The sequence below is a fragment of the Cherax quadricarinatus genome, chromosome 49 (assembly GCF_038502225.1).
Source record: "Cherax quadricarinatus isolate ZL_2023a chromosome 49, ASM3850222v1, whole genome shotgun sequence".
In the NCBI taxonomy this organism is placed as follows: domain Eukaryota; kingdom Metazoa; phylum Arthropoda; class Malacostraca; order Decapoda; family Parastacidae; genus Cherax; species Cherax quadricarinatus.
This window is the reverse complement of record NC_091340.1, coordinates 4,944,484-5,016,572: the sequence shown is the minus strand read 5'-3', so window position 1 is coordinate 5,016,572 and position 72,089 is coordinate 4,944,484. Positions and strand designations below refer to the sequence as shown.

The following is a 72,089-nucleotide window of genomic DNA, read 5'->3' as shown; positions in this document are numbered from 1 at the left end:
TCAAGTTGGACAAGTTTAGATTTTGAACCTATATTGTGAAGCACTCGTTTGGCAATAGAGTTGTAGATGAGTGGACCAAACTCCCAAGTAACGTCATTGAGGCAAGAACAACTTAGGCCAGCTTTAAATGATGGTTGGACGGGTGTCTGAGTAGGTATATCTAGGTATGAGTCGGACCTCCTAGCTTGGGCCAGTAAACCTACTGTAGTGTTCCGACATTCTTATGTTTATATTTCTGCTTTTACCTCGACGGCGTCATATTGGCAACTGAACTAAGTATGTAAAGTAAAAGGACACAAATGCAACTAATGTGACTTTTTTATTGTGGCAACGTTTCTCTCTCCAGGAGCTTTATCAAGCCATTACAAACAATACATTGACACAGAGGGTATATAAAGGCTCAGAGTGAGGGGCAATACTAGTGAGGTACCATTTCGATGTTCACTAGTGGTAGTAGTAGTAGTAGTAGTAGTAGTAGTGACAAAAGTAATACAATATGGTAGAGCAATTGATTCGTACATGAGTAAAAGGATATCAAAGGACGCCTCCTGGCCTGGATAGAGTCCTACCTTAGGGGCAGGCAGGCCTGTGTCAGCTTTCAGGGACACTACTCTTCCTTTAAATCCCTGGAAAACGGTACGCCACAAGGAGGTGTGCTCAGTCCTACCCTGTTTAACATTCTTATGCAGGAACTTGTGAGCCTTCCCTTTCATAGTGGTACACAGCTCCTCAGCTATGCTGATGATCTTGCACTCGTAGTGAATGGGAAAGGCAATTTAGAACGACAGGCTCAGAGAGCTTTGGACCTAATTACGCAGTCTTGCAAGGAACTAGGCCTCAAGATCTCGGCCGAGAAATCTCTTGCAATGATGTTCAAGGGACCAGATCTTGTGAATAGATTACGTATTCAGGATATAGAACTTGAGTGGACAGGCTCCTTCCTGTACTTGGGAATCTACATTGATAAAAAGCTGACCTTTCAGAAACAGGCCGAGTATGTCAGGTCACGTGCTCTACTCAGACTCAACGCCATGAGAGCCATGACGAGGCACCGTGCAGGGGCAAGCAAAGATGTACTTCGCTTGTACTATATACAAGCTATACGCTCGCTCATTGACTACGGTGCACCGGCGTTAGCTCATCTCTTCCCGCAGAGCAGGCAAAGAGTGGAGGTCGTACAAAATCAGGCGATAAGAACTATGCTTGGGGCCCCCATCTGGACCAACACAGTATGTCTCAGATCTGAGGCCCGGCTTCCTTCCTTGGCTGACAGAGTAAGATACATAAACGCCTGCAAAGTGGCCACGATTCTGCACAGGCAGCAAGGTACCCCACTAAGGAGACGGATATTGACAACCATGGCACAAGATCCCACACTCTTCACGGACTACTCCTGGATTCGTTCGTTTTGTGCTGCTGGGCGGAAGCTGCTGCCTATACAACTACTCCTTGAGAAGAGTTGTGACCTTCCTGTTGCTGGGTACCATCCACCACCTCCCTGGCGCCCAGATCCAGCCGATGTTTGCATCATGCAGCTACCCATCTCTAAGCGTCTCTGCAGTCAAGACACTCTCAGCAATCATGCTGAGACAAGCATGGCACTGGCAGAGGGAGGCACATGTGCAGTGTATTTCACAGATAGTTCTGTCGACCCTGACAGGAAGAGAGCAGCAGCTGGACTGTACCACAATGGTCACACACAAGGCTGGCGACTCCCTGACCACTGCACGATCCTTCAAGCTGAGCTGGTGGCGATTCAGCAGGCATTGTCACATGCCCTACGACATCGACTCCGACCTGTCATACATGTTGATTCTACGTCTGCAATCAATGCCCTCTCCCATCCTCAACCACAGGACAATGTTCACCTCATCACATCGATCCTGAGCATAATGACAGCCTTAGAAGTTCAGGGTAACAGATCGACATTGAACTGGATCCCCAGCCATGCTGGTATCCGGGGAAATGAGGCGGCAGATGATGCAGCCAAGGCAGCAACAGGCTATCCACATGTTGGGATTACTGTCCCAATCAGCCTACGACAGACCAAACTGGTGGCTGCCAGAGCCATGAAACTTATGGGGGAGGTCTTAGGTGATACCCCATCTCAACAGTGGTACCGAGCAGCGACTCAGGGAGAACCCCCTCCATATGATAGAAGCTGGTCCAGAGCGCAGTGTACCGCCATCCATCGGCTTCGTTTGGGCTTTCCCACAGCCAAGATGATGGTAGACAAGGCTGAGGAGGAGATGTGCCAGTACTGTCAGCACATTGTCCAGCGGCCCCTAACACACTATCTTCTGGAGTGCGAAGTTACTGAGACACTCCGCAGGCAACTAGGAGCGATATTCCCTCCCGAAGAGGAACCAGAGATGACTGCGGCCACTCTAGTGTACCATGGAGTCAACGAACCAGACAATCTGTTACCTGTGATAACGACATATCCTCCTCCTCGCTAGTGTCCATAGTTAGGAGTACATACGGTGTTGTCGCTTATGAGATGCACCAGTTGAACTGACCAGAAGAGTGCTTGAACAGCATATGTCGCATCATTGTAGAAACCTTTCTCCCTCGGGAGCCAGAGACGGGTCATCGCAAGATTGAGACCCGTGCCAGGACTACGGTCTTGGCGAACATTATACATACATACATGTATTGTTTGTAATGGCTTGATAAAGCTCCTGGAGAGCGAAACGTTGCCACAATAAAAAGTCACATTAGTTGCATTTGTGTCCTTTTACTTTACATATTGTCGGTAATTCTACCAACTGTATTACAAACTGAACTAAGTATCGGCTCTTTTTTTTTTTTTTTAGCTTTGCGAATTTTATACGGCTTTAGAAGAGTCTCGGTAACTAACTCAGATAGGATGCATGTGTCCGGCTCTCCTAGATCTCTGGGAATAAGTAAGTAAATAAGTAAGTTTATTCAGGTATACACAAATACAGTTACAGTACATAGATAATCATACAAAGCAGCATATGTGTAGAAACCCTAGGATAACCCAAAAAAGTCAGACAGAGTAACATATTTCCATTGGGTCCACCCTCACTGCTAAAAAAAACAAAATACTTTAGGTTCTTAAAAACAGACATGGAACGATTAGAAAATTTATTTAAACAACGTTTCGCCTGTACAACAGTCTTTATCAAATCTGATTTCATTTTATTAATGACAAATAATACTGACAAGTCTTGTCTTATCAAACTTGATAAAGTTTGCCATACAGGTGATACAACCTCTAACTAAAGTTTCCAATTACATCTTATGTGTTGTTATCAACTACAAGTTGTCGGATTTCCATCTTTTACTTTTCATCTATTGCTTTTTACCCCAAAATTTGGTCAAGGACTCCAATGAAAATAAGTAAAGGACCCCAATGGAAATATTTACTCTGTCTGACTCTTTTGGGTTATCCCAGGTTCTATACACATATGCTGCTATGTATGATAATCTATGTAACTGTATTTGTGTATACTTGAATGAACTTACTTACTTACTTACTTACTTACTTACTTACTTACAATATTCCTGGACACTGGGAGACAGGGTTCAGTACAGCTCTGGCTGTGGCTGCCCTTAAGGCCTCCAACAACAACAACCATCAGCTGTTTTCCGGAGCTCTTAATACGAAACTTAAAATTAATGTAATTTACTCATATATATAAGTCAAAATATGAAGCTGGCACAGAGAGCCGCCCTCGGGTATATGGGCGGTGCCACCAGGACACTTATGAGGTAACTAATGCAGGTTATTATATGACAGCAGGTGCCGGCCAGAATGGGATAGATATTGCATCAGTGGACAAATTTGATTTTGATTTAGATTCTGTATTTCAGTCACTAAATTTACAAAATATGCAATAATCATAAAACCCATAGGACGCAGAGTACTTCGGGCAATGGTATAAAATGACCCCACCTCGAGGGAGGCTCCTTGATGTCGGTGAGGGGCTCTTGATCCAAGGTATTGGATCTGTGCTCCCCTTCCTTGGATCGAACCTGAATGCTTCCCATCCCTCCAGGCGCAGTACGACACCTACAGGTTTAGCGCTCCCTCTCGTGACTAAAATACCAGCATAAGGAAAAAAAATGCAGTATAATGCTATTCATAATTGACAACGTTTCGCCCATGGTGGGCTTCATTAAATCTGTTTATAACTTCATAGAGTCTATTGTGTGGGTAAAACGTTGTCCTGTAATATTTTTGCCCACTGGATGGGTTTTTGGCCCATAATAAAGCGATTAAAATGTCTTTTTGTTTTACATCCATAGGCCTACTAACTCATACTGTGTAGGCCTTACTGGCTTATATTAGGCAGGTCCTACTGGCTCATACTAGACAGGTCCTACTGGCTCATACTAGGCAGGTCCTACTGGCTCATACTAGAGAGGTCCTACTGGCTCATATTAGGCAGGTCCTACTGGCTCATACTAGGCAGGTCCTACTGGCTCATACTAGACAGGTCCTACTGGCTCATACTAGACAGGTCCTACTGGCTCATACTAGACAGGTCCCACTGGCTCATATTAGACAGGTCCTACTGGCTCATACTAGGCAGGTCCTACTGGCTCATACTAGACAGGTCCTACTGGCTCATACTAGGCAGGTCCTACTGGCTCATACTAGACAGGTCCTACTGGCTCATACTAGACAGGTCCTACTGGCTCATACTAGGCAGGTCCTACTGGCTCATACTAGACAGGTCCTACTGGCTCATACTAGACAGGTCCTACTGGCTCATACTAGACAGGTCCTACTGGCTCATACTAGGCAGATCCTACTGGCTCATACTAGGCAGATCCTACTGGCTCACACTAAGCAGGTCCTACTGGCTCATACTAGACAGGTCCTACTGGCTCATACTAGGCAGGTCCTACTGGCTCATACTAGGCAGGTCCTACTGGCTCATACTAGACAGGTCCTACTGGCTCATACTAGGCAGGTCCTACTGGCTCATACTAGGCAGGTCCTGCTGGCTCATACTAGGCAGGTCCTACTGGCTCATACTAGACAGGTCCTACTGGCTCATACTAGGCAGGTCCTACTGGCTCATACTAGACAGGTCCTACTGGCTCATACTAGGCAGGGCCTACTGGCTCATACTAGGCAGATCCTACTGACTCATACTAGACAGGTCCTACTGGCTCATACTAGACAGGTCCTACTGGCTCATACTAGGCAGATCCTACTGACTCATACTAGACAGGTCCTACTGGCTCATACTAGGCTGGCTCTACTGGCTCATACTAGACAGGTCCTACTGGCTCATACTAGGCAGGTCCTACTGGCTCGTACTAGACAGGTCCTACTGACTCATACTAGACAGGTCCTACTGGCTCATACTAGGCAGATCCTACTGACTCATACTAGACAGGTCCTACTGGCTCATACTAGGCTGGCCCTACTGGCTCATACTAGGCAGGTCCTACTGGCTCATACTAGGCAGGTCCTACTGGCTCATACTAGGCAGGTCCTACTGGCTCATACTAGGCAGGTCCTACTGGCTCATACTAGGCAGGTCCTACTGGCTCATACTAGGCAGGTCCTACTGGCTCGTACTAGACAGGTCCTACTGACTCATACTAGATAGGTCCTACTGGCTCATACTAGGCAGATCCTACTGACTCATACTAGACAGGTCCTACTGGCTCATACTAGGCTGGCCCTACTGGCTCATACTAGGCAGGTCCTACTGGCTCATACTAGGCAGGTCCTACTGGCTCATACTAGGCAGGTCCTACTGGCTCATACTAGGCAGGTTCTACTCACTCATATTAGTCAGGTTTTGCTAGTTCTTGCTAGGCAGGTCCTACTTGTTCTTGCTAGACAGGTCCAACTGGCTCATACTAATCAGTTTTTTTGGGATCATATTATGTAGGTCTTACTCATACCCACTCACATAATTTCTTAAAATTTTTTTAAAGCTACAATTTAAGTGTTCAGCTCTGGTTTGGTAGCTTCATAGAGTGTAGGGGGAAGGGGGCACTTGATGCAAGTGATGGGCTCTTGATTCATGAAATTGGTGCTATCCTCCCCTTGTATAGATCGGACCTGAAGAACTCAAAAGGAGCACTATATACAAAACTCAAGAGGGTCACCAAATAGAACATAAGGAACACGTAGAAGACCTAGGAATAATTATGTCAGCGGACCTTTCTTTTAAAGATCATAACAAGACAAAGATCATGACAGCCAGGAAGATGACTGGGTGGGTATTGAGAACTTTCAAAACAAGGGAAATAATGCCGATGGTGACACTCTTCAAATCACTAGTGCTCCCTCACTTAGAATATTGCTCAGTGCTGACGGCCCCATTCAGGGCAGGAGAAATATCGGAGCTGGAACAAATACAGAGATCGTTTATGGCTCACATTGAGCCAGTAAAGCACCTAAACTACTGGGAACGCCTGCAAGTCTTGAACATGTACTCATTGGAGCGGAGGAGAGAGAGGTACATGATAATATATACCTGGAAGGTACTCGAGGGCTTGGTCCCAAATCTGCACACTGCCATAACAACATACTGGAGTGAGAGATATGGGAGGAAGTGTAAAATAAACCCAGTGAGGAGCAGGGGTGCGGTGGGGACAATAATGGAACACTGTATCAACATCTGTGGTCCCAGACTTTTCAACATCTTACCAGAAGATATCAGAAACACTGCTGGAACAAGTGTTGAAGCCTTCAAGAGGAAACTAGACAAGTATCTTCACCAGGTGCCAGATCAACCAGGCTGTGATGGATATGTGGGGCAGCAGGCCTCCAGCAGCAATAGCCTGGTTGACCAGGCAAGCACCAGATGAGCCTGGCCCATGGCCGGGCTCAGAGAGTAGATATACTCTCGAAAATTTTCAAAGGTATATCAAAGGTATATCAAAGGAGGATATGCTTCAGCATAAAGAGTTTCTTGAGTCCTGTTACCTGTATAAAGGATGGTAATTGATACCAAAATGTAGTGTAAAAAGCTGTGTGAGCAAGAACTAGGACATATTTACTAGAAAAGATTTTGGTCCTGGGACTTTGATCCCTTTTAACCACAAGCAATCAGGATCCCAGGACTGGACCATTTTTAAATAGTCCTTCTTAAGTGTTTACTCCAAAGTCGTTTTAAATTTCTTCAGTCCTACCATGATAACCACAGGCAGAGTATATATAACAGACAAGAGGGTGTGGCATGGCAAAAAAGGGGCTGGACCAATGTGCTGTATGACCCATATGGATTTAGTTCTTCAGGAACACAAAAATAAAGGAACCCTGCAGTAGACCTGTTGGCCCTTACTAAGCAGGTCCAACTCTCACCCATCTACACCCACTCATGTACCTGTCCAATCTAAGCTACTCAAAGTTCTTGCCTCACTGATGCTACCTGAGCATTTGTTCCCCATGAATATAATGATAATCTTGCTGATCACATCACCAGGCTGAGGGACTGATAAGCTCAAAGGTGATGAACTGATCACATCTTTACTTCTCCACCACTTCCGCTGTCTCCATATTAATCTCCTTTCTGTTTGTCTGAAGAAGCCTACTTTGTAGGCAAAACGCTTCATAATAAGGATATCTAACTTAAGCACGTGCCTTACTTAACCAAGTAAAACAATTTGTTTTTTCCTTAAATTCCAGTTTGTGATACCTGTTGGTTTTGGCATGATTGGAGAGTGTTGGTGTGGCTCTACTGGCCTGAGGTGGATGACTGGGATTATTGGGCTAAGGTTGATGGTTGTGGTTCTTGGGCCGTAGTAAATAGTTGTGGTTCTCGTGTTAATGTCGTTGCAGAGTTGTCAGTAGATGATGGTTGCATGGGGAATTCTCGGGCATATGTAACAGATTGCTCTATTTTTACCCTGCAGTACTTATACAGCTGACACTAGGGCATCACCACCTTCTACAGACCCCACTTCACAGCAGTGAAGTGGGGTCTGTAGCTACTGTGCACTTTAAACCAAATGAGCCATATCATATATTGTGCCTTTTTGTGCAGGCTTTGCTTCCTGCTCGCACTCTGTTGAATTATGTTAGGAGCACTGCTGCAAGTCACAGTGGCCCTCGATATAATGTATTTTTTAAATTATTGGCAAAATCCACTGGTTAAATTGTACTTTTACCCACTTTATTTTCAATGTTTATTGTAGTTTATCTGTAAATTGTGTGTACAGTACTATATTAGGTGTATATAGTAAAGTAGTGTTTTTTGTGTTATATTTTAACTTTACAGTATTCTGACTTCACTAACACTCAGACACTCCTCTCTGTTATTCCATTACATATATTGAGGGTCTGCATTTTATTACATTCATGGGGGGAAACAAATCCGTATGAGTCATACAGTGCCTGGGGAAATGGAAGGCATTCGGGCTTGGCTCAAGGAATTGGAGCACAGGTCCAATTCCCTAGATCAAGAACCCCCTCACCAGCATCAAGAGTGGCTGTTAAATCGGGTTAAAATGCTACTATAAGTAACGAGAACTCTTACAGTAGGTATGGTATGTATTTCAAGAATAATCACTGTTTTTGAAACCAAAACCATGTTGACAGTTTGTATTTTTTGAGCAGCTTTTACTGCAATTTATATTTTCTCTGTTTTATGCGCAGCACGCGCCAGGTAAAGGCATGGCATTCAAAGAGTACAAAAATAGAGGAAAGGAGAGTAAGTTTTGTAGAAAATCGTCCGCTACTGCAGCCCTGCCCTTCCTGGCCATGCCTTCTTCCAGAACGCAGACTCATGGGAGGCGTCCTTGGTGGAAAGAAGAAGGAATATTCAGAGAGACGTGTTCTTGGGTATCTTGTTGTTTAGTTCTTGTTATTTAAGCATATTAAACATTTTGTCTTTTTTAACAATAAGTTCTATAAATCGAATTCCGTGTAAGATATAATGTACTAAAAAGTGCTTTTCGTTAAATAATTATGTGGTAGTCAAAGTATTAATATGAAAATTGTTGTTTTCTAATGCAAACTATACTTAAGGATTTAGATATTTTCATAAGTGTGTGTGTATGGAATGATATCCAATTTCTAGTCCCATCTTCAGGAGGAAAGCTGTCTACTGACTTATTTTTTATTCCATTAAAACCTATCATCCTGACCCCTCTCATGACTGTCTCTCCACTTCCACTAGAGGGTGATAATGTGTTTTTCTTGTGTTCAGCAGACAGAAGATGGAGCTTCCACTACTACTTTTGCTAAAGGACCCACATGGGTTTACAGATACACATAGACTATACTTAAGACCCATGTTGATCCTTAAACTTGTACTCTCCTCTTTCTTTGAAGTGAATACACGGGTGTTGGCAAGAGGTATGGAATTAAAAGATAATGAATCTAACACAGAGTGGGAGTTGTCAGAGTAGCTTTTTGCTATTGACACTGTGCTTTTGAGAGATTCTGAAGAGGAATTGCTGAGGTTGCTGGACAATAGGGTATGTAAAAGCAGGAAATTGTAAGTGAACATAGGAAAGAGTGAGGTGATGAGGATATCAAAAAATTTAGGTAATGAAAGACTAGATATCAGATTGGATGAAGGGAGGAGTAAGGAGGAAGTGAATGTATTCAGATATTTGGGAGATGAATCTTAGAATTGATGAGGGAAAAAAGGTGAGTAGTTCACTGAGGAGTCTGGAGACGAAGAATGTTATCCATGGAAGCAAAGAGGGGAATGTTTGAGAGTATAATTATACCAACACTCTTATATGGGTGTGAAGTATGGGTAGTGAATTTTGCAACAATGAGAAGTCTGGAGGCAGTGGAGATGTCATGTCTGAGGGCAATGTGCAGTGTGATTATAATGCAGAAAATTGTAGTTTGGAAATTAGGAGGAAATGCAGAGTTACTAAAAGTAGTATCCAGAGGGCTAAGGAGGGGTTGTTGAGGTGGTTCGGACATATTGAGAGGCTGGAATGAAATAAAATGACTTTGAGAGCTTATAAAACAGTAGTGGAAGGCAGAGTAGGAGTCGGCCTAGGAAAGGTTGGAGGGAGGGGATAAAGGAGGTTTTGTGTGTGAGGAGTTTGGACTTCCAGCAAGTGTGTGAGAGTGTGTTAGATAGGAGTAAGTGGAGACAGATGGTTTTTATGACTTTATGTGCTGTTGGGATGCAAACAAAGTAACATTTGTGAAGGATTTAGGGAAACCAGCAACCCCTGGAGGTGGAAAATACAGTGCTGCATTCTGAAGGAAGGGGTGTTGATATGTTGCAGTTTTTTAACTGTAGTGTAGGCATCCCTCTGGCAAGACAGTGATCGAGTGAATGATGATGAAAATGTTTCTTCTTTTTCAGGTCACCCTGCCTCGGTGGGAAACGGCCAATGTGTTAATAAAAAAAATAAACATAGTATTCCACTCACAGGTACTCCATGAACCAGATGTTTGATGTGGTATCTGAAGTGGAACATTATCATAAGTTTGTTCCTTATTGCAAAAAATCTCAGGTGACATCAAGAAGACCAGGATTCCTTAAGGTTAGTCAGAGAGTGGTTTTCCCTGTAGCTACTTTGCCTTCAAAGGAAATGCCTTGATGTCAGTGATGCTCTTAATTTATGTTTAAATGCTTCCCATTACCTAGAGTGCAAAAGGGAAATAATCTGTGCATTATGTAAGAATGGGATTTTAAAGGCTAAATTTTCATCTTGAAAATGCTAGTTATAAATGCATTTGTAAACATGGAGAGAAAGTATCTGTGCAGTACATCATTAACTTTGAAAAGTAGGATGTTAATTAGTATTGAACAGCATCATGAAAACTGGCAAATAATAGAAGTACCCCATAAAATTATGTGGGTGGTACAGTCCTCTATTTATTGGACTTCAGAAGTACAGGACAAAGTCTGCTGGGTCATTTAATTTGGAACAACGTACTCTATCCGTTGTTTATGACTTTGTCCATTGTTGTTTTGATCATGGCAAAATGATCTTGGCTCCATCCACCACAATTGGCATTATCAATAACCTCTTTATCCCTATTAGTTTGCTAACCTGAGGGTTTAATGTACATTGTGTATACTGTAAAACTTAATCTAAAGGTTCCGACAAGGTTAGCAAGGTGATGCATATCTGTATTGTTAAATTCAAATACAAATAATTTATTTTTTCTGTAGTATACAGGTAATGGAGTTTACATGTAATAAAATATTGTTAGGTATAAAAGAAAGCCACTAGCATGCAGTGCATTTCAGGGAAACTAATCTTAATGCTTAAAAACTACTGTCATCTCAGTAAAAAAAATGAACCATACCCCGGCCGGGATTGAACCCGCGGTTATAGAGTCTCAAAACTCCAGCCCGTCGCGTTAGCCACTAGACCAGCTAGCCACAATAAGATTCGTCCAACTAGGTATATTTCTACACCATAGGAAGGCTAGCACAGGCACCACTGTGACCACAAATGCAAGTTTTTACAGACGAATCTCCAGCTATCGTGGCCGTGACGAACTCTAGCTCAAGTCCCTTCACTGCCGTCAACATGACTCACGAAATCGTCACGGCCACGCTAGCTGGAGATTCGTCTGTAAAAACTTGCATTTGTGGTCACAGTGGTGCCTGTGCTAACCTTCCTATGGTGTAGAAATATACCTAGTTGGATGAATCTTATTGTGGCTAGCTGGTCTAGTGGCTAACGCGACTGGCTGGAGTTTTGAGACTTTATGACCGCAGGTTCAATCCCGGCCGGGGTATGGTTTGTTTGCAATCGTGTCATTACGATTTCGTGAGTCATGTTGACGGCAGTGAAGGGACTTGAGCTAGAGTTCGTCACGGCCACGCTAGCTGGAGATTCATCTGTAAAAACTTGCATTTGTGGTCACAGTGGTGCCTGTGCTAACCTTCCTATGGCGTAGAAATATACCTAGTTGGACAAATCTTATTGTGGCTAGCTGGTCTAGTGGCTAACGCGATGGGCTGGAGTTTTGAGACTCTATGACCGCGGGTTCAATCCCGGCCGGGGTATGGTTTGTTTGCAATCGTGTCATTACGATTTCGTGAGTCAGTAAAAAAATGATATGCATCAAACCACTTTTGCTGGAATTTGTTTTTTTAATGAAAAATAAAATATACAGCACTGTAATGCATCTTCATACTTACTTTTTTCTTCAAATGCTATGTTATGTAATTGTTTTAGGCTGACCTTGTGGTTGGGTTCCCCCCTGTGGTCGAATCGTATACTTCGAGTGTTACACTGGCACGGCCACACCTGGTGAGGGCTGTCTGCACCGAAGGCAAATTATTTAATCATCTCTTAACAATTTGGAAATTCTCACCAGGAATTCATGGGCAGGTGAGTTACTGATAATTTGTCAGTGAAAAGTTTATTTAGAGTCAGTTTTACATAGTTTTTGAATGAATAAAATTACCCAGGATAACCAGGGTTAGGTTCCAGGCTATGACTGTAAAGTGAAAAGGCCATTTTTTCACTTTCAAATGTATATAAAAGCCTGATAACATGTTTACACTATCATATATTAAGTGAGCAGTAGAGCTAGGCCTAAAAACTGCATATACAGTACACACATTACAGGTTGGCCATCGCTAATTGGGCAGTCAGTAATCTGATTTCATCAGTAATCTGGCACTAATTTTGGCTAGCATAATTTCAAATTTCTGGGGTCGCCACACCAACCTGCCGCTACTTGCTGCATACGTCATTCCAATTTCTTTTTCTCCATTTATTGTTATAATCTGCTCACTTTTAGCCCCAGCCATGGTTCCAACAAATGAAAGAAATGCTTCTTATTGTGTAAAGCACATGCACCATATATTGTCCATAAAAGATAAGGTGACTTTGAAGCCACTGTCAGTCGCCATGAGCTCGGCTCACTCAGATAAGCTCTGATCGGTAAATTTGGGCCTACATGTGAAAGAATAGGTCTGTGTGGTAAGTGTGCACTATATAATAAAAATCCTGCAGCATGTAGTGCATAATGAAAAAAACAGCGACTGTGCTTTTAGTGTAAAAGCAACTTTGTGGTGTATTTTCGTCTGGTTTGTATGGTTGTATTCTTTTTTTTGGGGGGGGGTCTCATTTGATAGAATGGAAGATATATTACAGAAATAGATATAATTTTTATTGGTTTCACACTGGAAAGTACCTTAAAATAGAGCTCATAATAGCGGAAATGTTTTAATTTTGCCGATGTTCAAGTGTAAACAAATGACATGACCATCCAATACATGTCTAACTGGCCAGTCTAATACACAGTCACAGATGGGTTGACATTATTTATACAGTTATTACAACAATACAATAGTCTGCATAACAGTAAATCTTCTGTTTTTGTTAGGAATGTCTGCATTGTTTATTCTGAACCCTATTTTGAAATTGGCATCTCTTGAAATTTGTGTGAAATAGGTGTAATTACTGATTTCTTATCACTTTATTGGGTAGTTGAAATAGGTAAATGGGCGGTTTCTTGTACTCAGTCGACAAAATAGAAGAAATACTAGCAAAATAGCTATGAGTTTGGTAGACTGGAACAATGGAATGGGCCAAAAATAGAGCGTAAATTGGCTGAAATTGCTGATATGAGAATATCGCCATTGGGTTAAGTATATTCTAACCTAACCACTCTGTAATCCAGCAAAATCGCTAATCCGGCACTCTACAGGTCCCGATGATGCTGGGTTAGTTATGGTCAACCTGTACCTACCTTAAAATATTTTTGTCCTTAGTTTATGGTGAATGGTGTATATATTTATTGTAGAAAGTCTGAATAAATGAAGATTGGGTATAATTGAAAATCGCTACATTAGCAAAACACCATAAAGCAAAGCGTTGTAAAGTGTATTACAAGTACACATTCCTTTATCCGAAACCCTTGGGGCCAGTAGTATTTTGAATTTCAGAATTTTTCGAATTTCAGAATGAAGAGGGGGGAGTCTAGGGCAGCACACCATAATCAAACATTAACACTGCAGCAAAAGCGTATGAATACTCACATGAAGTGGGATAAATAAAGACTACAAATACTACTATGGTTTATTTATAGAGTAATATATTGATAAATGAAATAGTAATGGGATAATTATAGACCAGGAACATGATTCTCAAGTGATGAAGCAGCACTATGACAAATGGCATTTTTAAAGACTTAACTGATCACACATTTTCACCATATCGTCTATCTGGAATTTTTCACCTGTGTTCACAATGTCATCATCATCATCATCACTACTTTTCTCATGCTTATTTGTATTCAACACCATTTCTTCATTAAGATGCCGCACTGACACACCACACTCAAGCTTCTGTAGTAACTCTAGTTTCTGTGTTATTGATAACATCAGATGCTCCCTTTTCTTTTTCTCACTGTTACCCATAGGGGTATCTGAAGCTCTTTTTGACATTTTCACAGTAAAATTAAACACAGTCACAAAATAAAAAGCAAAAACAAAATATCAGCGAACAGCAGATGCACGTGTGAGCACTACAAGCGCTGAGACACAACTGATGCCTGCCACTCTGCTGTCAGTGGCTGACACTCCACGAAAAATCTTTGGTTTTCGGAACTTTTCTAATTTCAGAATTTTGGATAAAGGAATGTAGACCTGTATAGGTATTACAATTAAAATTAGTTTTGCTGTTTGTTTTTCAGCCTGACACTTGCACTCTTGACTTCTCAGTATCATTTGAGTTCAGATCGATGATACACTCTCAGATGGCTCATGTGTTCTTCAGCGATGCTGTGCGGAAAAACGTCAATTCATTTTTAGTTGAAGCCCAGAGACGCTATGGTAAAGAATCCATCCTTGCCCGGCGTCCACAGATCGTAGAAACTTCATGAATGCTGTGTATAGGAGTTTATTGAAGTGTACATTTTATAAAGGAAAGTTTATTGAAGTGTATGTTTTATAAAGGGAAGTTCACGAACAAATAACACACAAACACACTACAAAATTCCAGTCATTAGATAAAATATGTTATGCGTATATGAATATATTTTTAGAAATCACGTAAGTTAATTTTGAGGTTAATAAAACATACCTAAAGAAGTATTGTGCAGGTTTACACTAATGTACAGGCTTTTAGGGTAAGGTAATTTATTTTTTCTCTTTCAGCAACAGACAATACTCAAGCCTTTTTATCACAATGAATACTTTTTGTACATACAGAAAATATTGACTTGCCTTGGTAGGAAATGGATAAATATGATTAACGAGAAAATGTCTAAGCATTACTTTCTGAAAATAAGTGTGAAATAAATTATTTTTCTTTTAAAGCACTGAATTTGTGTTAATATCACCTCAATGTCTGACACATGTACATACTCTTGTATAAATATTTAAACTTTTAAAATATACTTATTGTAAATATAATATTTTTGTCCCAGTTATTTATTAAATATATTTATATCCTTTTTGCCTCTATTGCCATAAAGTTATTTGTAATGGCAACATTGATTAGACACCATGCAACACTGCACAGAATATACACTCATAAGTAACCAAAAAATATTTAGTAATTGGTAATTTAGTACTGACTTTTTAATGTATATGTGATAACTAGTTTATGTTAGACTGCATAAAGAAGACAGCTTGTATTGACAAATGTTCACAGCTTTAATTATATAGTGATTGTCTTTTGATTATATTAATATGAGGTTAATGTTTTGTATCACATGCTCTCATTGACACTATATATATGGTGTAAAATTTTTGTCTTTTTATATGTTAAATAGAAACATGGGACAGTTTGAAGCCAAATCTACTCCTGTATAATTAGTTTGGTCCCTTTTTATATTGCCTTCATTATCTAAAGGCAAACTTGTACTTATATTTGATCATGTACATTATATTAAAACATTGTAATAGCTGTCAGATACAATATTTTATTTATCTAGCTCAAGTTAAGATGTCTGTTGTTCATTCTTATTGCTTGGTGTCCTTTCAAAAGGAAGGGAAGGGGGATGGTGCCTTAATGCTGATGAAAGAGTTGTGATCTGAGGAATTAGAGCTATCCTTCCCTTCATCAGATTGGCTTTATCTCTTAGACACTGTGTGACTTACGGGTTTAGTGCTTCCCCATAAATGTATAATAGAACTTTGTGTGGGATGCTAACATATTGCAAGATAGCTGATACCCATGACCTGACACTAATTGTTTTTTTTTTTCCAACTAACCAGCTGTATCTCACTGAGGCAGGATAACCTAAAAAGAAAAACGAAAGTCTCTCTTTTTAAATTTAGTAATGTTTACAGATGGGGTTACTAGCCCCTTGCTTCCAGCATTTTAGTTCCCTCTTATGACACACACAGCTTACGGAGGAAGAATTCTGGCTGGCTGGATTATGGTGTGATTATATACATCTTCTTTCAACAAACTGGCCATATCCCACCAAAACAGGGTGGCTGAAAAAGAAAAACAAGTTTCTCTTTTAAACTTTAGTAATGTATACAGGAGAAGGGGTTAATAGCCCCTTGCTCCCAACATTTTAGTTGCCTCTTATGACACACACAGCTTCTGACTAACTGGATTATGGTGTGATTATATGTTTTTTTTTTTTTTTCAACAAGTCGGCCGTCTCCCACCGAGGCAGGGTGACCCAAAAAAGAAAGAAAATCCCCAAAAAGAAAATACTTTCATCATCATTCAACACTTTCACCACACTCACACATTATCACTGCTTTTGCAGAGGTGCTCAGAATACAACAGTTTAGAAGCATATACGTATAAAGATACACAACATACCCCTCCAAACTGCCAATATCCCAAACTATGATATATTACCATTATCCTCCATATCCCATTGAAATGACAGGGAGGCAGTTTCCTTTCACTCCGGCTTACTTTTATCTTCCTCATTGATCATTTCATCAGCATGACCCAACTTGGCAGGGAGGGCTGGTAGTATTAGGCCTTAACAGTGAGGAAATGGACCTTCCTGGCTAGGTAACATACAGGTCTGTAGAGTTCTTCAAGGATTGGTATCCCTGAAGAGGGACCTTAAAGAGGTTGCTCCATTTCAGTTTTATCCTCCTCATAACTCATTATAATTAGGGTAGACTTGTGCCCAACCTTATTACAATTTTGATACAAATAAGATGGGATTTTTTTATTGTCTTGTGTTACATGTAATATCTTGATTAATTCTGTTTGTTTTTTTTTTTTTTTTTTTTTTTTAACAAGTCGGCCGTCTCCCACCGAGGCAGGGTGACATTTTAGATGCTAGCATTTAATCCCAGCTAAGATGAATAGCAAAAGCCCATCGAGTGGTAAAAAATACCATGCTGGCTCTGAGTCAAAGAGACAGATCATTACTTCGGAGAGGAAACTCTAGGCAACTTTTGTGAATGTTAGGTAAAAGGACACAAGTGCAATTAATGTGACATTTTATTGTGACAACATTTCGCTCTCCAGGAGCTTTGTCAAGCCGTTGGTAATGGCTTGGCAAAGCTCCTGGAGAGTGAAATGTTGTCACAATAAAATATCACATTAGTTACACTTGTGTCCTTTTACCTAACATACTGTCGGCAATTCTACCAACATCAATGCAACTTTTGTGTATGTCCTGGACCATTATCAGTTAAGACTTTAAAATGCTCCACAATGGACCAAAATGAAGTTTAAAATTGTCTTACCTAAGCATGGGTTATTTGTGAATTATTCCAGCCACAGTATTGTGACTTCTAGTCTTCAAGAAGATCATTACTTTGGGTATTAAAAATAGATCTTTGAGAAAGATGTTAAGCTAATGAAGAGGATGTTGAAATTACCAAAGCCACTGGCCTATCTTCTTCCTAGATAAGCACGTACCATCTTTCATTCATTTTATTTGCGAATCTAAAGGAAGATGATGAATTGCAGCATCAGATACTTTCAGTGCTAGTAGGGGCTGATTTTATACGATTAAGAAACTTAATATTATCCATACTTATAAAATGAACAGCCATATTATCAATAATTGATGATGTTCAGCATTGATGAAACTGAGTTATTTTGGATGACAAAAGTGTCCTGATTTTAAAATGGTCAAGGAGAGCATTACAGCTGTGGTAAATGGTAATGCTGCAGAAGATTTTTAAGCCTAAGCCCATATTACTTTACAATTATTAAAAAGCTTCCCTATGAACATTATTATTGTGTACAATTGAAGTGTTGATAGACCTTTCTAGGAGTATTATGTTCTAATAAAACAGGCTGGATAACAAAAGTTTTATGTGAAGATTAGAATTTGTTCCTGCCCAGTATTAACAAAATACTGTGATTTTTATGAGTTTAAATTTTCTCTGTGAATTTAATAATTACGACTGGCACTTCCTAGCGAATGTAATAAGCAGCTTTTTCCCCGTGCATTTTGTGATAATGAAAAAGACAGCTCATAGAGCATTATTTTTGCTGGATATTTTTATTTGTTCTTTATTAACAGTTAATTTAGAAATACAGTGGTACCTCGGGATACGAACAGCTCACAACTCGAACAGTTATGTAAGTTTATTTATGTAAGTGCTTTTGTAAGTGTATTTTTGGGGGTCTGAAATGGATTAATCTAATTTACATTATTTCTTACGGGAACATATTCGTTCGGTATCGGCACTCGAACAGCCTTCTGGAACGAAATAAATTCCTATCCCGAGGTACCACTGTACTTGTTGTATGTACATTAATCTAGGAGAGACAGTGGTACATGGTTTAATTTAAATACCAGCTTTATTCAAAATCTTTATTCATTCTGAAACATAAAAAAGTAATATAGTATATAGTGTATTTATAATGGTCCATGACTGCTATATGTATCAGTGTGGTCAGTTTATCTCAATAATTGATATACTGTACTATACATATAATACTTTTATTAATGCTGAAAAATTATGAGGAGAATTATGTAGCAGTTACATGGGTGGATTTAATAATTCAAAATTTAAATCATTGTTATACTGTACCTAAAGTTGTAAGAATGGGTTGTTAGTAAATGCTAATAGTCTAGATTGTATTTTTTATTGTTGCAAAATGTGATTAAAAAATACAAATGCAGTATTTATATGATCATTCATGTTGGACAGAAAAGAGTATCTAAGGTAATGAGAAGATGATCATAGGAAGGAATCTTGAGCAGTGAGCAAGTTCTCAAGACAGTGAGGCAAAGGATGATGGATTTATGCTGCTGCTGTCGTGCTGCTGTCGTGCTGCTGTTCTGTCTGTTGTTGCTGATCTTTTTGCTGCTGCTGTTGCTGTTGCTTCCCTTACTGGCGCTTGTAGATGCGCTTTGAGACAACATCATCACACTCCGACAACTATAGAAGTTCAATCATTAGATTATCAAAATTAACTGAATGAATACAAAAGTATGCAAACTAAATGAAACAGGGGCAAACTATTTGACCCAAATAAGCTGCCTGTTTGCTTCTGAAAGTTCAGGATGGAACACTTCAAATTACAGATTTGATGAAAATAATAATAAGAATTAAAATTTAGTTTAGCACTTAGTTTTGATTTTAATAATTTCTCAATGAGGGTAGTAGGTTGGTAGACAGCAACCACCCAGGGAGGTACTACCGTCCTGTGGTAGTAGGTTGGTAGACAGCAACCACCCAGGGAGGTACTACCGTCCTGTGGTAGTAGGTTGGTAGACAGCAACCACCCAGGGAGGTACTATCGTCCTGCCAAGTGAGTATAAAATGAAACCCTGTAATTGTTTTACATGATGGTAGGATTGCTGGTGTTTTTTTTTTCCATGTCATAAACATGCAAGATTTCAGGTATCTCTTGCTACTTCGTGACACTACACATGCATGTACAAGCATATAAGCATATATATATATATACACACACCCCTCTGGGTTTTCCTCTATTTTCTTACTAGTTCTTGTTTATTTCCTCTTGTCTCCATGGGGAAGTGGAACAGAATTCTTCCTCCATAAGCCATGCGTGTCGTAAGAGGCGATTAACATGCTGGGAGCACGGGGCTAGTAACCCTTTTTTTTTTTTTTTTTTTTTAACAAGTTGACTGTCTCTTACCGAGGAAGGGTGACCCAAAAGGAAAGAAAATCCCCAAAAAGAAAATACTTTCATCATCATTCAGCACTTTCACATCACTCACACATAATCACTGTTTTTGCAGAGGTGCTCAGAATACAACAGTTTAGAAGCATATACGTAGGAAGATGCACTACATATCCCTCCAAACTGCCAATATCCCAAACCCCTCCTTTAAAGTGCAGGCATTGTACTTCCCATTTCCATTACTCAAGTCTGGCTATATAAAAATATACTATGCCAAAAAAACAGGTCACCCATCCTGATATTTGTCTGATACAGCAACAGTGGTATCTTGATGCAGGGGATATCCTCTGCTACTCTATTCCTTATAATCAGTGCTGTATGACCCTGGTGGTTTAGTGCTTAGTTTTCATTATAATAATAATATTAATATTGCTAATAATGCTTGGCATGATTTACTTCCATTAGCGGGCCCTTCCTACCTCTGACACCATCTCCAGTTGCTACACCTACTTGTAGTTCTGTCTTCATGCATCTGCAGAATATTTTAGAACAGACACAGCAGAACGAATCTGCATTTAGAACTTTTACTCAGGTGAGTTTTCTCAAAAAATACACTTTTTTTAAAGTTATTATCCAAACTCCATATGAAAGCAAGACATTGGTCCATTCAGTGCTCATTCAGCACCATGCCTTGCACTGTATACACAAGTTTTTCCAGCTACCAAAAAACTACATGACATGTATTTTGATTATATTTACACAATAACTACCGGTACATGCTTTTGAAGTAGGATTAAATAATATGGACATGGATTTATAATAAGTAAATGAATGAGTTACTGGATGATAATATCTGGAAGTGAGAAGAGGCTTTGGACTTACTATGTCTGTGAATTGCTCATTTGTCTGAGAACTCGGGAAGCTTTAGCATTGCTTTAATCCAGGGATTGGCAACCTTGTTCTGTCTAGGGGATAGAGCCTATGTCTCTGAGCGGATGGCTTGCCACACCTATCGCCATAGTTAATAAATAGAAAAATTGGATATCAAAGAAGTGAATGTTTTCAGATATTTGGGAGTTGATGTGTCAGGCGGATGGATGTATGAAGGATGAGGTTAACCATAGAACTGATGAAGAAAAAAAGGTGAGTGGTGTACACAGGGATATGTGGAGACAAAAAACGTTATCTATGGAGGCAAAGAAGGGAATGTATGAAAGTATAGTGGTACCAACACTCTTATATGGGTGTGAAGCTTGGGTTGTAAATGCTGCAGCGAGGAGGCGGTTGGAGGCGGTGGAGGTGTCCTGTCTAAGGGCAATGTGTGGTGTAAATATTATGTAGAGAATTTGGAGTGTGGAAATTAGGAGAAGGTGTGGAGTTAGTAAAAGTATTAGTCAGAAGGCCGAAGAGGGGTTGTTGAGGTGGTTTGGTCATTTAGAGAGAATGGATCAAAGTAGAATGACATGGAGAGCGTATAAATCTGTAGGGAAAGGAAGGCGGGGTAGGGGTTGTCCTTGAAAAGGCTGGAGGGAGGGGGTAAAGGAGGTTTTGTGGGCGAGGGGCTTGGACTTCCAGCAAGCGTGCATGAGCGTGTTTGATAGGAGTGAATGGAGACGAATGGTATTTGGGACCTGACGAGCTGTTGGAGTGTGAGCAGGGTAATATTTAGTGAAGGGATTCAGGGAAACTGAAATGGGAAGTACAATGCCTGCACTTTAAAGGAGGGGTTTGGAATATTGGCAGTTTGGAGGGATATGTTGTGTATCTTTATACATATATGCTTCTAAACTGTTGTGTTCTGGGCACCTCTGCAAAAGCAGTGATTATGTATGAGTGAGGTGAAAGTGTTGAATGATGATGAAAGTATTTTCTTTTTGGGGATTTTCTTTCTTTTTGGGTCACCCTGCCTTAGTGGTAGACGGCCAACTTGTTAAAAAAAAAATATAATACATGCTAAACTTTGACATATATTTAACATCATTTGAGCCATGGCCATGTTGGCTGGATCCAGTCCACGGGCCATAGGTTACCAACCCCTACTCTAATCATTTGTGTGTCTGTGAACTCGGGAAGCTTTGGACTTACCATGATCATTTGCGTGTCTGTGAATTCCCTGGTATACTTGGCACTCTTGCCCTTGACTGCTGTCTGCACCTGAATCAGCTTGTCTCCCTCCAGGGTGAACACCGTCTGTGGGGAGCCCAGAGTCTTTAGAATTTGCTGCATGAGGCATCAACACAATTTTTGAAGCCCTGAGTACCAGGAATTAGGTGAATACTGTGTGGTAGTGTTTCAGTCTAGTGATTGGTGGTGTGGTGTTGATGAATTTAATATCCTGTGTGTACAAACTTTATTTCAACAAAATACAGTGCATAGACTTACAAGACTGGATGGCATTTGATAGGAATTTGTACTATCAAAAAGTCGCACAGAGTAAACTGTGGACTGATAACAGAACCATCTGTCTATACAAGCATTGGGTTTTAACTGTGACTTAAGATTGTTGGTAAAGTGACTGAGATGGGAAGTTAAACATTTTTTTTCATGAAATGCTGGTTCAGTCTTGTGGGTGGGTGCCTGTGGAACATGTGTAGGTATGAAGACAAAGACAGGTTGCAGAACGTATTTTTATTGGGAAAACGTTTTGCTCTGTAGAACTTTGTCATGTCTAACAAGCTCTACACAGCAAAATGTTGTCCCAGTAAAGTATTGCTCAGGAACTTTGCTTTTGTTTACATACCTATCAGCAATATGCTATTTCATCCAAGACAGGAAGGGATGAGTCTAAGGAAGTGCATAAAATGTTTACATCACCCTAATGGACAGTTGAAAACTGTTAGTGTGGCAGCATAAAACATCGAGCTAGGACGCTAAATGGAGACATTCTGAGAAATGTGTGGTGATAGGAAGACATGTATGTATAACAAACAACCTTCCATTTATACAAAATTGCACTCACTGGGGGTTTTACCACATACTTTATAAAGCCCCCAGTAATTACCTATTTGTAGCTAATGGAGCAGAGCTATGCTCATGGTGTCCTTTCAATACTTTGTTCATCAAATGAGAGTTTTTTTCTTTGCTTAGAGTGGTCATGCCACCATTCACAATGTGAGTGGTGTTAGCTCAAAACAGATTTGATATATATTTGAAGTGCAAATGTAGGTAACCTCATATAATTGTAATATGGAATAGCTCCGGGTAGTGAATGGTGGTGAAAAAAATGAATTCGAATGAATTTGAGGGTTTGAGGCACCAAAGGTGGCTAAGCTAAGATGTATATGAACATCTCCAACACCACCACTACCACCAACTATCATTATCACCATAAACCACTATCACCATTTCCATTACCTCACCCCCACCCTGCCACCATCACAATGACACACATCACACTGATGTCACCACTATCCATCACAACCAAGGCCTCCGACTTATACCGGTAGGCCCCATTTTACAGCACTTCACTTTATGGCATTTCGCTAATGCAGTTGTTTTCAATTACTATACCCATTCTTCATTTATTCAGACTTCGTACAATAAATATTTTCACCACTCTCTATAAACTAAGAACAGAAATATTTTAAGATAAGTAATGTGTGTACTGTATATGCATTTTTTAGGCCTAGCTCACTTAATATATGATAGTGTAAATATGTTATCATGCTTTTATATGCATTTTAAAGTGAAAAATTGGTTATGTTTCACTTTACAGCGGTAGCCCGGAACCTAACCCTTTACAATTATGCACCTCACACTTACACTGTTGCTTGGTTAACAACGCTTTCGCCTCACACTGAGTGTCTATGATTTGATCCCTGATATGGGTGGAAATATTGGGCATGTATCCTTACACCTGCTGTCTCGTTCAATTAGCAAGCAAGTAGGTACATACCTGGGTGTTATGGTGCCCCGTGGCCTGGTGGTTAAACCTCTCACTTCACGAGGTGAGGGCCTGGGTTCAATTCCCAGCGAGGGTAGAAACATTGGGTGTGTCCTTACATCGGTTGTCTATGTTCCCCATCAGTAAAGTGGGTACCACCACCATTCAACCAGTACCACCACCATTCCACCAGTACCACCACCATTCCACCAGTACCACCATCATTCCACCAGTACCACCACCATTCCACCAGTACCACCTCCATTCCACCAGTACCACCTCCATTCCACCAGTACCACCACCATTCCACCAGTACCACCATCATTCCACCAGTACCACCACCATTCCACCAGTACCACCTCCATTCCACCAGTACCACCACCATTCCACCAGTACCACCACCATTCCACCAATACCACCACCATTCCACCAATACCACCACCATTCCACCAGTACCACCACCATTCCACCAATACCACCACCATTCCACCAGTACCACCATTCCACCAGCACCACCACCATTCCACCAGTACCACCACCATTCCACCAGTACCACCACCATTCCACCAGTACCACCACCATTCCACCAGTACCACCACCATTCCACCAATACCACCACCATTCCACCAGTACCACCATTCCACCAGCACCACCACCATTCCACCAGTACCACCATTCCACCAGTACCACAACCATTCCACCAGTACCACCACCATTCCACCAGTACCACCACCATTCCACCAGTACCACCACCATTCCAACAGTACCACCACCATTCCACCAGTACCACCACCATTCCAACAGTACCACCACCATTCCACTAGTACCACCACCATTCCACCAGTACCACCACCATTCCACCAGTACCACCACCATTCCGCCAGTACCACCACCATTCCACCAGTATCACCACTATTCCACCAGTACCACCACCATTCCACCAGTACCACCACCATTCCACCAGTACCACCACCATTCCACCAGTACCACCATTCCAACAGTACCACCACCATTCCACCAGTACCACCACCATTCCACCAGTACCACCACCATTCCACCAGTACCACCACCATTCCACCAGTACCACCACCATTCCACCAGTACCACCACCATTCCACCAGTACCACCACCATTCCACCAGTACCACCACCATTCCACCAGTACCACCACCATTCCAACAGTACCACCACCATTCCACCAGTACCACCACCATTCCACCAGTACCACCACCATTCCACCAGTACCACCACCATTCCACCAGTACCACCACCATTCCACCAGTACCACCACCATTCCAACAGTATCACCACCATTCCACCAGTACCAGTACCACCACCATTCCAACAGTACCACCACCATTCCAACAGTACCACCACCATTCCAACAGTACCACCACCATTCCACCAGTACCACCACCATTCCACCAGTACCACCATTCCAACAGTACCACCACCATTCCACCAGTACCACCACCATTCCACCAGTACCACCATTCCACCAGTACCACCACCATTCCACCAGTACCACCACCATTCCACTAGTATCACCACTATTCCACCAGTACCACCACCATTCCACCAGTACCACCACCATTCCAACAGTACCACCACCATTCCACCAGTACCACCACCATTCCACCAGTACCACCATTCCAACTACCACCACCATTCCAACAGTACCACCACCATTCCACCAGTACCACCACCATTCCACCAGTACCACCACCATTCCACCAGTACCACCATTCCACCAGTACCACCACTATTCCACCAGTACCACCACCATTCCACCAGTACCAGTACCACCACCATTCCACTAGTACCACCACCATTCCACCAGTACCACCACCATTCCAACAGTACCACCACCATTCCAACAGTACCACCACCATTCCACCACCATTCCACTAGTACCACCACCATTCCACCAGTACCACCACCATTCCACCAGTACCACCACCATTCCAACAGTACCACCACCATTCCAACAGTACCACCACCATTCCACCAGTACCACCACTCACGCACCTTACAATCTCTGCCGTCGAAGGTAGATTCATCAACTTCTTGGCCAAGTTTAAACTTCAGTTCCGTGGTCTTCAGTGTGGTGGTGGTCTTTAAGGTCCATTCCCCATTATTCTCTATGAACTCCACCGTGGGCTTGCTGGTCTGACCCAGCTTCCTCAGCATCATTCCTACACCTGCAACGAAAATAAACGTTGTTGATAATGGTTCAGATAACCGACAACTTGGCAAATTAGACACATGTACAACACTTGGGTATCTTTACTGAGGAAACGTTTCGCCACACAGTGGCTTCATCAGTCCTATACAGAGAAGAATGATGAAGATCAGAAAGAATTCGAAGTAATCAGTCCCTCAGCCTGGAGTCGATGTACACAGTAATTTTGCCACAGTCAGACCCCTGGTAAGTATGGGCTCCTAGCCGAAGCTGAGCATTGTTTCCAATACCCCGGAGCACAGGACTGTGGTAAGTTATTTTATCAAATCTTGCAGCATGGAAAGAACCCACGGGGGTGGGGGCGCAAGTCCTCCATGCCTAATTCTTGACAGGATGGGTACTGAAGCATGAATCTCCTAGATATGCCTCTTGAAAGGTAAATGCAGCAGCATGAATGCCCACATCTACCTCTTGAAAGGTAGGGGCAGCAGCATGAATCCCCACATCTGCCTCCTGACAATCTAAGTGCAAGGGCACGAATGTCTCTCACCCGTTCCCCGTCAAGGCTGGTGTGGAGATATGAGTTCCCAACAACTACCTACCCAGGCACCTACTTACCTACTGCTAGGTGAACAGGGACAGCAGGTGTAAGGAAACATACCCAATGTTACCACCCGTGCGGAGGATTGAACCACGGACAACTTCGAATATATTCTGATGTATATTTATCTCGTGTGTATGTGTACTCAACTGTACTTCCTTAATTGTGATTGCAGGGGTCGATTCATAGCTCCTGGCCCCACCTCTTCACTGGTCGCTAGTAGGTCCTCTTCCTGCTCTATGAGCTTTATCATACTTCACGTGTGTTAATTAACATTTTGTCCTAGGCCCATGTCGATTAGACACTAGGCGGCCTGTTACACACACACACACACACACACACACATATATATATATTTTATTTTTTTTATTATCACACCGGCCGATTCCCACCAAGGCAGGGTGGCCCGAAAAAGAAAAACTTTCACCATCATTCACTCCATCACTGTCTTGCCAGAAGGGTGCTTTACACTACAGTTTTTAAACTGCAACATTAACACCCCTCCTTCAGAGTGCAGGCACTGTACTTCCCATCTCCAGGACTCAAGTCCGGCCTGCCGGTTTCCCTGAATCCCTTCATAAATGTTACTTTGCTCACACTCCAACAGCACGTCAAGTATTAAAAACCATTTGTCTCCATTCACTCCTATCAAACACGCTCACGCATGCCTGCTGGAAGTCCAAGCCCCTCGCACACAAAACCTCCTTTACCCCCTCCCTCCAACCCTTCCTAGGCCGACCCCTACCCCGCCTTCCTTCCACTACAGACTGATACACTCTTGAAGTCATTCTGTTTCGCTCCATTCTCTCTACATGTCCGAACCACCTCAACAACCCTTCCTCAGCCCTCTGGACAACAGTTTTGGTAATCCCGCACCTCCTCCTAACTTCCAAACTACGAATTCTCTGCATTATATTCACACCACACATTGCCCTCAGACATGACATCTCCACTGCCTCCAGCCTTCTCCTCGCTGCAACATTCATCACCCACGCTTCACACCCATATAAGAGCGTTGGTAAAACTATACTCTCATACATTCCCCTCTTTGCCTCCAAGGACAAAGTTCTTTGTCTCCACAGACTCCTAAGTGCACCACTCACTCTTTTTCCCTCATCAATTCTATGATTCACCTCATCTTTCATAGACCCATCTGCTGACACGTCCACTCCCAAATATCTGAATACGTTCACCTCCTCCATACTCTCTCCCTCCAATCTGATATTCAATCTTTCATCACCTAATCTTTTTGTTATCCTCATAACCTTACTCTTTCCTGTATTCACCTTTAATTTTCTTCTTTTGCACACCCTACCAAATTCATCCACTAATCTCTGCAACTTCTCTTCAGAATCTCCCAAGAGCACAGTGTCATCAGCAAAGAGCAGCTGTGACAACTCCCACTTTGTGTGTGATTCTTTATCTTTTAACTCCACGCCTCTTGCCAAGACCCTCGCATTTACTTCTCTTACAACCCCATCTATAAATATATTAAACAACCACGGTGACATCACACATCCTTGTCTAAGGCCTACTTTTACTGGGAAAAAATTTCCCTCTTTCCTACATACTCTAACTTGAGCCTCACTATCCTCGTAAAAACTCTTCACTGCTTTCAGTAACCTACCTCCTACACCATACACTTGCAACATCTGCCACATTGCCCCCCTATCCACCCTGTCATACGCCTTTTCCAAATCCATAAATGCCACAAAGACCTCTTTAGCCTTATCTAAATACTGTTCACTTATATGTTTCACTGTAAACACCTGGTCCACACACCCCCTACCTTTCCTAAAGCCTCCTTGTTCATCTGCTATCCTATTCTCCGTCTTACTCTTAATTCTTTCAATTATAACTCTACCATACACTTTACCAGGTACACTCAACAGACTTATCCCCCTATAATTTTTGCACTCTCTTTTATCCCCTTTGCCTTTATACAAAGGAACTATGCATGCTCTCTGCCAATCCCTAGGTACCTTACCTTCTTCCATACATTTATTAAATAATTGCACCAACCACTCCAAAACTATATCCCCACCTGCTTTTAACATTTCTATCTTTATCCCATCAATCCCGGCTGCCTTACCCCCTTTCATTTTACCTACTGCCTCACGAACTTCCCCCACACTCACAACTGGCTCTTCCTCACTCCTACAAGATGTTATTCCTCCTTGCCCTATACACGAAATCACAGCTTCCCTATCTTCATCAACATTTAACAATTCCTCAAAATATTCCTTCCATCTTCCCAATACCTCTAACTCTCCATTTAATAACTCTCCTCTCCTATTTTTAACTGACAAATCCATTTGTTCTCTAGGCTTTCTTAACTTGTTAATCTCACTCCAAAACTTTTTCTTATTTTCAACAAAATTTGTTGATAACATCTCACCCACTCTCTCATTTGCTCTCTTTTTACATATTATATATATATATATATATATATATATATATATATATATATATATATATATATATATATATATATATATATATATATATATATATATATATATGTCGTGCCGAATAAGCAGAATTTGTGATCTTGGCTTAAATAGCAACGCTCATCTTGCCGTATAGGACAAGTGAAAATTTGTGTATGCAATAATTTCGCCAAAATCATTCTGAACCTAACGAAAAAAATATATTTCACTGTGTTTGTTTAGTATTAAATTTCTGTAAACAAATCTAAAATATATTTAGTTGGGTTAGGCTAAAATAAATTGTTCTTGTTATAATAAGGTTAGGTAAGTTTTCTAAGATTCTTTTGGTGCAAAATTAATTTTTTTTACATTAACATTAATGAAAAAACTATATCTTTAAACGTATAAGAGTAAATTTTAGAAAGGACTTAATTTTAAATGAGTTCTTGCTAATTGAACAGTTTTACATATTCTGCACGACATATATATATATATATATATATATATATATATATATATATATATATATATATATATATATATATATATATATATATATATATATTTTTATATATATATATATATATATATATATATATATATATATATATATATACATATTGTGTGTGTGTGTGGAGATGAACAGTTGACGTACATGTGGATGGGTGTATATATCTTGGTTTATTTATTTATTTATTTATTATAAATTTGAGCACACATACAGAGGTACAAAAAAATACAGATAAGAGCAGCATGCCAAAGCCACTTATACTATGCATAGCATTACGGGCTGGCTTAGAATTAACTTAAGATTAACTAAGCAATGATGAAGTCAGTGATAAAACATTAATGTAAACAGATTACTATAAAGCACAAGTGAGTATTACAAAGACAGGTCATATGGTTGCATTCTGTCATATGAAGGATTCTGTTAGGTAGTGTATTTAAAAAATAATAAAGTTAGATTCGGTTTTAGGTTTAACATTTATGTGATATAATTGTGAGAAACATTTAAGATATACAATTTATAAGGTTCAGTTATTCAGTATTTATTTGGTTTTGGGTGAGTAAGTGATCTTTGAGTAGAGACTTGAATTTATAAACAGGTAGTGTTTCTTTTATATTTACAGGTCAGAAGTCGCCAGAAACTTACCACAGGTCAGCTGTTTTTAATAATCTTCCTGGCCTGCTAGTGTACTCGCATATAATCTAGTGATACCAGTGAATAGCAGAATACAGTGTTGTAGTAGCAACTAACCAGTATTATAATGGTACTTAGTGGAGTGGAGTGACTTTCATTAGTTTCATTTTCTTGAAATACGAGACGTTACTGTGAATTTCATATAACCTGTAGTTACCAGCGGTCGCAATATACACAACGAGAAGCAATTATTACTACAGAAAAAGCGTCCTTCCTCCAAAATTTGCACCAGTCAACTATAGTGATAATATAGCATTTATTGTGGTGGAGACGGAAAAACAAAAATAGAAAAGCCAGATACAGCGATTGATAAACAAAGAGGTCGACTGTACGTCATTGTAGGAGCTGCCAGATATCACCGGCTCTTCAACACGCAAGTTATACTTTTGTATTAGTCAAATCACATATTACTCGGGTAGATAATTTCCAGTAGATCCTTCATGTGTTAGCTCAAATCACCGACCAGTATGTTTTAAATAAGTGACCCACTGATCAGAGCAGATCGACTGGTCCGAACCCTTGACTGGTCCGAACCCTTGACTGGTCCGAACCCGGGACTGGTTTCAAACAGTTTCGTTGGACAATAAAGCAGACTGTAAACGGATGGGTTTGTAGGCGCCCTTATAAACACAAACATTAAAAATCAGGAACGTGACGGTAAGCTGTCCAATATACAAAAAGAGTTAGAAACAGAAATACAAATAGCTAGAGCTTCATTTAAGGTTATTAATATAATATTCAAGAGGTTGCTAGTAGACTTGCAGTAAATCAACCATTCAAATCATTATGAAGCTGTGTGTAGTCTGTGGTCAGTCAAACAAACGGGCTACCACATGGATAAATTGTCTTTTTTGTGGAAATTGGTGTCACGCTCCTTGTGCAGATATCCCAGAACTAGCTACAAGCAGTATTAAAACAGAGAAGTGTTTTTGGGTATGCCCAAATGAGGAAAATCTGTGGACTAAAATCACAAGGGTATTAAAAGAGGATAACATCAAAGCTGCTTTCATAGAAAACCTGGAAGCTTTCTACAACAGATGGGAACATAAAAAGTCCGGGCTGAATGGTACTGCCCTTGATACTGGCCATGTAGTCACAAACTGTAAGGCTGGAGGTGATGTCCTGGTAGTCAGTAAATGTAGGGCTGATAGTGCTGTCCTGGGAGACAGTAATGGTGAAGCTGGAGGTGCTGTCCTGGGAGACAGTAATGGTGAAGCTGGAGATACTGTCCTGGGAGACAGTAATGGTGAAGCTGGAGGTGCTGTCCTGGGAGACAGAAATGGTGAAGCTGGAGATACTGTCCTGGTAGACAGTAATGGTGAAGCTGGAGATTTTGTCCAGGTAGTCGGGAATTATACGCAGGAAGGAATACATATAAATGACCTCATAGAGGACAGGAGCCATAGTAGGGAAACAAGTGTAGTCAAAGATAAGATAAAACCAATATTGCAAACCAGAAATACCGCAGGAAATAGCAAACAAGAGGACTCCAATAGCAATAGTGAGGATAAATTACCAAAAACAACTGGTGGGAGCTCCATTGTTGGTGCTAAGGAGGATAGGAATAAGACAGGGAAACATGCACCAACAGGGAATACAGTCACAGAAACCCAAGGCAAACGGAAACCAAGCCTGTGCACATACTATGCACTTGGTATCTGCTGGCATGGGAAATCTGGAAAAACAGATGGGACATGCAACTATGACCACCCTAGAAAATGTCATGCCCATATGACAACAGGAAAATGCAAACTCCCTTCCTGTAAGCTTTTTCACCCTGAAATGTGTACCTCTTCAGTACAGGAAAGACTGTGCTATAACTTAAATTGCCAGGCATACCATCTAAAGGGGACAAAAAGATACAAAACATCCAGGCCATGGGAAAACCTGGGTAGCCACAGCCACTCAAGAGGGAGAGGTTTTTTAGTGCCAGGAAGGAAAAAAAACTGGCAGGAAATGGCAGAAATCGTACACCAAATCCAGTCATTCCTGGAGTGGAACCACAGTCGATGGCCTCCACTCCAAACCAACAGATACAGATACTAATGCCGGAAAAAAAATCCCCCCCCAGTACCAACAATACCACCAGTCCGATAACATTCTTCTTTGCAAATATACAGGGTCTAAAGCCAGCAATAAACAACAAAATACCTTTCATCCGTGGACTGCTTGCAGAGGCAAAGGCAATGTTCGCGGCTTTCACTGAGACCCACATAAAGGATCACTTGGACAACGAAATATGGATCCCAGGTTACAACCTATACAGATGTGACAGAGTGAACAGGCAAAAGGGGGGGGTTGGCCTGTACATTGCAGAGTCACTTGTTTGCACAGAACTGCTTAATGCCTCAAATGACGTAGTGGAAGTTTTAGCAGTAAAGGTCGAGAACCAAAACCTAGTCATTGTGGTAGTCTACAAGCCTCCGGATGCAACATCCCAGCAATTCCAGGAACAGCTGTTAAAAATTGACCACTGTCTGGAAAATCTTCCAGCTCCTGCACCCAACATCTTGCTCCTGGGGGATTTCAACTTAAGGCACCTAAAATGGAGGAATATAGCAAATAATATTGTTGCAGTAATAACACCAGGAGGCAGCTCTGATGAAAACTCACACTCACACGAGCTTTTAAATCTCTGCACAAAATTCAATTTAAACCAGCAAATAATAGAGCCTACTAGACTGGAGAATACACTAGACCTCATCTTCACTAACAATGATGATCTGATAAGAAATGTCACCATATCAAAAACAATATACTCAGATCACAACATAATTGAGGTTCAGACATGTATGCGTGGAGCCTCAGACCGACAAAATGAGACTAGTCACGAGGGAGCATTCACCAAATTCAACTTCAATAACAAAAACATAAAGTGGGACCAAGTAAACCAAGTCCTAACCGATATAAGCTGGGAAGATATACTAAGCAACACAGACCCAAACTTATGCCTAGAACAGATTAACTCGGTGGCACTCGATGTATGCACAAGGCTTATTCCTCTAAGAAAAAGGAGGAGTAGATGTAAAATAGAAAGAGACAGGCGCTCCCTTTACAGGCGACGGAAAAGAATAACAGAGCGGCTAAAAGAGGTCAATATATCAGAAATGCGCAGGGAGACACTGGTCAGAGAAATAGCAAGCATCGAACTTAAGCTAAAAGAATCCTTTAGGAGTCAGGAATCGCGGGAAGAACTAAAAGCCATAAATGAAATCGAAAGAAACCCAAAGTATTTCTTCTCCTATGCCAAATCAAAATCGAGAACAACGTCCAGTATTGGGCCCCTACTTAAACAAGATGGGTCCTACACAGATGACAGCAAGGAAATGAGTGAGCTACTCAAGTCCCAATATGACTCAGTTTTTAGCAAGCCGCTAACCAGACTGAGAGTCGAAGATCAAAATGAATTTTTTATGAGAGAGCCACAAAATTTGATTAACACAAGCCTATCCGATGTTATCCTGACGCCAAATGACTTCGAACAGGCGATAAATGACATGCCCATGCACTCTGCCCCAGGGCCAGACTCATGGAACTCTGTGTTCATCAAGAACTGCAAGAAGCCCATATCACGAGCCTTTTCCATCCTATGGAGAGGGAGCATGGACACGGGGGTCGTCCCTCAGTTACTAAAAACAACAGACATAGCCCCACTCCACAAAGGGGGCAGTAAAGCAACAGCAAAGAACTACAGACCAATAGCACTAACATCCCATATCATAAAAATCTTTGAAAGGGTCCTAAGAAGCAAGATCACCACCCATCTAGAAACCCATCAGTTACACAACCCAGGGCAACATGGGTTTAGAACAGGTCGCTCCTGTCTGTCTCAACTACTGGATCACTACGACAAGGTCCTAAATGCACTAGAAGACAAAAAGAATGCAGATGTAATATATACAGACTTTGCAAAAGCCTTCGACAAGTGTGACCATGGCGTAATAGCGCACAAAATGCGCGCTAAAGGAATAACAGGAAAAGTTGGTCGATGGATCTATAATTTCCTCACTAACAGAACACAGAGAGTAGTCGTCAACAGAGTAAAGTCCGAGGCAGCTACGGTGAAAAGCTCTGTTCCACAAGGCACAGTACTAGCTCCCATCTTGTTCCTCATCCTCATATCCGACATAGACAAGGATGTCAGCCACAGCACCGTGTCTTCCTTTGCAGATGACACCCGAATCTGCATGACAGTGTCTTCCATTGCAGACACTGCAAGGCTCCAGGCGGACATCAACCAAATCTTTCAGTGGGCTGCAGAAAACAATATGAAGTTCAACGATGAGAAATTTCAATTACTCAGATATGGTAAACATGAGGAAATTAAATCTTCATCAGAGTACAAAACAAATTCTGGCCACAAAATAGAGCGAAACACCAACGTCAAAGACCTGGGAGTGATTATGTCGGAGGATCTCACCTTCAAGGACCATAACATTGTATCAATCGCATCTGCTAGAAAAATGACAGGATGGATAATGAGAACCTTCAAAACTAGGGAGGCCAAGCCCATGATGACACTCTTCAGGTCACTTGTTCTATCTAGGCTGGAATATTGCTGCACTCTAACAGCACCTTTCAAGGCAGGTGAAATTGCCGACCTAGAAAATGTACAGAGAACTTTCACGGCGCGCATAACGGAGATAAAACACCTCAATTACTGGGAGCGCTTGAGGTTTCTAAACCTGTATTCCCTGGAACGCAGGAGGGAGAGATACATGATTATATACACCTGGAAAATCCTAGAGGGACTAGTACCGAACTTGCACACGAAAATCACTCACTACGAAAGCAAAAGACTTGGCAGACGATGCACCATCCCCCCAATGAAAAGCAGGGGTGTCACTAGCACGTTAAGAGACCATACAATAAGTGTCAGGGGACCGAGACTGTTCAACTGCCTCCCAGCACACATAAGGGGGATTACCAACAGACCCCTGGCAGTCTTCAAGCTGGCACTGGACAAGCACCTAAAGGCAGTTCCTGATCAGCCGGGCTGTGGCTCGTACGTTGGTTTGCGTGCAGCCAGCAGCAACAGCCTGGTTGATCAGGCGCTGATCCACCAGGAGGCCTGGTCACAGACCGGGCCGCGGGGGCGTTGACCCCCGAAACTCTCTCCAGGTAAACTCCAGGTAAACAGGTAATGAATTCCAGATTTTAGGGCCTTTTATGTGCATTGAGTTTTTGCATAGTGTGAGATGAACACGAGGAACATCAAAGAGTGATCTGTGCCTTGTGTTATGGTCATGTGTTCTGTTGAGGTTGGCAAGGAGATGTTTGAGGGGAGGGTTAATATCAGAGTTAAGTGTTCTATGTATGTAATAGGTGCAGTAATAAGTATGGATGTTTTGTATGGTGAGTAGGTTTAGTGTATTGAATATTGGTGGAGTGTGCTGCCTGTAGTGAGAATTTGTTATCATTCTAACTGCAGCCTTTTGTTGGGTAATTAGTGGTCTGAGATGGTTAATTGTTGTTGAGCCCCATGCACAAATTCCGTAGGTGTTGATATACATTTGGGATTTATTGTAATCCCAAAAGGATTTAAGAATCCTTGACTTGTGGCAGTGATGGTTTAAACACAAGCCACCTTTTGGTGCAGTAATATACACTGAAAGGTGTATGTCTATAGCGTATATATACAGATGACTGTAATCCTTATTTTGGGTATTTGGATTAGCGTATCTCTGACTTGTATGGCTGGGTTGTGGGAATGGGTTGCTTGGTGTAGAAATGGGCTGGGTGGAGAGGGAACAAGTTGGGTGGTGCTGGAATTGGCTGTGGGGGGAGAAATGGGTTGGATGGAGTGATGAATGGACTGGGTGATGGGAGAAATTGGGTTGGCCCATGATTCAGCCAGCCAGAATGTACCTTGAGTTTGTTTACACGCTACCATAACAAGCAAACTGTGTTTACACCCTCTGACGAGGGTGCTGATACAAATGTAGTCTCCATCACTACAGCATCACCGTAGTAACCTCCATCACTACAGCATCACTGTAGTAACCTCCATCACTACAGCATCACTGTAGTAACCTCCATCACTACAGCATCACTGTAGTAACCTCCATCACTACAGCATCACTGTAGTAACCTCCATCACTACAGCATCACTGTAGTAACCTCCATCACTACAGCATCACTGTAGTAACCTCCATCACTACAGCATCACTGTAGTAACCTCCATCACTACAGCATCACTGTAGTAACCTACATCACTACAGCATCACTGTAGTAACCTCCATCACTACAGCATCACTGTAGTAACCTACATCACTACAGCATCACTGTAGTAACCTCCATCACTACAGCATCACTGTAGTAACCTCCATCACTACAGCATCACTGTAGTAACCTACATCACTACAGCATCACTGTAGTAACCTCCATCACTACAGCATTACTGTAGTAACCTCCATCACTACAGCATCACTGTAGTAACCTCCATCACTACAGCATCACTGTAGTAACCTCCATCACTACAGCATCACTGTAGTAACCTCCATCACTACAGCATCACTGTAGTAACCTCCATCACTACAGCATCACTGTAGTAACATACATCACTACAGCATCACTGTAGTAACCTCCATCACTACAGCATCACTGTAGTAACCTCCATCACTACAGCATCACTGTAGTAACCTCCATCACTACAGCATCACTGTAGTAACCTCCATCACTACAGCATCACTGTAGTAACCTCCATCACTATAGCATCACTGTAGTAACCTCCATCACTACAGCATCACTGTAGTAACCTCCATCACTACAGCATCACTGTAGTAACCTCCATCACTACAGCATCACTGTAGTAACCTCCATCACTACAGCATCACTGTAGTAACCTCCATCACTACAGCATCACTGTAGTAACCTCCATCACTACAGCATCACTGTAGTAACCTCCATCACTACAGCATCACTGTAGTAACCTCCATCACTACAGCATCACTGTAGTAACCTCCATCACTACAGCATCACTGTAGTAACCTCCATCACTACAGCACTGTAGTAACCTCCATCACTACAGCATCACTGTAGTAACCTCCATCACTACAGCATCACTGTAGTAACCTCCATCACTACAGCACTGTAGTAACCTCCATCACTACAGCATCACTGTAGTAACCTCCATCACTACAGCACTGTAGTAACCTCCATCACTACAGCATCACTGTAGTAACCTCCATCACTACAGCACTGTAGTAACCTCCATCACTACAGCACTGTAGTAACCTCCATCACTACAGCACTGTAGTAACCTCCATCACTACAGCATCACTGTAGTAACCTCCATCACTACAGCATCACTGTAGTAACCTCCATCACTACAGCATCACTGTAGTAACCTACATCACTACAGCATCACTGTAGTAACCTCCATCACTACAGCATCACTGTAGTAACCTCCATCACTACAGCACTGTAGTAACCTCCATCACTACAGCATCACTGTAGTAACCTCCATCACTACAGCACTGTAGTAACCTCCATCACTACAGCATCACTGTAGTAACCTCCATCACTACAGCATCACTGTAGTAACCTCCATCACTACAGCATCACTGTAGTAACCTCCATCACTACAGCATCACTGTAGTAACCTCCATCACTACAGCATCACTGTAGTAACCTCCATCACTACAGCATCACTGTAGTAACCTCCATCACTACAGCATCACTGTAGTAACCTCCATCACTACAGCATCACTGTAGTAACCTCCATCACTACAGCATCACTGTAGTAACCTCCATCACTACAGCATCACTGTAGTAACCTCCATCACTACAGCATCACTGTAGTAACCTCCATCACTACAGCACTGTAGTAACCTCCATCACTACAGCATCACTGTAGTAACCTCCATCACTACAGCATCACTGTAGTAACCTCCATCACTACAGCACTGTAGTAACCTCCATCACTACAGCATCACTGTAGTAACCTCCATCACTACAGCACTGTAGTAACCTCCATCACTACAGCATCACTGTAGTAACCTCCATCACTACAGCACTGTAGTAACCTCCATCACTACAGCACTGTAGTAACCTCCATCACTACAGCACTGTAGTAACCTCCATCACTACAGCATCACTGTAGTAACCTCCATCACTACAGCACTGTAGTAACCTCCATCACTACAGCACTGTAGTAACCTCCATCACTACAGCATCACTGTAGTAACCTCCATCACTACAGCATCACTGTAGTAACCTCCATCACTACAGCATCACTGTAGTAACCTACATCACTACAGCATCACTGTAGTAACCTCCATCACTACAGCATCACTGTAGTAACCTCCATCACTACAGCACTGTAGTAACCTCCATCACTACAGCATCACTGTAGTAACCTCCATCACTACAGCACTGTAGTAACCTCCATCACTACAGCATCACTGTAGTAACCTCCATCACTACAGCATCACTGTAGTAACCTCCATCACTACAGCATCACTGTAGTAACCTCCATCACTACAGCACTGTAGTAACCTCCATCACTACAGCATCACTGTAGTAACCTCCATCACTACAGCACTGTAGTAACCTCCATCACTACAGCACTGTAGTAACCTCCATCACTACAGCATCACTGTAGTAACCTCCATCACTACAGCACTGTAGTAACCTCCATCACTACAGCATCACTGTAGTAACCTCCATCACTACAGCATCACTGTAGTAACCTCCATCACTACAGCATCACTGTAGTAACCTCCATCACTATATGGATGGAAATATAAACACAAATGCAGTATAATGTGATCCTTTATTGACTACGTTTCGCCCACACAGTGGGCTTTTTCAAGTCACAAACAGAACTACCTGGGGTGGAAGGAACGCGAGTATTTATAGTCCGGTTCAGAATGCTGAGGTCAGGTGAAGAATGCTGCATCTGATGATGTACCGAGTGGGGTTATAGAGTCTAAAAACTTGGGTAGATTGGAAAGGAGATTGGATAAGTTTGTGAGCAGACCTTCTACAGTGTTCTTATGTGGGATAGCGATGAAGAAGTTTCTTGGCAAGTGGTTCAGCTATGTTATAGAAGCCACTATTCTGGTTGAAGTTGTCGGATATAGAAATAAGTGATGATTCCAGGATTCTTCGGTATTGAGTGTTGTCTTCTGTGGCGATAAGTCTTGAGTTTCTGTAGTTTATCAAGTGGTTGTGTGAATTACGGTGTTGTACGCAGGCATTCCTTGTGTCGTCAGACCTGCTTGCGTATTGGTGTTCTGAAATACGTGTTTCTAGGTCCCTTGATGTTTCGCCCACGTATACCTTGTTGCAGTCATTACAAGGGATTACGTATACCCCTGCAGAGGATGGAGGCTTGTCCTGTCTACTACTGGTGATGTCCTTGATGGTCGTGGTTGTGGAGGTAGATACTTGGAATGATGTTTTGGCAAAGATGTTGGAAACATGTTTGGCAATGGAGTTGGTGGGAAGGACTATGTATCTCTTCTCGGCAGTGTCTTCTCTGGGTGTGTTGAAGATGTTTAATGCTCGCCGTCTGCAGTCTCTGATGAAGTGACGAGGATAGTGGAGCTTAGAAAATATTTGTTCAATTATAGTGCATTCTTCCTCAAGGAACTCGTTGCTGCAGATTCTGAGTGCACGCAGGAAGAAGCCTATAATTACACCACGTTTGGTTTTGGTGTCGTGGTGAGAGTAGAAGTGGAGAAGATCGTTTTGGTTGGTGGGTTTTCGATAGACTTTAAAACGAAGTTCGTGGTCAGATTTGCATAGCAGGACATCAAGGAAAGGAAGAGTGTTGTCGACTTCTTCTTCAAGTGTGAACTGGATTGAAGGCTCGACCTGGTTGAGCTTGTCTTGGAGAGCTTGAACGTTGAAGCGTTTAGGAGTTATGAGGAGAATGTCGTCAACATAACGGAGCCAGGTGACAGACGAAGGAATAATGGTGGAGAAACGTTCGGCTTCTAGATGTTCCATGTATAGGTTCGCCAGGACTGCACTGAGTGGCGAACCCATGGGTAGTCCAAAAGTCTGCTGAAAGAGGTGATTTTCGAAAGAGAAACACGTAAAGCCAACACATAGTTCAACAAGGTCGATGAAATCGCTGGCTGGAATGGGAAGATCAAGTGAATCGTCAATTTTCCTGCGCAAGAGATCGATGGCTTGTGTAGTAGGTACTTTGGTGAATAGGGAAGTCACGTCAAGGCTGGAAAGTTTCTTGTTCCTGATGTTGATGTTGCGAATGCGATTGAGAAGATCACCTGAGTGTTCTCAATCGCATTCGCAACATCAACATCAGGAACAAGAAACTTTCCAGCCTTGACGTGACTTCCCTATTCACCAAAGTACCTACTACACAAGCCATCGATCTCTTGCGCAGGAAAATTGACGATTCACTTGATCTTCCCATTCCAGCCAGCGATTTCATCGACCTTGTTGAACTATGTGTTGGCTTTACGTGTTTCTCTTTCGAAAATCACCTCTTTCAGCAGACTTTTGGACTACCCATGGGTTCGCCACTCAGTGCAGTCCTGGCGAACCTATACATGGAACATCTAGAAGCCGAACGTTTCTCCACCATTATTCCTTCGTCTGTCACCTGGCTCCGTTATGTTGACGACATTCTCCTCATAACTCCTAAACGCTTCAACGTTCAAGCTCTCCAAGACAAGCTCAACCAGGTCGAGCCTTCAATCCAGTTCACACTTGAAGAAGAAGTCGACAACACTCTTCCTTTCCTTGATGTCCTGCTATGCAAATCTGACCACGAACTTCGTTTTAAAGTCTATCGAAAACCCACCAACCAAAACGATCTTCTCCACTTCTACTCTCACCACGACACCAAAACCAAACGTGGTGTAATTATAGGCTTCTTCCTGCGTGCACTCAGAATCTGCAGCAACGAGTTCCTTGAGGAAGAATGCACTATAATTGAACAAATATTTTCTAAGCTCCACTATCCTCGTCACTTCATCAGAGACTGCAGATGGCGAGCATTAAACATCTTCAACACACCCAGAGAAGACACTGCCGAGAAGAGATACATAGTCCTTCCCACCAACTCCATTGCCAAACATGTTTCCAACATCTTTGCCAAAACATCATTCCAAGTATCTACCTCCACAACCACGACCATCAAGGACATCACCAGTAGTAGACAGGACAAGCCTCCATCCTCTGCAGGGGTATACGTAATCCCTTGTAATGACTGCAACAAGGTATACGTGGGCGAAACATCAAGGGACCTAGAAACACGTATTTCAGAACACCAATACGCAAGCAGGTCTGACGACACAAGGAATGCCTGCGTACAACACCGTAATTCACACAACCACTTGATAAACTACAGAAACTCAAGACTTATCGCCACAGAAGACAACACTCAATACCGAAGAATCCTGGAATCATCACTTATTTCTATATCCGACAACTTCAACCAGAATAGTGGCTTCTATAACATAGCTGAACCACTTGCCAAGAAACTTCTTCATCGCTATCCCACATAAGAACACTGTAGAAGGTCTGCTCACAAACTTATCCAATCTCCTTTCCAAGCTACCCAAGTTTTTAGACTCTATAACCCCACTCGGTACATCATCAGATGCAGCATTCTTCACCTGACCTCAGCATTCTGAACCGGACTATAAATACTCGCGTTCCTTCCACCCCAGGTAGTTCTGTTTGTGACTTGAAAAAGCCCACTGTGTGGGCGAAACGTAGTCAATAAAGGATCACATTATACTGCATTTGTGTTTATATTTCCCTCGTGTCGGTATTTTATACCATTTATTTCCACTCCATCACTACAGCATCACTGTAGTAACCTCCATCACTACAGCATCACTGTAGTAACCTCCATCACTACAGCATCACTGTAGTAACCTACATCACTACAGCATCACTGTAGTAACCTACATCACTACAGCATCACTGTAGTAACCTCCATCACTACAGCATCACTGTAGTAACCTCCATCACTACAGCATCACTGTAGTAACCTCCATCACTACAGCATCACTGTAGTAACCTCCATCACTACAGCATCACTGTAGTAACCTCCATCACTACAGCATCACTGTAGTAACCTCCATCACTACAGCATCACTGTAGTAACCTCCATCACTACAGCATCACTGTAGTAACCTCCATCACTACAGCATCACCGTAGTAACCTCCATCACTACAGCATTACTGTAGTAACCTACATCACTACAGCATCACTGTAGTAACCTACATCACTACAGCATCACCGTAGTAACCTCCATCACTACAGCATCACCGTAGTAACCTCCATTACTACAGCGTAACGGACATATAGATGTGTTCTCCATCACTACATCGTGACTGACACAGAAAGAACATCTGTATGTCTTAATGTATGCCTAGTAATGGATTTGACTGCATGACGGTGGATGACACAGCAACCCGTCCTAACACCTAACCTTGTCAAACCTTGTGTAAAAAAAAAAAAAAGCACTATGTCTCTATGTCCCCCTTTTTTTGTTCTTTTTTATTGTAATAATAATAATAATCCCCCTTTGTTGACGATACCAGAACTTGCATCACAGTGTCATCCATCGAGGACACAGGACATCTCCAAGCAAACATTAACCTAGTCTTGAAATGGGACTCAGAAAACAATATGAAGTTCAATGAAGACAAATTTCAATTACTCTTCCATGGAAAACTCGAGGAAATAAAAACTGTATCGGAGTATAAAAAATTCCAACCACACAATAAAGCAAAAAAACTAATGCGAAGGACCTGGGAGTGATAATGTCAGAGAATCTCACTTTCAAAGATCACAACAATGTCTCTACCACATCTGAACCCCTCAAGGAAGGTTCCTTGACGCTGGTGAGGGGCTGTTGATCTAGGGAATTGTATCTGTGCTTCAGTTCTCTAAATTGAGTCTGAATACCTTCCATCTCCCCCACAGGCGCTGTATAATTCTACGGGTTTAGCGCTCTCCCAGGATTAAAATAATCTACCACATTTGCCAGAAAAATGACAGGATGGATAACTAGAACCTTCAAAACTAGGGATGCCAACCCCATGATGATTCTCTTCAAATCGCTTGTTTTCTTTAGGCTGGAATATTGCTGTACAGTAACTGCCCCCTTCAAGACAGGCACAATTGCTGACCTGAAGAATATACAGAGAAATTTCACTGTACGTACAATAAAGCATCTAAATTACTGGGAACAGTTGAAGTCCCTTGACCTGTACTCCTTGGAATGCAGGCGAGAAAGATACATGATAATATACACTTGGGAAATCCTAGAGGGACTAGTACCAAATCTGCACACGGAAATCACTCCCTTCAAGAGCAAAAGACTCGGCAGGTGGTGCGACATCCCCCCAATGAAAAGCAGGGGCTCCATGAGTACTCTAAGAGATAACACAGTGAGTGTCAGGGGCCCAAGACTGTTCAACTGCCTCCCAGCATACATGAGGGGGACTACCAATAGACCCCTGGCTGTCTTCAAGAAGGCGCTGGACAGCAACCTGAAGTCGGTACCTGATCAGCTGGGCTGTGGTTCGTTCGGCTAGCAGTAACAGTCTGGCTGGTCAGGCTCTGATCCACCACGAGGCCTGGTCACGGACCGGGCCGCGGCTGCGTTGATCCTCGAAACCCTCTCCAGGTATACTCCAGGTATACTTTTTCATAACCGAAAACAAGCTTTTTCAGTGACTGAAATTTGTTCTACAGGCGGAACGTCTCCAGAACATTTCCTTTCTGTAGCTTTCTCTATTTGCCGGCTTTGCACTATTTGCCTCAAAAACGAATATAAATAAAACGAAAATGAGTGGATGAACGATGGAGCAAGGCGAGAGATAGTGGAAAAGACGGTGTATCTCCGTGTGGACTTTATTAAGCTAGATAAAGTCCAGTCCAGCATGTTATGTCGTAATCAGATAATATCTCTATTGCTACAAGTACATGTACAAGGTATACAGGCTTAGCTGACATCAATGACTTACTGCTGTACAGAAACCCGCTTGTTATGCAGAGCATTTCGGGCAAATTAGATCAATTTTTGTCCCCAGGATGCGACCCACCAGTTAACTAACGCCCAGGTACCTATTTTACTGACGGGCGAACATGGACAGCAGGTGTCTTATGGAAACACGTCCTAATGTTTTCCAGCCGTACCGGGGGATCGATCCCCGAACTTCAGTGTGTGAGCTGAGTGCGCTAGCGATCGACCTATGAGACACCAAGTATCTTTCTCACTAAAACCAGAATAAGCAACACAGGTATCATCACCGACTCTTCTGGCTTGACTCTTACAAAAGTTATTTGAGTGCATTATAACACACAACCCCTGGGTAAAGCGAGACAATCAATTTCAATCGAAGGAAATGAAGGGTATCTAGTCAACTGCATGACTTGCATGACGTGGATGCAGGATCCATGACTCTTCATGTTTCAGTACCGTAACCTTCAGTGATAGGGAAAGAGGGGGTCGTGATGCTAGTGAAGGGCTTTTGATCCATGATATCAGAGCTGTTTTTCTCTTCCATGAATACATATATACAAATAAGCCACATTGGGATGGTAATCTTTAGCTCTAGATCTTTTGCACTCTCGTTCGTCGTCAGGAGCTATGCAGTGTTGCAAGACATCAACATGGGCCACCATTGACACCTTTTGCCTTCCCTCAGAGAATTTTCCCTTCTATTTGCTGCTGTCGTGCAACAATGCTTAGCTCCTGACGACGCACGAGAGCGTGAAAGTTCACACACACACACACACACACACACACACACACACACACAACCGTGGGTCCTTAGAGAAGGAGCAGAGATGCTGTGCGTGCCCCTAACCACAATCTTCAACATATCCCTTGAAACTGGGCAACTACCTGAGAAATGGAAGACAGCAAATGTAGTCCACATATTTAAGAAAGGAAACAGAAATGAGGCGCTAAACTGCAGACCTGTGTCTCTGACATGTATTGTGTGCAAAGTCATGGAGAAGATTGTCAGGAGGAGAGTGGTGGAACACCTGGAACGGAACAAGATTATAAATGAAAACCAGCATGGGTTCATGGAAGGCAAATCCTGTGTCACAAACCTTCTGGAGTTTTATGACAAGGTAACAGAAGTAAGACACGAGAGAGAGGGGTGGTTTGACTGCATTTTCCTAGACTGCAGGAAGGCTTTGACACAGTTCCCCACAAGAGAGGATCAGGCGCATATAACAGGGAGGGCACTGCAATGGATCAGGGAATACCTGACAGGGAGGCAACAACGAGTCATGGTACATGAAGAGGTATCACAGTGGGCGCCTGTGACGAGCAGGGTCCCACAGGGGTCAGTTCTAGGACCAGTGCTATTTTTGATATATACGAACGACATGATGGAAGGAATAGACTCTGAAGTGTCCCTATTCGCAGATGATGTGAAGCTGATGAGAAGAATTAAATCGGATGAGGATGAGGCAGGACTGCAAAGAGACCTGGACAGGCTGGACATGTGGTCCAGAACTGGCTTCTCAAATTCAACCCTGCCAAATGCAAAGTCATGAAGATTGGGGAGGGGCAAAGAAGACCGCAGACAGAGTATAGGCTAGGTGGACAAAGACTACAGACCTTACTCAGGGAGAAAGACCTTGGGGTGACCATAACACCGAGCACGTCACCGGAGGCACACATCAACCAAATAAATAAATAAATAAATAAATAAATAAATAAATAAATAAATAACCGCTGCAGCATACGGGCGCCTGGCAAACCTGAGAATAGCGTTCCGATACCTTAATAAGGAATCGTTCAAGACACTGTACACTGTGTATGTTATGCCCATACTGGAGTATGCAGCACCAGTCTGGAACCCACACCTGGTCAAGCACGTCAAGAAGTTAGAGAAAGTACAAAGGTTTGCAACAAGGCTAGTCCCAGAGCTCAGGGGAATGTCGTACGAGGAAAGGTTGAGGGAAATTGGACTGACGACACGAGGACAGAAGGGTCAGGGGAGACATAATAACGACATACAAGATACTGCGGGGAATAGACAAGGTGGACAGAGACAGGATGTTCCAGAGAGGGGACACAGAAACAAGGGGTCACAACTGGAAGCTGAAGACTCAGACGAGTCACAGGGACGTTAGGAAATATTTCTTCAGTCATAGAGTCGTCAGAAAGTGGAATAGCCTAGCAAGTGAAATAGTGGATTCAGGAACCATACATAGTTTTAAGAAGAGGTATGACAAAGCTCAGGAAGCAGAGAGGGAGAGGACCTAGTAGCTATCAGTGAAGAGGCGGGGCCAGGAGCTGAGTCTCGACCCCTGCAACCACAATTAGGTGAGTACAATTAGGTGAGTACACACTGACACTGGAAGACGAGGGATGATGTGATAACGACTTACAAATTACTGAAAGATGTTTCAGAGATGGAAAATAGGAACAAAAGGGAACAGCTGGAAGTCGAAAACTCAGATTAGTTATGGGGATGTTAGGAAGTATTTCTTCAGCCTTAGAGTTGTCAGGAAGTGGAATAAACTGTAGAATATGTGGTAGAGGCGGGATCCATACATACAAGCGATATGATAAGGCTCTCGAAGCCGGCAGAGAGTGGACCAAGTAGCGACTAGCGAAGAGGCGGGACAAGGAGCTGTGAATCAACCCCTGCAACCACGCGTAGGCGAGTACATATAGGTAAGTACACACTGCAAATGCGGAAAATTAAAAAAAAAATACATTTAAAATCTTAAAAAACAAATGGCGTCATCAGACTGAGAATATGGAGAAGTGTCCAAAGGAATAGATAACTTAAAAACCCATTTCTGTATATGTTGTGGCGAATAGGTAAAACTGGTCAATTAGGAAGAACTCATTTAGAATTAAGTCCTTTCTAAAATTTTCTCTTATACATTTAAAGATATATATTTTTTATTTATGTTAATGTAAAAATTAATGATTTTGTCCCAAAAGAACCTTAGGAAACTTACCTGACCTTACCTGATTTTTTTGCGAAATTATTGCATACGCAAATTTTCGCTTGCCGTATTCGGTAAGAAGTGCGTTGCTATTTAGGCCATAATCGCAAGTTTTACTTATTCGGCACGCACGATATATATATATATATATATATATATATATATATATATATATATATATATATATATATATATATATATATATATATATATATATATATATGTTAGTGGATGAGTTTGGGAATGTGTGTAAAGGTAGAAAGTTGAAAGTGAACATAGAAAAGAGTAAGGTGATGAGGGTGTCAAATGATTTAGATAAAGAAAAATTGGATATCAAATTGGGGAGGAGGAGTATGGAAGAAGTGAATGTTTTCAGATACTTGGGAGTTGACGTGTCGGCGGATGGATTTATGAAGGATGAGGTTAATCATAGAATTGATGAGGGAAAAAAGGTGAGTGGTGCGTTGAGGTATATGTGGAGTCAAAAAACGTTATCTATGGAGGCAAAGAAGGGAATGTATGAAAGTATAGTAGTACCAACACTCTTATATGGGTGTGAAGCTTGGGTGGTAAATGCAGCAGCGAGGAGACGGTTGGAGGCAGCGGAGATGTCCTGTTTAAGGGCAATGTGTGGTGTAAATATTATGCAGAAAATTCGGAGTGTGGAAATTAGGAGAAGGTGTGGAGTTAATAAAAGTATTAGTCAGAGGGCAGAAGAGGGGTTGTTGAGGTGGTTTGGTCATTTAGAGAGAATGGATCACAGTAGAATGACATGGAAAGCATATAAATCTATAGGGGAAGGCAGGCGGGGTAGGGGTCGTCCTCGAAAGGGTTGGAGAGAGGGGGTAAAGGAGGTTTTGTGGGTAAGGGGCTTGGACTTCCAGCAAGCGTGCGTGAGCGTGTTAGATAGGAGTGAATGGAGACGAATGGTACTTGGGACCTGACGATCTGTTGGAGTGTGAGCAGGGTAATATTTAGTGAAGGGATTCAGGGAAACCGGTTATTTTCATATAGTCGGACTTGAGTCCTGGAAATGGGAAGTACAATGCCTGCACTTTAAAGGAGGGGTTTGGGATATTGGCAGTTTGGAGGGATATGTTGTGTATCTTTATATGTTTATGCTTCTAGACTGTTGTATTCTGAGCACCTCTGCAAAAACAGTGATAATGTGCGAGTGTGGTGAAAGTGTTGAATGATGATGAAAGTATTTTCTTTTTGGGGATTTTCTTTCTTTTTTGGGTCACCCTGCCTCGGTGGGAGACGGCCGACTTGTTGAAAAAAAAAAAAAAAAAATATATATATATATATATATCTGCTACCACAGTTCATTAAGGATTCGACAAGTTTTACAGCAGTATCCCAGGTATCCATCCCTCACTGCACTTCCATCCCCTGAAAATGCTCTGAAGAGTGTCTGTTGTGTTTACTACTACATTGTTGTGATGAATGATAGCATTCTCGGTCATCTCGGGACGTTTCTTTCTGAAAGACGTAGGTAGTTATGCTACAGTGGTTATGCATGGTTTCACCGTCAGTTTTTTTTTTTTTCGAAAATTAACGAGTATAGAGTCATGTCAATAAAAACGTGTGTTTTTTGGGCCTATTCGCCTGGAACGACTGTGTGTATGCCTAGTCTGATGACGCTGTTTGGTGTTTATTTTATTTTTCAAGTGTATATTTCGAATTTTCCCCATTTTTCAGTAGTTTTCTCAAAAAAATATTTACCCTAATTTACAAGCCTCGCTTATATTAATGGGATACCTGGAGTTTACCTGGAGAGAGTTTCGGGGGTCAACGCCCCCGCGGCCCGGTCTGTGACCAGGCCTCCTGGTGGATCAGCGCCTGATCAACCAGGCTGTTGCTGCTGGCTGCACGCAAACCAACGTACGAGCCACAGCCCGGCTGATCAGGAACTGACTTTAGGTGCTTGTCCAGTGCCAGCTTGAAGACTGCCAGGGGTCTGTTGGTAATCCCCCTTATGTGTGCTGGGAGGCAGTTGAACAGTCTCGGGCCCCTGACACTTATTGTATGGTCTCTTAACGTGCAAGTGACACCCCTGCTTTTCATTGGGGGGATGGTGCATCGTCTGCCAAGTCTTTTGCTTTCGTAGTGAGTGATTTTCGTGTGCAAGTTCGGTACTAGTCCCTCTAGGATTTTCCAGGTGTATATAATCATGTATCTCTCCCTCCTGCGTTCCAGGGAATACAGGTTTAGAAACCTCAAGCGCTCCCAGTAATTGAGGTGTTTTATCTCCGTTATGCGCGCCGTGAAAGTTCTCTGTACATTTTCTAGGTCGGCAATTTCACCTGCCTTGAAAGGTGCTGTTAGAGTGCAGCAATATTCCAGCCTAGATAGAACAAGTGACCTGAAGAGTGTCATCATGGGCTTGGCCTCCCTAGTTTTGAAGGTTCTCATTATCCATCCTGTCATTTTTCTAGCAGATGCGATTGATACAATGTTATGGTCCTTGAAGGTGAGATCCTCCGACATAATCACTGGATACATGCCAGTGAGCTGATGGGTTAGTGGGATGATCGAATTTCAGTAAGTAAGCAACTTTATCTGTTTTCAGAATGTGTTTTTTACATTTTTCTTGTGTCTAAGGTAAGTTGTACCCGCGGGCACTGGGACGCTGATAGAGAGATAATGATTGTTGTAATCAGACACTTAACTGGCGATTTGACGAGGGGTCACAGTGAACTTAAAGCTTCAAGCGTAGTTATGACAAGGTCCAAAAGACAGAGAAACAATAATGGTGATGACAATTGTTAAGTCCCGGGAAGGAGAGAGATTCCATCCCACTTAACACAGCTTGAAGAGTAGAAGTCGGTGAATACACACACACACACGGCTCATGAAGCAGGGAAAGAGTGGACCAATGAAGAGGCGTGGCCAGAAACTATTAATCGACCACTGCAACCACAATTAGGTGAGTACAACTAGGTGAGTACACACACACAACAGGTGCTAGTAGCCAAGACTCCATCAAGCAGAAACAAGGACAAAAATAAGAAAAAGAGGAAAGGAACCAGCAAAATTGGATCTAATATTTACCGTAAGGACATCTGATATCAACAGGTGCAGTAGAATACAAGAGGCTTCAAGGTGGTAGCAGCCGTGCAGTACTGAATTTCGAACACCTCGTGGAAGCATACACTGAGGGGGGAAAGCAAGACAAGCCACAGGGATGGAAAGCTTCATCTCAAGATCTTTCACACATTTCCGTGCGTCATCAGGAGCTATGTAGCGTTGCAAAAGTAACAAGTGGAATGAGTTCCTCTCAGGTGGCGTAGTGACGCCGACCAGTTCCTCTGTCAGAGGAACTGATGGGAGAGAAATGTAATGCCCCTATTTTTTCAGGATGTCTATCATTTACATACAAACAGACTTAGACACAATCAACAGATATACATAGCAAACGCAGACACGCAGAAAAGATACATAATAGGCGCCAACAAGGCACACAACAAAGAAAAAAAACAGGCAAAAACACATACAACAAGACAACAGACGCCAACACAAGCCACAGGCTTGAAGTTTGTCCAGTCAATGATAATAAAACGAAGTAACAGCCAAGTCATCTTACCAAACAGTCAACAGGCAACACAAGCGTCTCCTTGACAACAACAGACCTGCGACACGGTATGTTAGGCAACATCACAGACCTGCAACACAGTCTGTGCCAAGCAACATTACTACGGAGCTTCGAAAAAAAAATGGAAAATTTTAGATGCCAAAATTGGGTGTTGCGTGATCCTTCGTAAGTCATGTTACCTACCCCCCCCCCTTCCCGAAAAAGAGGCTTATTTCTCACAAGGAGGCTTCCTTCTCACAAGGCTTCCTTCTCACAAGACTTCCTTTCCACAAAAGTTTCCTTCTCACATAAAAGCTTCCTTCCCATAATAAAGATTTCTTCACACAAGACTTCCTTCCCGCAGGAACCTTCCTTCACAGGAAAAACAAGTTTCCTACGGTCATTCCTTCTCACAGGGCGGATTACTTCCCACAAGATTTCCTTACCTCGAGGATGCTACCTCCCCACAGGGAGGTTTCCTTTTCACAAAGACTCCACAAGATATACAACTAAACGAAAAATGTAATAAAAATTATATAGAAAATTCCACGAATCCGCCACAACCACCTAAGATCTGTTGACACTTACCAAGAGCCTTCATGAATTCATCGAAGTTTTCAGAGGTCTCGAGGATGTATTTGCCTGCGATGGGAGCCATGATATTAGCGGTGGTCGTGAAGACTGACGCAGCAGCGGTAACGAGGAGCGGACGCAACGGTGGTCGTGGCCTTCTGAAAGCTTTCTGGCTGGGGAGCTGCGCTTTTTATACACCGAGAGCCGGAACGCTGGTAACCTGCCAGCCTGTTGTACCATTACACTCTTGTTAATTCTTTAAGAGAAACGATGAGCGTACTGTACATTAACGAATATATTTTAATATGTATATCACAGGGTTCCCGACTCAAGTGGTAATGCCTTCGGCTCACATCTGAAGTACGCAGGTTTGATTCCAGTGTAAGTGGAAACGTTGGGCATGTTTCCTTACGCCTGTTGCCCCTTTTGACCTAGCAGTAAGTAGGTACCTGGGTATTAGCCGAAGAGGACCAGAGGACTCCCAGTGGTACTAAGCCAGACATAGTGGCATTGCCGAATTATTTGGGTTACAAATCCCCCGGGTTAATAATGCCAGTAAAATCTCCTATTTTGCAGGTTTCCATGGATTTTTTTTTTTTTATTTGGCAAACTTGGATACATTAGCAGTGTGCTGCTACCCTGTTATATATGATACATACGCATTGGGAACAAAACCAAGCCATGTTTCCTTGTCATATTCCATTACACGGGATAAGTCGGTGTTGAAATTTGTCAAACGTGTTAACAAAGCAATAGCAAAGAATTATAGACCGATAGCTCTAACGTCCCTCATTATAAGATTTATTGAAAGTGTCCTCAGAAGCATCATCGCCAATCACTTGGATTCCCAACAGTTGCACAACCCAGGGCAAAATGAGTGTAGAGCAGGTCGCTCCTGCCTCTCGCAACTATTGGAAAATATGGCATGATCTTGGATGCACTGAAGGACAAACAAAATGCAGATGTAGTGTACAGACTTCGCAAAAGTCTTCGACAAGTGCGATCATGGTGTAAAGGCACACAAGATGCGTGCTAAAGGAATAACCGGAAAAGTGGACAGATGGATCTTAACTTTCTAACCGATAGAACACTAAGAGTACTAGTAAACAGAGTGAAGAGTGAAGAGCTATGTTCCACGAGGTACAATACTCGTTCCCATCCTGTTCCTCATCTTCATATCAGACATAGAGATGTAAAACAAAGTAGTATCGCGTCTTCTTTTGCAGACGATATTAGAACCTGCATGAGAGTCATCCATGAGGATATAAACCAAGTTTTCCAGTGGGTCACGGAAAACAATATGATGTTCATCGAGGACAGATTTCAGTTACTCCCTTATGGAAAACGTCAGGAAATAATAACAGAAACGAAAATACTACAAATGTAACCACGCAATAGAGGAAAAAACTAATGCGAAGGACTTGGGGGTTTTAATGTCAAAGAATCTCACCTTCAAAGATTACAACAGTGTCACTATCACATCTGCTAGGAAAATGATAGATAGGATGGATAATGAGAACTTTCAAACCAAAGGATGCCAAGCCACTGATAGTCTAGGATGGTATACTACTGTACACTAACAGTTCCTTTTAAGGCAGGTGAAATCGCAAATCTAGAGAAGTTCCAGCGCCCGTATTAGTCAAGCATTTTAATTACTGGAAAAGTTTGAAATCCCTTAACTTGTACTCCCTGGAATGCAAGCGAGAAAGATACATCATAATCTACATATGGACAATCTTGGAGGGACTGGTTCCAAATCTGCACACAGAAAACACTCACTAAGAAAGCAAAAGACTGGGCAGACGGTGCAATATACCCCCAGTGAAAAACAGGGGCGCCATACATACACTAAGAGAAAATACAATAAGTGTCCGGAGCCCAAAACTGTACAACAGCCTCCCACCAGCCATAAGGGAAATTACCAATAGACCCCTGGCTGCCTTCAAGAGGGAACTGGACAAATACCTAAAGTCAGTACCTTATGAGCCGGACTGTGGTTCGTACGTTGGGCTACGTGCGGCCAGCAGTGACAGCCTGGTTGATGAAGCCCTGATCCACCGCGAGGCCTGGTTAAGAACTGGGCTGCGGGGGCGTTGACCCCCGGAACGACCTGCAGGTAAGTAGGTTTATCATCTTCAGGAGCCTCAGAGGTTTCCTTCCAGAAGAGCTGGAGTTACTATTCCTCGAAAATTGTCATTCTGAAGATGACAGACCTCATATACAGGAGAAATAGACCTTTCTTTTTTTAAGACATCCCCATCATTAGAAAGTGGGACAATATGAAGCTCTCGCTTCATTCGGCGAGGGTCTACGTTCGATTCTCAGCAAGGGTAGAAACATTGGGCGTGTTTCTTTACACCGGTTGTCTATGTTCACCCAACAGTAAAATGGGTACCTGGGTGTTAGTCGACTGGTGTGGGTCGCATCCTGGGACAAGGACCTAATTTGCCCGAAATGCTCAGCATAACAAGGTTCTTTCTATATAGTAGTAGTATGTTATTGATGTCAGCTAGGTCTGAATACCTTGTACATGTACTTGTAGTAAATATATATATATATATATATATATATATATATATATATATATATATATATATATATATATATATATATATATATATATATATATATACACACACAGTATGGAGAGGTGGGCAGTGACTCAGCGGTGAAGGTTCAAGTATAAACATCAGGAGAGTTTTCAACGCAGAGATAAACAACGACTAGCTTATTTTGTTCTAAGTTGTGATGCTTTGTTTATCAACACACACATCAACATTATTATCATTATTATCATAGCAGTATCCCACCGAGGCAGGGTGGCCCAAAATGAAAAACGAAAGTTTCTCCTTTTACATTTAGTAACATATACAGGAGAAGGGGTTACTAGCCCCTTGCTCCCGGCATTTTAGTCGCCTCTTACAACACGCATGGCTTACGGAGGAAGAATTCTGTTCCACTTCCCCATGGAGATAAGAGGAAATAAACAAGAACAAGAACTAGAAAGAAAATAGAATAAAACCCAGAAGGGTGTGTATATATATTCTTGTACATGTATGTGAAGTGTGACATAAGTGCAAGTAGAAGTAGCAAGACGTACCTGAAATCTTGCATGTGTATGAGACAAAAAAAAAAAAAGACACCAGCAATCCTACCTTCGTGTAAAACAATCACAGGCTTCTGTTTTGCACTCACTTGGCAGGACGGTAGTACCTCCCTGGGTGGTTGCTGTCTATCAACCTACTACCTAAAATCTATCTATCTATCTATATATATATATACACACACACACACACACACATATATATATATATATATATATATATATATATATATATATATATATATATATATATATATATATATATATAAGAGAGAGAGAGAGAGAGAGAGAGAGAGAGAGAGATATGATGATACAGAAGTGAACTTACCAGGAGTCGCTTCAGGAGGTCACCGCCCCTACGACCCGGCCTCCTGGTTGCTGACCTGATCGAATACCTGGAGTTTACCTGGAGAGAGTTCCGGGGGTCAAAGCCCCCGCGGCCCGGTCTGTGACCGGGCCTCATGGTGGATCAGAGCCTGATCAACCAGGCTGTTACTGTTCGCTGCACGCAATCCAACGTACGAGCCACAGCCCGGCTGGTCAGGTACCGACTTTAGGTGTTTGTCCAGTGTCTGCTTGAAGACAGTCAGGGGTCTAATGGTAATCCCCCTTATGTATGCTGGGAGGCAGTTGAACAGTCTTGGGCCCCTGACATTTATTGTGTTGTCTCTTAACGTGCTAGTGACACCCCTGCTTGAATAAGTAAGTAATTAAGTAAGTAAAGCTGTTAGTGCCTGCCGCCCGCAGTCCAATGTATGCACCACAACCCGGTTGGCAAGGAAATGTTTTTGGGGGGAATTTATCGAGTTCCCACTTGAAGATATCTAAAGGTCTGTTGGTAATCCCTATGCATGAAGGAATGGTGATAAAGAGTCATGGTCCCTTTGCACTAAGTTCTCTCAGTGTACTCAACGCTCCCCTGTTTTTCATTAGAGGTATTCTGCAGCGTCTGCCAAACCTTTTAGCATCATAAGTATTAATTTTGGTGTGTAGGTTTGGGACCAGTCTGTCCAGTATCTTCCAGGTGTAGATTATGACGTATCTTCTAGCCCATGTTCTTAGGAGTATAATTCCAGATGTTTCAAACACTCCCAGTGATTTAGGTGCTTGACTGAGTTTATACAAGCTGCAAAGATTCTCTGCACATTTTCCAGCACAGCAATTTCGCCTGCAGTCAAAAGGGCCTTTAGTATACAGCAATATTCCAGCCTAGAGGGAACGAGTGATCTGAGTAATTGGTCTTTGAACTGCTGGGAATTTTCATCTAGTTGTTTATTAAGAACCACAATAACTAGATTTTCATTTTAATTTTAAACCACCAGAACTTCGACCATATCATTCGTGGTATTAATAACTCTGTTCATATGAATGACTAACATATAGGCACCCATCCCCCTCCACCCCTTGTCTGTTTTTCCTGGTCGCATATAAGTATATTGTTCCCGGGGATCTATATTTTGTTATGTTGTTTATCGCTGAACTGGCTGGCTGTTTTGATGGATTTAATGTCTGTGGTTCTGGTGAGCCATCAACTGACATTGTTGTCAGTTCTGCACGGTTCCTAGGTGGTGACATATTCCTACCATTTCTCGCCATTCTTGTTACGTTTCCTGGTACTAAAAGATCGTTGCTACCTGTGTACTTTTATTTTCTTTGTTCACTTATACGTCCATGTTACCTTAATCAGCGTTAATCCATTTTTTTTACAGACCTATTTTCGTTCGCTGCAGCTGGTATTCTCTCCCTTGTTCCGGTGAGGAATCAGCTTGTTCTCCTCTCTGTGATCTAGGGAATTGGATCTGTGCTTCAGTTCCCTGAATTGAGCCTAAGTGCCTTCCATCCCCTACTCCCACAGGGACTGTCTAATCCCTACGGGTTTAGCTTTACCCATAATAATAATAATAATAATAAGCCTCTCTGAGAAGCTGTATATCCTTCCTAGGCTTCTCCAGCTGTCCTCGCCAGAAGGTATTTCTACTCAGGTAAGACATGCTCAGCCAAAATGTCATTCATCTCTGCACATACATTGTATCATGTTAAAATAAATAAATAAATAAATAATAATAATAATCTTCGAGGGAAATTAAAACTTCATCGGAGTATAAAACAAATTCCAACCACACAACAGAGCGAAAAACTAACGTCAAAGACCTGGGAGTGATCATGTCAGAGGACCTCACCTTCAAGGACCATAACATTGTATCAATCGCATCTGCTAGAAAAATGACAGGATGGATAATGAGAATATTCAAAACCAGGGATGCCAAGCCCATGATGACACTCTTCAGGTCGCTTGTTCTATCTAGGCTGGAATATTGCTGCACACTAACAGCACCTTTCAAGGCAGGTGAAATTGCTGACCTAGAAAATGTAGAGAGAACCTTAACGGTTCGCATAACTGCGATAAAGCACCTCATTTACTGGGAACGCTTGAAGTTCCTCAACCTGTACTCCCTAGAACGCAGGCGGGAGAGATACATGATTATATACACTTGGAAAATCCTATAGGGATTAATACCAAACTTACACACGAAAATCACTCCCTACGAAAACAAAAGACTCGGCAGACGACGCAACGTCCCCTTAATGAAAAGCAGGGGTGTCACTAGCACGATAAGAGAAAATAAGTGTGAGGGGGCCCAAGACTGTTCAACTGCCTCCCAGCATACATAAGGGAGATTACCAATAGACCCCTGGGTGTCTTCAAGCAGGCACTGGACAGGCACCTAAAGTCAGTACCTGACCAGCCGGGCTGTGGGTCGTACATTGAACTGTGTGTGAATAGCAGTAACAGCCTGGTTGATCAGGCCCTGGTCCACCATGAGACCTGGTCACAGACCGGGCCGCGGGGGTGATGACCCCCGAAACTCTCTCCAGGTATACTCCAGGTATTCCAGTCGCTTTGCCATGACCTGCCATAAGGCCAACTGCTGCCTCATTCTTATCTGCGTTAGTAGATATTATCGAATATAACTCGATATGTCAGCGGTTGCGCCTTGCCTCACCCCCGACAAAGGGCAAAACGGCTACCAGATTCGCATCTCCGTTTAGCAGACATTATAGTAACACAGGCCAACCACTGCTTCTTGTCACACCCTCGCCGGAGCGACAGCGGTGCCACTGAGCAGTCATCATATGACTAAGTCCCTTGTCAACGGAAATGTTCTGGAAATTGCAAAAGCAGCATTTTTCTCCTATCCGGACCTTCCCCGTCACCCTCACATGGTCTTACTTATTCACAGTTCGTACCCCCCAGGATGCGACCCACAACAGTCTGCTAAAAAGAAAAGATTTCGTTCGGATTTTTAACCCCGGAGGGTTAGCCACCCAGGATAACCCAAGAAAGTCAGTGCGTCATCGAGGACTGTCTAACTTATTTCCATTGGGGTCCTTAATCTTGTCCCCCAGGATGCGATCCACACCAGTCGACTAACACCCAGGTACCTATTTGCTGCTAGGTGAACAGGACAACAGGTGTAAGGAAACGTCGAAATGTTTCCACCCGCCGGGAATCGAACCCGGGCCCTCCGTGTGTGAAGCGGGAGCTTTAGCCACCAGGCCACCGGGCCACCGGGCCACACCCGAGTACCTATATATTGCTGGGCAAATATGAACAACAGGTGTAAGGAAATATGTCGATCAGTCCAGCATACAGAAACAACATTACAACCAATATGATTCAGCACTGTTCAACATCACTCAGCGGAAGAGCGTTCGGCTCACAATGGAAGGACCTGGGCTTGAAATATGGGGAATCTTCTTATGCTTTTCGTACAACAAGGTGTGGTAACCAATGATCAATGAGAGAGGAAATCCCGTATGGCATTCTTCCTTGTTTGTCTCGTGTGGAATGGCTTCTCTTCTTCCACTTCTTGTCCTTGTTCATCTAGAGGTAAATAGGTACCTGCAAGATAGTCAGTTGCGGGTCGTATTCTAAGGTAGGAACCCAGTAGAAGTAAGTCATATTACTTGATTGTAGATAAATGGTTCAAAGAACCGACATGTTGTTAAATTAGACACATGCGCATGTGTCTAATTTAACAACATATTACTTGACCTTGACCTTGTTGGGTTAGGGTTATCCTGGGTTGACTTTTGGGATAAATAATTCTAAGATTATTCTTTTTTTTTAGCGATATTTAGAAGCATATAAAATGTTACAAAAGATTTAAAAGATACATTGCTGGTATAAAGAAGGCATGTACAGTACATGAAATTTGAGGGATACATTTCAGGTACATATGAAGCTCTCGCTTCACACGCTGAGAGTCCGGGTTCGAGTCCCGGCGAGGGTAGAAACATTGGGTGTATTTCCTTACACCAAATCCAGTCATTCCTGGAGTGGAACCACAGTCGATGGCCTCCACTCCAAACCAACAGATACAGATACTAATGCCGGAAAAAAAATCCCCCCCCAGTACCAACAATACCACCAGTCCGATAACATTCTTCTTTGCAAATATACAGGGTCTAAAGCCAGCTACAAACAACAAAATACCTTTCATCCGTGGACTGCTTGCAGAGGCAAAGGCAATGTTCGCGGCTTTCACTGAGACCCACATAAAGGATCACTTGGACAACGAAGTATGGATCCCAGGTTACAACCTATACAGATGTGACAGAGTGAACAGGCAAAAGGGGGGGGTTGGCCTGTACATTGCAGAGTCACTTGTTTGCACAGAACTGCTTAATGCCTCAAATGACGTAGTGGAAGTTTTAGCAGTAAAGGTCGAGAACCAAAACCTAGTCATTGTGGTAGTCTACAAGCCTCCGGATGCAACATCCCAGCAATTCCAGGAACAGCTGTTAAAAATTGACCACTGTCTGGAAAATCTTCCAGCTCCTGCACCCAACATCTTGCTCCTGGGGGATTTCAACTTAAGGCACCTAAAATGGAGGAATATAGCAAATAATATTGTTGCAGAAAAAACACCAGGAGGCAGCTCTGATGAAAACTCACACTCACACGAGCTTTTAAATCTCTGCACAAAATTCAATTTAAACCAGCAAATAATAGAGCCTACAAGACTGGAGAATACACTAGACCTCATCTTCACTAACAATGATGATCTGATAAGAAATGTCACCATATCAAAAACAATATACTCAGATCACAACATAATTGAGGTTCAGACATGTATGCATGGAGCCCCAGACCGACAAAATGAGACTAGTCATGAGGGAGCATTCACCAAATTCAACTTCAATAACAAAAACATAAAGTGGGACCAAGTAAACCAAGTCCTAACCGATATAAGCTGGGAAGATATACTAAGCAACACAGACCCAAACTTATGCCTAGAACAGATTAACTCGGTGGCACTCGATGTATGCACAAGGCTTATTCCTCTAAGAAAAAGGAGGAGTAGATGTAAAATAGAAAGAGACAGGCGCTCCCTTTACAGGCGACGGAAAAGAATAACAGAGCGGCTAAAAGAGGTCAATATATCTGAAATGCGCAGGGAGACACTGGTCAGAGAAATAGCAAGCATCGAACTTAAGCTAAAAGAATCCTTTAGGAGTCAGGAATCGCGGGAAGAACTAAAAGCCATAAATGAAATCGAAAGAAACCCAAAGTATTTCTTCTCCTATGCCAAATCAAAATCGAGAACAACGTCCAGTATTGGGCCCCTACTTAAACAAGATGGGTCCTACACAGATGACAGCAAGGAAATGAGTGAGCTACTCAAGTCCCAATATGACTCAGTTTTTAGCAAGCCGCTAACCAGACTGAGAGTCGAAGACCAAAATGAATTTTTTATGAGAGAGCCACAAAATTTGACTAACACAAGCCTATCCGATGTTATCCTGACGCCAAATGACTTCGAACAGGCGATAAATGACATGCCCATGCACTCTGCCCCAGGGCCAGACTCATGGAACTCTGTGTTCATCAAGAACTGCAAGAAGCCCCTATCACGAGCCTTTTCCATCCTATGGAGAGGGAGCATGGACACGGGGGTCGTCCCTCAGTTACTAAAAACAACAGACATAGCCCCACTCCACAAAGGGGGCAGTAAAGCAACAGCAAAGAACTACAGACCAATAGCACTAACATCCCATATCATAAAAATCTTTGAAAGGGTCCTAAGAAGCAAGATCACCACCCATCTAGAAACCCATCAGTTACACAACCCAGGGCAACATGGGTTTAGAACAGGTCGCTCCTGTCTGTCTCAACTACTGGATCACTACGACAAGGTCCTAAATGCACTAGAAGACAAAAAGAATGCAGATGTAATATATACAGACTTTGCAAAAGCCTTCGACAAGTGTGACCATGGCGTAATAGCGCACAAAATGCGCGCTAAAGGAATAACAGGAAAAGTCGGTCGATGGATCTATAATTTCCTCACTAACAGAACACAGAGAGTAGTCGTCAACAGAGTAAAGTCCGAGGCAGCTACGGTGAAAAGCTCTGTCCCACAAGGCACAGTACTAGCTCCCATCTTGTTCCTCATCCTCATATCCGACATAGACAAGGATGTCAGCCACAGCACCGTGTCTTCCTTTGCAGATGACACCCGAATCTGCATGACAGTGTCTTCCATTGCAGACACTGCAAGGCTCCAGGCGGACATCAACCAAATCTTTCAGTGGGCTGCAGAAAACAATATGAAGTTCAACGATGAGAAATTTCAATTACTCAGATATGGTAAACATGAGGAAATTAAATCTTCATCAGAGTACAAAACAAATTCTGGCCACAAAATAGAGCGAAACACCAACGTCAAAGACCTAGGAGTGATTATGTCGGAGGATCTCACCTTCAAGGACCATAACATTGTATCAATCGCATCTGCTAGAAAAATGACAGGATGGATAATGAGAACCTTCAAAACTAGGGAGGCCAAGCCCATGATGACACTCTTCAGGTCACTTGTTCTATCTAGGCTGGAATATTGCTGCACTCTAACAGCACCTTTCAAGGCAGGTGAAATTGCCGACCTAGAAAATGTACAGAGAACTTTCACGGCGCGCATAACGGAGATAAAACACCTCAATTACTGGGAGCGCTTGAGGTTTCTAAACCTGTATTCCCTGGAACGCAGGAGGGAGAGATACATGATTATATACACCTGGAAAATCCTAGAGGGACTAGTACCAAACTTGCACACGAAAATCACTCACTACGAAAGCAAAAGACTTGGCAGACGATGCACCATCCCCCCAATGAAAAGCAGGGGTGTCACTAGCACGTTAAGAGACCATACAATAAGTGTCAGGGGCCCGAGACTGTTCAACTGCCTCCCAGCACACATAAGGGGGATTACCAACAGACCCCTGGCAGTCTTCAAGCTGGCACTGGACAAGCACCTAAAGACAGTTCCTGATCAGCCGGGCTGTGGCTCGTACGTTGGTTTGCGTGCAGCCAGCAGCAACAGCCTGGTTGATCAGGCGCTGATCCACCAGGAGGCCTGGTCACAGACCGGGCCGCGGGGGCGTTGACCCCCGAAACTCTCTCCAGGTAAACTCCAGGTAACTCCAGGTTGTCTATGTTCACCCATCAACAAAATGGGTACCTGGGTGCTAGTCGACTGGTGTGGGTCGCATCCTGAGACAAAACTCACCTAATTTACCCGAAATGCACTGTATAACAAGCGACTTTCTACACAGTAGTATGTCACTGACGTCAGCTATGGTCTGTATACCTTGTACATGTACTTGTAGATATAATGATTATTATTATTATTATTATTATTATTATTATTATTATTATTATTATTATTATTATTATAGATTACAATGTAAAAATCTCCTCCAGCTCCTCGGAGCTGGAGCGCGTGCCCAAGATACATATTAAACACTCATGATAATTCATGGTTACTATGACGTTGATGTTGGCAAAGATGAGTAATATAACTGTAATGAGTAACATAAGAATGATGATGATGGCAGTAACGATACTGATGAGAATGATGTTGCCATCGACAAAGTCAGCGTCGGTGGCGCTGATAAGATAAACAGGTCTTCCAGGAGCCTAATGTTAAGAGGGGGTCAGGAACAATGTCCAGGGAGGGTGAATGTATCGTTATCACCTGTCACAGACACTTGAGTGTAGCTCTCAAGTGTCTCTCACCAGAGCCCCTTACACCGACAGATAATAAGCTGTTGCTCCGTGGCTGACGAGACTGCTCTGAAATATATGACACTGGAACAATTACGTGTCCTCAACAGTGGTAGTAACAAGATACTTGTAGCAAAATGATGTTTAAGTTATACAAGGTTTCACTCACTAGGGTTTTTATCAGATACCTGATGAAGCTCTCAATGGGGTAAACATCGTATAAATAAAAGGGTTTTTAGTATGTCTTTCCACTACTGATCTATGTCAAGTAAGGCAACAGCGGCACTTCTCCGCTCCATGGAATATTACCCCATTCCAAACTACCATTCCTCCATTTCCCCCCAAACTACTTCTTAAATCACAACCAAAACTTCGCCTTGAAGCCAAACATGAGGCCTTAAGCTGTATTGATAACTTAGTCACACAGCACACACTCTCGCAAATTATTTACGTTGATGGTTCTGTTCACCAATCCACTGGTGCAGCTGGTAGTGCTGCTGTTGTCGTACAGAGTGATGGCTCTCTTAAAGAAATTGGAGCACGCATCAATAATTGGGCCTCTACCCTTCAGACAGAACTGTTTGCCATACTCCTTGCACTGAAATGCATCTATGTATCAAAGATTGACAGTTTAATTGTAACTGATTCTCTGTCATCCATAAATGCTCTCAACTCATTAAGCATAAATTGTGGCATGCTTGTGTCAGAAGCCAGACACAGGTATGGTAGGATTGTGGACAGTGGAGTCAGAGTGCACATGCTGTGGATTCCATCTCACATTGGTCTTCAGATGCATGATAGAACTGATAAATTGGCTAAGCTGTATGCTTTCAAAGAGGGAGTAGATTACAATCTTGGCTTGTCAGGTAGTAGTTTGAGAACAATAATACGAAAAGAACTTCAGCTGAATTTTATGGACTTAAGGCTCAGGGAGATTGACACCAGTGAGTCCATCTATCATCATTCTATCATGCAGGAGGAGCCACATGTCTATGGTGCATCCAACAAAATAAGCAGACTCTTGGATGTCACTACCGCCCGGCTCCGGCTGGGTTACAAGTATCTTTGGCAGGTTAAATCACCACCACCAGATGTAGACCACACGAAATGTAAACTTTGCCAGATGGATTATTGTCACACCCTGCGTCATTATGTACTGGAGTGCGATAAAATTAATGAATTTAGAAACAACTCACTCAGAAGTGTTCAAGAAATGGCTAAGTATTTTATCCACAGTGGTATATTACAGACCATTCTGGAGAAATACCCTGACTTTGCTAGCTGTAAATAAAGCATTACCACATGTGTGCATGTGTGTGTGTGTGTGTGTGTGTGTGTGTGTGTGTGTGTGTGTGTGTGTGTGTGTGTGTGTGTGTGTGTGTGTGTGAGTATGAGTGTGTGTGTGTATGAGTGTGAGTGTGTGTATGAGTGTGTGTGAGTATGAGTGTGTGCGTGTGTGTATGAGTTTGTGTGTGTGTGTGTGTGTGTGTGTTTATGTGTGTGTGTGTATGAATTTGTATGTGTGTGTGTGTGTGTGTGTGTGTGTGTGTGTGTGTGTGAGAGAGACTCAGCAATCAACATTTGCACCAATAACTCACTACAGTTGTGACCGGGTGTGGAAGTGTGAATTGCTCATTACTCTAAAATTTGTTCATGATTGCAGCCATGTATAAACGTAAGTAACCATTCTTACAGTATTCATTACCTTTGTAACTTGTGAGTTCATTACCTTTGTAACTTGTGAGTTCATTACCTTGTACCTAGTTCAGCCATCAAAACTTTGGAGCCCGGTCCCTGGACCCATTGTGTACCTCTGTAATCTGTAAATACCTTTGTAACTTGTAATGATTGTGACTAGACCTACCTGGAGTTCATTACCTTTGTAAATTGTGAGTTCATTACCTTTGTAAATTGTGAATTCATTGCCTCTGTAACTTGCTCAGCTATCAAAACTTTGAGGCCCAGTCCCTGGACCCATTATGTACCTCTGTAATCTTTTGACTACCGCCCACAGGATGGGTATGGGGTGCATAATAAACATATTAAACTAACTAACTTTCCACTACTAATTGTCAGCTCAGACGTACCACACACAACGTAACTGTTGATATGTTTTCTATCCTGGGAAATATTGTTTTATAATAATGATCTTTATCTCTACAAGTACGTGATACAACGTATACAGACCTAACTGACATACAGTATAGAAAGCAGAGCATTTAGGTTAATTTTGTCCCCAGGATGCGACCCACACCAGTTGACTAACACCCAGATACCTGTTTACTGCTAGGTGAACAGGGACAGCAGGTGTCTTAAGGATACACGCCCCAAATGTTTTCACCAGTACCGGGGATCGAACCACGGACTTCAGTATGTGAGCTGAATGCGCTACCAACCGAGCTACGGGACATCTTGAGGCTTAAGTGAAGCAGAGACTTAGACCTGGTGATCGTGTCTTGCCAGGGTGATGTGAGGAAACCTTGAGACAGCAAACTCTTGTTCGCCAGGATGTTGTTCTAACACGGGGCGCTCGTTCAGGCTTGTACTTACCTAGTTGCATTTGCAGGGGTCGATTCATAGCTCGCGTGTATGTACTCACTTATTTGTGAATACAGGGATCGATTCACAGCTCCTGGCCCCGCCTAGAGGCCAAATTGTGTGTACTCACCTAGTTGTGGTTGGGGGTCGAGTCACAGCTCCTGGCCGTGTGTGTGTGTGTGTTTACTCACCTATATATGGTTGCAGGGATGGATTCATAGCTCCTGGCCCCCCCTCTTCGCTAGTTACTGCTAGGTCCACACCCTGCTCCAAGACATTCCAAATAAATGTATTTTCCAAATAAATTTTTAACAGCTGTTCCTGGAATTGCTGGGATGTTGCATCCGGAGGCTTGTAGACTACCACAATGACTAGGTTTTGGTTCTCGACCTTTACTGCTAAAACTTCCACTACATCATTTGAGGCATTTAGCAGTTCTGTGCAAACAAGTGACTGCAATGTACAGGCCAACCCCCCCCTTTTGCCTGTTCACTCTGTCACATCTGTATAGGTTGTAACCTGGGATCCATATTTTGTTGTCCAAGTGAATCCTTTATGTGGGTCTCAGTGAAAGCCGCGAACATTGCCTTTGCCTCTGCAAGCAGTCCACGGATGAAAGGTATTTTGTTGTTTGTTGCTGGCTTTAGACCCTGTATATTTGCAAAGAAGAATGACATCGGACTGGTGGTATTGTTGGTACTGGGGGGGGGGGATTTTTTTCCGGCATTAGTATCTGTATCTGTTGGTTTGGAGTGGAGGCCATCGACTGTGGTTCCACTCCAGGAATGGCTGGATTTGGTGTACGATTTTTGACATTTCCTGCCAGTTTTTTTTCCTTCCTGGCACTAAAAAAACCTCTCCCTCTTGAGTGGCTGTGGCTGTGGCTGTGGCCAATAATGACTTCTAAGTCTGTATCAGTTATACAGTAGTGTGCAAATTAATTGGGACAGGGGTAAATTTTGTGATTATCTCATAATATGTGTTAGTCACCAACTTATTTAACGTAGTCTGGGTTCTTTTCTTTTCAGAAGAGTTTGCTACTGACTTCTGGCAACGATCCAGCTGTGATGTTACCCTGTGACTCATCAGTGCTACAACAGCTGTTGTTCTGTAAGGTTATTCTTGCAATCATGATCCGTAAGTGAATGTTGTTTCGCCAAATTTTCCCCTTCAGTTCATGATTACTGCTGAAATTCATAATGAATGTTACACCTAGGAAGCGTGCAAGTACTGTAGCTCTTAATAAACATGCTGATTTGAATACCAGACAGATTGCCGAAAATTTGAGCCTAGCGTAGTCAACTGTTAGCCGGATTTTGAAGAGAGCTGACGACACTGGTGATTGTGGAGCGATGCGTCGAGGAAGATGTGGAACAATATGCAAAACTACCTCACAGAGACAAGGTTTTTATAAGAAATAATGCTAAGGATCTCCCTGATACACCCTGTCAACTAACTACACGAATACCACCTGGTGGTTCACACTTACACTCACTGACTCATTCGACCATAAACAGAAATATTAATCTCAATCTTAAAATAATGAATCCTGTGATACTCCAATACTGAAACTATGTACTGTGCCAAAACAAAAGCATTTACATTGCTAAACTCACAAACTAGTATTTAGTCACTTAGCCATAATACCAACTTACCTCATAATTTGTAATATTTTACAATTAAGAATAAAACTAAGTCTGCCCGAAATGCCTAGCCATGCTAAGCGTTCTAGTGGTACACTCTGTAATCACTATTTTACTACATGTAAACCACACAATAACCAAATTTCTGTAAACTCAGCATTGTAATCCTTATAGAGAATAAACTTTAATAAGAAAACCAGCAAAGATCTACAGAGAGATATGGCTTCAACTGGAGTAAATGCTGACTCTTCAACTGTCTGACGAAGGCTAGAAAGCTGATAAACATTTACTTACTGCTTCTATGAAGGAAAAAATGGCTGCGGACAGTATTCGATCATTTTTAGATGAGGCTCAAGTATATGGGTACATATCAGTGGTAAAGCACCCACCCAAGAAGATGTCTCGGGGTAGTTTTACTGTTGAAGGAACAATGAACAGTGACATATACAAAGCAATCCTGGCAACTCATTTGCTTCTCATTGTGGATAGAGACTTTCCTGATAGAGAAGACATTTTCCAGCAGGATCTTGCTCCATGCCACAACTCCAGAAAAATGCTGACATTCTTCGGAGTGGGCTAAGCGTTCTAAATTAGCCTGGAAACTCTCCTGACCTCAACTCAATTGAGAATCTTGTCTTGTTCTTGTTCAGACCAGAGCTTTGGTGAGATGGGGAAGGAAGAAGGATGGGTAAGGATGGAAATATTGGAAAAGGGTGGGACGGGGGGTGAGAGGTAGGATATAAAGGTAAGTGGCCCAACCACTTTGAGAATCTATGGGAAATAACACAACACAGGTACACGTGTTGATGCTGAAATTAGGATCTGATACCACGACGAACTTGCCAAAATGTGTTCAACATAGGGAGTGATCATGTCGGAGGATCTCACCTTCAAGGACCATAACATTGTATCAATCGCATCGGCTAGAAAAATGACAGGATGGATAATGAGAACCTTCAAAACTAGGGAGGCCAAGCCCATGATGACACTCTTCAGGTCACTTGTTCTATCTAGGCTGGAATATTGCTGCACACTAACAGCACCTTTCAAGGCAGGTGAAATTGCCGACCTAGAAAATGTACAGAGAACTTTCACGGCGCGCATAACGGAGATAAAACACCTCAATTATTGGGAGCGCTTGAGGTTCCTAAACCTGTATTCCCTGGAACGCAGGAGGGAGAGATACATGATTATATACACCTGGAAAATCCTAGAGGGACTAGTACCGAACTTGCACACGAAAATCACTCACTACGAAAGCAAAAGACTTGGCAGACGATGCACCATCCCCCCAATGAAAAGCAGGGGTGTCACTACCACGTTAAGAGACCATACAATAAGTGTCAGGGGCCCGAGACTGTTCAACTGCCTCTCAGCATACATTTGGGGGATTACCAACAGACCCCTGGCAGTCTTCAAGCTGGCACTGGACAAGCACCTAAAGTCAGTTCCTGATCAGCCGGGCTGTGGCTCGTACGTTGGTTTGCGTGCAGCCAGCAGCAACAGCCTGGTTGATCAGGCTCTGATCCACCAGGAGGCCTGGTCACAGACCGGGCCGCGGGGGCGTTGACCCCCGGAACGCTCTCCAGGTAAACTCCAGGTAATTATTTGCCAAACCGTGTAGCATTGATTATAAAAGTAAAGAGTAGTCATATATCTTATTAAATCAATTATCTGTCATATCATTGTCGTGTATTTTTCAAATAAACATTAATTTTCCAACTAAATGTTTTATTTCATCACTGCCCCAAATAATATGCACACTATCATGTATTTGTAGAAATTATTCTTATTATTAATATTATTGTTATTGCAGATCTGTTTGTCAATAAAATATGGTGTATATGTGATAGAGTATGATTTTTTTAGCCTGTTAATAAAGTTTTATCCATTTTTAAAGCTAATTCAATGAATTGAAGCTACCTTTCTCTTCCTTGTTATTATTATTATTAAAGATTAGCCGGTATGCTCCCGGCCCGGGCCTTTTCCAAGTGGTGGCCCGGCCTTGGCTCCCTCTTTAGGGAGTGTCTGAGACCTAAGTCTCCCATGGGAGGAGGCACAAGTACCTCCTCATCTTTGGGACCAACTGTCCCCAGGCCTAGCCACAAGCTAGGCCTCTCTGGTCTGCCATCCCCGCCCCAAGGGGGCAAATGGGAATGACAGTCTTATGAGCTAAAGGCTCGGGCTCAGGCACCTACCCTACCCTAGAAGGGTTAGGCATGGTGTCGATCTCTCTTCCTTGGATCAAACCTGTTTGACTCCCAGGGCTCCTGCGGGTTTACCATTTTGAGTTATCCTAGGTAATCTACACATATGCTGCTATGTATGATAATCTATGTAACTGTATTTATGTGTACCTGAATAAACTCACATGTCCCTCTGATTAGAATACATTCCATGGTTACCTGATAAGCCACATTCTTGATTATCCTGGGTTACTAACCTTCCAGCATTATTAACTCTGCGTGATTAATAATCTGATTATTTTTCCCTATTTTAGGAAGCCTCTCAATAAATTTTGATAAAAATATGTTTATCCATTTTTCTAACTAAAAATTATGTTACAGAAAATGCCTTTTTAAGGCTAACTTTTTTATTTCATTCCCAGTTGTTTTTTCTCAGCGATACTCACTAATTAAATTATTCATGAATAATCCTGTTTAAGCGTGTACAATAGTTCGATATTCTTCCTAAATTACCTCCTATTAACTGTTATAGATAACTAATGAAAATAAATGTGACAGGGGAGATAACTTTCACGGGGATTATCCTAAAAATCTACAAAAAAAAAGTTAATAGGTAAGTTTATTTAAGTACAGCCGTACAGGTACACATAAGTACAATTATCATGCCTAGTAATAAATGTGTAAATTGCCCATGATAACCCAAAAGTCAAAAAAGTTACATAGTTTCACTGGGGTCCTTGTTACAGTAGAAATCAGTCGTGGTTGCAACCTTAAAAATTAAAACGGGTAAGTAACTCAACTCATAACCCACACATAGAAGAGAGGAGCTTACGACGACGTTTCGGTCCGACTTACACCATTTACAAAGTCACACTGTAAATGGTCCGAGTCAGACCGAAACGTCGTCGTAAGCTCCTCTCTCCTATTACCTGGAGTTTACCTGGAGAGAGTTCCGGGGGTCAACGCCCCCGCGGCCCGGTCTGAGACCAGGCCTCCTGGTGGATCAGAGCCTGATCAGCCAGGCTGTTGCTGCTGGCTGCACGCAAACCAACATACGAGCCACAGCCCGGCTGATCCGGAACTGACTTTAGGTGCTTGTCCAGTGCCAGCTTGAAGACTGCCAGGGGTCTGTTGGTAATCCCCCTTATGTGTGCTGGGAGGCAGTTGAACAGTCTCGGGCCCCTGACACTTATTGTATGGTCTCTTAACGTGCTAGTGACACCCCTGCTTTTCATTGGGGGGATGGTGCATCGTCTGCCAAGTCTTTTGCTTTCGTAGTGGGTGATTTTCGTGTGCAAGTTCGGTACTAGTCCCTCTAGGATTTTCCAGGTGTATATAATCATGTATCTCTCCCTCCTGCGTTCCAGGGAATACAGGTTTAGGAACCTCAAGCGCTCCCAATAATTGAGGTGTTTTATCTCCGTTATGCGCGCCGTGAAAGTTCTCTGTACATTTTCTAGGTCGGCAATTTCACCTGCCTTGAAAGGTGCTGTTAGTGTGCAGCAATATTCCAGCCTAGATAGAACAAGTGACCTGAAGAGTGTCATCATGGGCTTGGCCTCCCTAGTTTTGAAGGTTCTCATTATCCATCCTGTCATTTTTCTAGCAGATGCGATTGATACAGTGTTATGGTCCTTGAAGGTGAGATCCTCCGACATGATCACTCCCAGGTCTTTGACGTTGGTGTTTCGCTCTATTTTGTGGCCAGAATTTGTTTTGTACTCTGATGAAGATTTAATTTCCTCATGTTTACCATATCTGAGTAATTGAAATTTCTCATCGTTGAACTTCATATTGTTTTCTGCAGCCCACTGAAAGATTTGGTTGATGTCTGCCTGGAGCTTTGCAGTGTCTGCAATGGAAGACACTGTCATGCAGATTCGGGTGTCATCTGCAAAGGAAGACACGGTGCTGTGGCTGACATCCTTGTCTATGTCGGATATAAGGATGAGGAACAAGATGGGAGCGAGTACTGTGCCTTGTGGAACAGAGCTTTTCACCGTAGCTGCCTCGGACTTTACTCTGTTGACGACTACTCTCTGTGTTCTGTTAGTGAGGAAATTATAGATCCATCGACCGACTTTTCCTGTTATTCCTTTAGCACGCATTTTGTGCGCTATTACGCCATGGTCACACTTGTCGAAGGCTTTTGCAAAGTCTGTATATATTACATCTGCATTCTTTTTGTCTTCTAGTGCATTTAGGACCTTGTCGTAGTGGTCCAATAGTTGAGACAGACAGGAGCGACCTGTTCTAAACCCATGTTGCCCTGGGTTGTGTAACTGATGGGTTTCTAGATGGGTGGTGATCTTGCTTCTTAGGACCCTTTCAAAGATTTTTATGATATGGGATGTTAGTGCTATTGGTCTGTAGTTCTTTGCTGTTGCTTTACTGCCCCCTTTGTGGAGTGGGGCTATGTCTGTTGTTTTTAGTAACTGTGGGACGACCCCCGTGTCCATGCTCCCTCTCCATAGGATGGAAAAGGCTCGTGATAGGGGCTTCTTGCAGTTCTTGATGAACACAGAGTTCCATGAGTCTGGCCCTGGGGCAGAGTGCATGGGCATGTCATTTATCGCCTGTTCGAAGTCATTTGGCGTCAAGATAACATCGGATAGGCTTGTGTTAATCAAATTTTGTGGCTCTCTCATAAAAAATTCATTTTGATCTTCGACTCTCAGTCTGGTTAGCGGCTTGCTAAAAACTGAGTCATATTGGGACTTGAGTAGCTCACTCATTTCCTTGTTGTCATCTGTGTAGGACCCATCTTGTTTAAGTAGGGGCCCAATACTGGACGTTGTTCTCGATTTTGATTTGGCATAGGAGAAGAAATACTTTGGGTTTCTTTCGATTTCATTTATGGCTTTTAGTTCTTCCCGCGATTCCTGACTCCTAAAGGATTCTTTTAGCTTAAGTTCGATGCTTGCTATTTCTCTGACCAGTGTCTCCCTACGCATTTCAGATATATTGACCTCTTTTAGCCGCTCTGTTATTCTTTTCCGTCGCCTGTAAAGGGAGCGCCTGTCTCTTTCTGTTTTACATCTACTCCTCCTTTTTCTTAGAGGAATAAGCCTTGTGCATACATCGAGTGCTACCGAGTTAATCTGTTCTAGGCATAAGTTGGGGTCTGTGTTGCTTAGTATATCTTCCCAGCTTATATCGGTTAGGACTTGGTTTACTTGGTCCCACTTTATGTTTTTGTTATTGAAGTTGAATTTGGTGAATGCTCCCTCGTGACTAATCTCATTATGTCGGTCTGGGG

At 42.4% G+C, this 72,089-nt stretch overlaps 2 protein-coding genes across 3 annotated transcripts; one reads left to right on the top strand and one right to left on the bottom strand.

Moving 5' to 3' along the window:
• The first annotated feature begins 3,556 nt into the window (after positions 1-3,556).
• LOC128696958 (coenzyme Q-binding protein COQ10 homolog A, mitochondrial) lies at positions 3,557-15,208 on the top strand. Of its 2 annotated transcripts, XM_053788386.2 has the most exons (5): positions 3,560-3,738; positions 8,597-8,782; positions 10,347-10,458; positions 12,112-12,267; positions 14,582-15,208. In XM_053788386.2, exons 1-5 carry the CDS (start codon positions 3,677-3,679, stop codon positions 14,768-14,770), a joined length of 705 nt encoding a protein of 234 aa, XP_053644361.1. In that variant the 5' UTR covers positions 3,560-3,676; the 3' UTR covers positions 14,771-15,208. The 2 variants fall into 2 exon arrangements, with proteins under 2 accessions (XP_053644362.1, XP_053644361.1); XM_053788387.2 differs by lacking the exon at positions 8,597-8,782 and having other exon boundaries at positions 3,557-3,738; positions 14,582-14,907.
• Positions 15,209-18,905: 3,697 nt separating this feature from the next.
• On the bottom strand, positions 18,906-51,467 carry LOC128696957 (sodium/calcium exchanger regulatory protein 1). Its single transcript, XM_053788385.2, has 4 exons — positions 51,308-51,467; positions 25,837-26,009; positions 22,012-22,116; positions 18,906-19,217 (listed from the first exon to the last, which is right to left on the bottom strand). Exons 1-4 carry the CDS (start codon positions 51,375-51,377, stop codon positions 19,167-19,169), a joined length of 399 nt encoding a protein of 132 aa, XP_053644360.1. The 5' UTR covers positions 51,378-51,467; the 3' UTR covers positions 18,906-19,166.
• Positions 51,468-72,089: the final 20,622 nt, after the last annotated feature.

Bases quoted from the DNA above. Each gene is read 5' to 3' on its own strand.
- LOC128696958 (XM_053788386.2), top strand. From the start codon at position 3,677: ATGAAGCTGGCACAGAGAGCCGCCCTCGGGTATATGGGCGGTGCCACC. The intron at 3,739-8,596 runs GTAACTAATGCA...TTTTATGCGCAG, and splicing joins GCCACCAGGACACTTATGAG to CACGCGCCAGGTAAAGGCAT. The intron at 10,459-12,111 runs GTTAGTCAGAGA...TAATTGTTTTAG, and splicing joins GAAGACCAGGATTCCTTAAG to GCTGACCTTGTGGTTGGGTT.
- LOC128696957 (XM_053788385.2), bottom strand. From the start codon at position 51,377: ATGGCTCCCATCGCAGGCAAATACATCCTCGAGACCTCTGAAAACTTC. The intron at 26,010-51,307 runs GTAAGTGTCAAC...TTTTCGTTGCAG, and splicing joins TGAATTCATGAAGGCTCTTG to GTGTAGGAATGATGCTGAGG. The intron at 19,218-22,011 runs GTAAGTCCAAAG...GAACTTCTATAG, and splicing joins CAGACACGCAAATGATCATG to TTGTCGGAGTGTGATGATGT.